Raw genomic sequence first — 61,032 nt, 5'->3', positions numbered from 1 at the left:
ATTTATGTATATATATATATATATATATATATATATATATGTATTTATATATCGTAAATTTTCAATCCACGCGAACGGTGATCACTCCTTAATTTTTATTGTTTTTAGTTAGAAATATTGAATTTTTAATTTCGGAATTGTGAACGCCTGGATGATTTACAATTAATTAGGTGAACTTTTGAAAAGCAGTGCCTGATTTTGAACAGTTAGGTTTATTTTGTGTGAATTTAAGCACTTTTTATTTTAGCAAATAAAATTTTAATATCGCAAAATGAACAAAAACAAAAATTTGTGTTTTGTTAAAATCAGCTGATAGAGACAGCATATGCTTTCTTAATGAAAGTAATAAATTGTAAATGTGGTGTTGCCACAATGTAAGTTTTAATTATCTTTATAAAACGTAAATAAATTTAAATAATTTTATATAAAAATTTAAATAATTAAAAAATAATCATATAAACATTCTGTAATTATATTATAAAACAAGTGTATGAGTAAGTGTGCTACACGGCGGTACTCTCAAATAAGGGAAAATGGACTAAACGGCTGTGTAATGCTTACTGCAGATGACATTAAAGTAAATAATCAACCAACAACCAAACCTTTACACAAAACAATGACCGAAGCAAATATAGCAAAAATAGCCAGTGAAATTGCCACTGCCAATAAAATTAAACTAAATAATAATTCATCACAATCGCTAGAAAATGATCAACCTACGAACTCGATGCAGTTAATGAGTTAGATGACAGCATTAAACATCTTACAGAAAATATCAAGTCATTAGAAAAAGGTTGTAAATCTCTAATAAGAGAAAATGAAAAGCTTAAAGCTGAAAAAAATAAAACAATTTTTGTTAAAAAGAAACCAGTACCAGTGCTACAATTATTAACGCAGTACATAAGAACGTTGCGAGTAGTACTAATTCACCCCAAAACGGTAAACGTGGGCGTTCTAGTCCTGCAAATGCACAGCACAAAAATAAAAAAAAAAAGCTTCACAGGTACTGACTTGCAATACCTAACCGTTTTGAGGTTATCGACATCTATGACGCTGATAATCGGGGTGAAACATCAGAACATGCCAAAGTAATTAAAGAAATTAAAATTCCTAAACCACCACCAATATTTGTAGCGGGTGTTGGTAACATTCAACCATTGCGGGCATTGCTAAATGATGTGGTTCCAAATGAGTATGTTCTTAAAATTTTGGGTAATAATGAAGTCAAAATACAGCCCAATACAGCGGATATTTACTCAAAAGTTACTAAAGCTCTTGCAGAAAAATAGACGGAGTTTCTCACATACAAGCTTAAGCAAGATAGAAGCTTCAACATCGTGTTAATTTTCTCTTGATGAAATTAAGCAAATTAAGGTTACAAAAAAACCACTTCCTTTGTTTTTCGTTGTCCTAAAGCCCTCAGACAAGACGAAATCAATTTACGATTGTACTGGTTTGCTGCACACTAAAATTTCAATCGAAGCGCCTAAAAAGAAGCGCGAATTGCCGCAATGCACTCGGTGCCAGCGCTATAGTCATACAAAACATTTTTGTAATCGTATGCCACGCTGTTTTAAATGTCCTGAAAACCACTTATCCTCAGATTGTCCTCGCATATCCGCCGGCAATGATGTATGGTGTGTTCTTTGTGAAGGTAATCATCTGGCTAACTATTAAAAGTGCACAGTCTATAAACAATTCCAGAAAAAAGCGTTTCCAGCCCTTCGTAGAAAAACAACAACTGTTACATAAATGCAACAAGAAATCAAATTGAATGAAACAAGTTAAATCTAGCAATAAAAATACTCAAGTGCACGTTAACTCAGCTCAGAAAAACGATTTGCCTGAGTTTAAATCAATGCTCAAAACGGTTATGGAACAAATGAGGTCTATGCTCAACCTCTTAACCGCGTGTGTCGCTAATATGTACACCCAAATAATGGGAAGTCTAAAGATAGGTTTTTGGAACGCTAACGGGCTGACCCAACATATTTGCGAAATTAAGACTTTTCTTATTGACAAAAACATTGATGTTATGCTTATTAGTGAAACTCACTTTACATCGAGAAGTTATCTGAGGCTTCCTTATTACACTATGTACAACGCAAACCATCCTTCTGGTAACGCCCGTGGTGGCACAGCAATAATCATAAAAAATAATATTGACCAATCATTTTTCACCAATCACAATGAAGAATATCTGCAATCAACAGCCACATCAGTACGATATGATATATATGATATATATGGTATATATGGTATATATGGTGATATATATATATAAAGATAAATATGGCGAAATAACTATTGCCTCTATTTACTGTCCACTTAAACAATAAATTAAAAGTCATCAATTTGCAAATTATTTCAAAGCACTCAGGCCCAATTTCGTAGTAGCAGGTGACTTTAACGCCAAGCATACTCATTGGGGCTTAAGATTTGTTTAGAATTAAGGTTTATACTATTTGTTTAGAATTAAGGTACATTGTATTATGGCCTTTATTTATTTTAGCATTTAAATTGTGTCGTAGCCTTTAAGCACACGCAAAGGGGCGGCGTGTGGCTTGGAGGTTAGTAAAAAAGAAAACGTGAACGTAAAAAGGTCAGTAAACTAACTGAATAAAAACATTGGTGCCGAAACACGGGAGATTGATCCATAAAAGGGATAGTGATCCAGAAAAGGGATAGTGATCCATAAAAAAAAAAAATTGCAAAATGTTAGACTCAGAAATTCACGAACTCAGCGACGGGGAGCAAGAAGGCGTGCAGAAAGGGTTTAAGAAACTGGCGGAATTGAAGGCGTTGAGAGGCAGCACCAAAGGTAACATCACTCGCATAAAATCAATGATTTTGAAAAAAGGGTCAAGTTTGTCAACAGAAGAACTTAACTGCAGGCTTAGTTTGACAGAAAATTACTTCAAACAGTTTCTGAGTGTGCAAGCAGATATCGACAAACTAAACCAAGGTGCAGATACTTCTTCAAGCGAAGCAATTACAGCAGAAGTTGAAGATGCATTTGTGGCCACGAAAACAAAAATAATGAGTTTACTAAAAAAAAGAAAGCTATCACTGGTAGATGTGAATGCCACGAATATAACATCGTTATTGCCGGGCCCAAGAAGTCATCGGGAAGTAAAATTACCGAAATTTGAAGGGAAGTATACCGAATTTCCGAAATTTATAGCCTTGTTTAATAAATTAATCAACCAAGATGAAATGCTTGATGACTGCGAACGATTTTTGATACTTAAAGAGCACTTGGGCTCTAAGCCTCTGACAGCTATTGACGATTTTGATGTCATAGAGGACAATTACCCCAAAGCACTTGATCGATTGAAGGAATGCTTCGATAAAAAGGCGTTGATGTTCGAGGAACATATTACAGCCTTCTTTGCTGTCCCAAAATTAACAAAACCATCTGCAGTTCATTAAAGAAATGTATTAAATGCAGCGAATGCACATTTGAGTGCAATTAGGTGATTACAAAGGTATAGCGAATGCCATGTTAATTCATTTGGTGATGGAAAGAGTGGACGAATATTCGCAGGTCAAATGGGAAGAATCAGTGGATTACAGGAAGCTGTCAACTTGGAATGAATGTTCAGCGGTTTTGACGAGGCGATGTGAAAACCTTGATGCAAGGGAACATAAAGGTAATCAAGTGAATTCAAAGGCTGTAAACTATCAAAAAGAGTATAGAAATAACCGTAACTACTCAACCTCTCTTGCAGTTACAAAACCTTTGTGAAGTCTGTAATGGCAGTGGCCACGATATTGCAGATTGTAGCAAGTTTAGAAAGCTTTCTTTAAAAGAACGCTTTAACGTAGCACGGCGAATAAAGGTATGTTTTGCATGTTTGAAAAGGGGACACCTTCAAAAAGAATGCAATGCTGTTAAATGCTCGAAATGTAATTTATCTCATCATCAACTTTTACATAAAGATTATATCTTGGAGCCAAATGAACAAAGATGCAAAAATTGGCCATCCACGTCAACACAGGAGACAGCTCAGTCATCAGTTATGAACGTAATGACTGAAAACGAGGTTTTTTTGGCAACAGCAGTAGTAATGGTAGCGGACAAGTTTGACAAATATCACCAAATGCGAGCCATATTAGATTCCGGCTCTCAAGTAAATTTGATGTGTGAGAATCTTGCTCAAAAACTGTTACTAAAAAAAACGTCTTGTAAATTAGATGCTAGCTGTGTTGGAGACGTTGTAACTAGCTTTAAAACAAAGACTGTGGCTACCATTAAATCAAGAATAAATGAGTTCGAAGTCAGTCTGCAATTTTATGTTTTACCGAAAATAACAAGCTCCACACCTAATCGTTATGTCGATGTTGCGGACTGGAATTTACCAAAAAATATTCAAATGGCTGATCCAATGTCCAATAAGCCAGCGCGTATAGATATTTTAATTGGTGCGGAAATTTTCCCCGATTTGTTGTCGATTGGACGAATTTATTTTAATGAAAGGTTGCCAACCCTACAGAAATCCATAGTTGCTTTGCCTGCAACTATCCACCCTACCGAAGAAGAAGAGGAATGCGAGAAAATTTTCCGTGAATCAATTTGTAGAGATACATCTGGCCGATTTATTACGAAAATTCCATTTAAAACAACAGTGAGTGATTTGGGTGGTTCCTATAATGCTGCCAAACGACTGTTGCTGTCACTAGAGCGTAGGTTGAGTAGAGATCGCTCTACACGAGACGTTTACAACGCATTTATGGATGAGTACCTCTCTTTAGGACACATGACGATCGTTGAAGAAGCTGATATGGATAAGATAAAATATTTTGCACCGCATCAGTATGTGCTACTACCAGACTCCACGAGTACGAAACTTCAAGATGACCTGTTATCTATAATACTGCGATTTAGATGTTACAAATATGCAATTACGGCAGATGTAACAAAAATGTATCGCCAAGCATGGGTGACTGATGATGATGCGAATTATCAAACGATTTTGTGGAGGTCTTACTCAGACGAAAACATAAAGGCCTATCGCTTGCGAAGCATTACTTATGGTACAACATCTGTCCCCTATTTAGCTACAAGATGCTTAAAACAGTTAAGTGAAGATTATATCTATAAATATCCGATTGGATCGAGAAAGGTGTTATCTGATTTTTATATGGATGATTTGATCAGTGGATCAAACGATGAAGATGAAATTTTTGAAATATATAATCAAGTATCAGCAGTAATGAACTCAGCAAAATTTAAGTTAAGGAAGTGGTTTTCAAATAGTGAAAAATTTCTTAATTTCGCACCTGATGAAGAAAAGACTCTTCGGATGATTGATGAGGAAATAATAAAAATCATCATTGGTATCATCTGGGCTCCAGTGGGAGATACGTTTCGATACGTTTGGCCAGATTTTGATAGCTCGAAAGCGGTGACAAAAAGAATAGTGTTGTCGGAACTATCTAAGTTGTTTGATCCCCTTGGGCTTATTAACCCATTAATCGTAAAGGTGAAGATTTTCATGCAAGATTTGTGGATATTGAAGGCTAATTGGGATGAATCCCTACCAATGACTTTACATAGTCAATGGATAGAATTCCGCGAAAATCAAGAAAATAAGTGCGCCTCGATTTGTTTTGGCAGAAAAAAGAGTTGCTAGAGTTGAAATGCATGGATTTGCTGATGCATCAAAAAGAGCTTTCGGGTGTTGGATTTATATTCGCTCAATATGTGTGGATAACGACGTTACAATGCAGTTGTGGAGTGCTAAATCCAGAGTAGCGCCATTAAAAACTTTATCTTTACCAAAATTGGAACTTTTGGCTGCGGAATTGCTGTCGAAACTAGTGTCGAAAACCAAATCCAATTTTTCAATTTCTATTGACGCGACCTATTTATGGGTGGATTCCGAAATTGTGCTAGATTGGCTGAGCGAGCACCCATCAAATTGGAACACATTTGTTGCCAAACCGGGTATCATTGATTCAAGAGCAGACAAAAACGTATATTTGGCGGCATGTTCCTTCAAAGTCTAACCCAGCGGATATAATATCAAGAGGTGCGTATATAGATGAACTATCTAATTCTATTTGGTTTGCAAGTCCTTCTTTCTTGAAGAGAGATTGTTGTGAGTGGCCACCAAATAAGTCTAGAAAGAATACTAATGCTGACCAAGAAAGGAGTCGTAATAGTACGATAATGACTGTTAATTATTTGAAAAAAAAATACCTTATGAGGCATGCTCTGAGGATAACTCGAAATCTTCTTTTGTGACGTGGGTTGAAACCTTCAGCGATTTTGAAAAATTACAAAGAATTTTTGCCAATCTTCTTGGCTTTCGAAGAAGCGTTAAGTCTAAGACTGAAAGATTAGATGAAGTACTAGTGCGTATATTCTACTGTGTGCAACAACATTATTTCAAAGAAGAAATTGAGCTGCTATTGAAGAATAGAGAATTGCCAGCAAACAGTAAATATAAAAATCTGAGCATTTTTGTAAAAGATACTTATGGTGTTCCGCTACTACGTGTTGGTGGGAGATTACCGAAGGCTGCATTACCATATGATGCTAAACATCAAATTTTGTTACCGAATAACTCATAAATCGTTTGCAGTTTTGTGCGATTTCTTAATTTCAAATATTTGCATGCTGGTACGCAAGCGCTTATGGCTATAGTTAGGCAGCGATTTTGGATATTTCATGCTAGAGGAGTAATACGCAAAATTACTGATAGCTGTCTACAATGCTTTAGGTGCCATCCAAAATTGAGTAATCAGATTATGGGCGATTTACCCTCTTCTAGAGTCACCGTAGCGAGGCCATTCACTGTGACTGGAGTGGACTTTTGCGGCCCTATTACAAAAACGTATCTACTTCGTGGGTACAGAACAACAAAAAGCTATACTGTTGTTTTTATTTGTTTTGCCACAAAAGCTGTGCATATGGAGGTGGTCTCTGATTTGACTGCAAAGGCTTTCCTGGCTTCATTAAAAAGATTTGTAGCTCGACGCGGCTTATGCTTAAAATTATTTGGGTACTCGTAAAGAGCTCGAAGAAATGAAATGCAAGTTTTTTGATCAACAAGTACAGGGCAAGATTTCAAAATATTGTACTGCCAATAGTATTGAATTTCATCATATACCACCCAGATCCCCCACTTTGGTGGACTATGGGAAGCGGCTGTAAAATCAGCAAAATATCATTTGGCTAGAATATTGGGTCAATCGCATCTTACATTTGAAGAGCTGGCAACAGTGGTTGCGGAAGTAGAGGCAGTTTTAAATTCAAGACCTTTGACAACCTTGTATAACGACCCAAATGATGAAAGCGTTCTTACACCGGCACATTTCTTAACAGGTGGTCCGTTGGTTGGAACTGTGGAACCTACTGTGGATAGCGAAGAATGGTCTCATAAAGATAGATGGCTACGAATTTCGGCCATACAACAACATTTTTGGAGAAGGTGGTCGGCGGAGTATCTTCATGAACTTCAACAGAAAGTCAAATGGACTAAGAAGCAGAAGAACCTTAATGAAGGTGATATGGTGTTAATTGCAGAAGAAAATTTGCCTTCTAAGCAATGGCTTATTGGGAGAGTGCTGAAAGTGACAAGAGATGCTAAAGGTTGGGTTCGAGTTACTGATGTAAAAACAAAGAATGGAAAGGTTCACCGAGCAATCCATAAATTGGCACCTATTCCATCTGAATGTTGATGTCTGCTGGAGCCATCAAAGGCGGCGATATGTTTAGAATTAAGGTTTATACTATTTGTTTAGAATTAAGGTACATTGTATTATGGCCTTTATTTATTTTATCATTTTAATTGTGTCGTAGCCTTTAAGCACACGCAAAAAGGCGGCGTGTGGCTTGGAGGTTAGTAAAAAAGAAAACGTGAACGTAAAAAGGTCAGTAAACTAACTGAATAAAAACAAGATTAATAACACCTAGAGTACATGAGCTGGGAATAACGATACAAGAAAGCAACCTATTTCACCTATCTACTGGCGAACTCACTTACTGGCCAACAGATCTAAATAAAACACCAGATGTCACTGACTTTTGTATTTGTATGGGCGTACCCAGAAATAACCTAACCTTGCGCTCGTCGTTAGATCTTTCGTCTGACCACTCTTTTCTTCTGTTAGAAATTCATTCGAATATTGTCCTAAAAATCCCAGAGCTAAGACTTCACAACAAAAATACTGATTGGGCTATTTCCCGTAGTTACATTAGCGAGCACCTCTCGAACATATTCGTCTTAAAACTAATCATGTCATTGAAACCGCAGTAAAACAATTTAACAAAATTGTACAAAAGGCAGCTCGGACTGCAACTCCGTCTACACTGAATTGTAAGACTGTACATCTAGACAACTGCTTGAAAAACGCAAATTACGTAGTCTGACAGATAACGAGAGATCCTAACGATAAGAGTCGTCTGAATATAGCCATCAAAAAAATCAAAGTAAATCTAGAGGCAAGAAAATATGCGAGCATTGTAACTTACTTAGCAAGCTTGTCTCCCTCTAAGGCCACTAAGTACTCCTTGTGGAAAGCTACACGCATACTTAATGGATCTACGATGCATATACCAACAATAAAGATGAGTAATGGGCAAAGGACTAAAACTGATGCTGCTAAAGCGAAAACTTTTACAGTACACCTTGGTAAAGTCTTTTATCCACGCTGCTCTAAAAATAATCTGAAAGACTCTAAAGTTGAAGCTTTTCTCCACACGCCGCATCAATTAGACTTTCCTATTCCTAGGTCCTTAACTCGTGAATTAAAGTGGGTCAAAAAACAACATTAAAACCAGAAAAGCCCCAGGATATGAACTGGAAAGGTGCTACATGAGCTACAAGATGTGGGTTCTAAATTCATAAACCAATTGTTCAATGTAATTTTCACCTGTGAGCACTATCCAGCTCAATGGAAAGTCGCCCAAATCATATTAATTCCAAAGCCCGGTAACTTGCAACATCTTACAGACGCATTAGCTTACTTCCTGTGTTGTCAAAAGTATTTGAAAGAGTATTCCTAAAACGTCCAAAGTCAATTATCGAAAATAGATGTCTGATTCCCAACCACCAATTCGGGATTCGCGAGCACCACTTTACTATTAAACAAGTAAATAAAGTCTACAACTTCGCAAGACTTGCATTGGAAAATAAAGAATACTGCACAGCAGCTTTTATCGACATAACACAAGCATTCGATAAAGTATGGCACACCGGACTTCTCTACAAATTAACGTTATAACTCCCGCATAGCTACATCTCCATCTTAAAATCATACATACTAGATCGGCATTTTATGGTTAAAATGAATAGCTGTCACACTGAACTGTTTCTGATAGAGGCTGGAGTTTCCCAAGGAAGTGTGTTGGGTCCTACTCTATATACTCTGTTCACAGCAGATCTTTTACTCAGCGCTGAAACATACAATGCAACATTTGCGGATGATACTGTAGTGATGGCGAAACACGCAGATCCTGTAGTAGTCTCAAAACTGTTGCAAAGTAACCTGAACGACGTCAACGCATGGCTAGACATTTGGCACATTGAAGCCAACGATGATTCATGGTACCTGCCCTTCCGTTAGACTGAATGGCCGTGAATTACCGCAAGCTGAAAACGCCAAATATCTAGGTGTACATTTTGACCGTCGTCTAAATTGGCGTCACCACATCTTTACAAAACGAAAGCAGTTAGGACTTAAGCTACGTTCACTTTACTGGCTACTTAATCCCAAATTCAAGTTGTCTCTACACAATAAAAATCTTTTATACAAGGTCGTCTTAAAGCCAATCTGGACATACGGTATACCCATCTGGGGTATAGCAGCGAAGTCAAATCTAGATATGTTTCAGAGGTTTCAATCAAAAATATTACGTATCTGCGCCGACGCCTCATGTTTTATTCCGAATGACGTCCTACATCATGATCTTGGCATCTCTACAGTGTACGAGTCAATACAACAGATAAGCAGCAACTATCACTCACGACTGGTAGTTCACCCTAACTCCCTCGCCGCAGGCCTAACGAGGGATACTTTTAACATTCGTAGACTAATACGCTTCGCAACTTCTGATTTGCGGAGTAGATTCTAGAAATTGTAATTTTTCACTGGGTAGTCCCGTATATGTCAGTCAAATATTGTTATTGTATAAGTAGTGCTATATATATGTAGGAAAAATTTATTAATATAATGATAAATAAATTTTATTAATATTTTTTTACAATAATATTTTATTACAAAAATATATTTATTTCAATGTATTTTAAAATCGACGCTCTACCCTTTTTACGCCCGTCCACAGCACTCACTCTCTCCAACTAACTACAATCAAAAACTAGCAGCGTTGCCAGTTTTTTCGTTTATTTATTTTTTCTGCCCGCCGCCAATTGCCACATTCGGCCATTCTGATGAAGCATTCGCCTCGAATGCGAGGTGCCATTTTTTTATATCCTCGGCTACTGCATACGTTCTTCGTGGCCCATGATTAAGCCTTTCAACGATTTTATACGGCCCGAGGAATTTCGGTTTCAAATTAAGCCCCGTTCCAAACTGAGTACGCCTAGTAGCCACGACATCACCTTCTGAATGTTGCGTTTCGGTCGTTTGTTTGGTGTCATAAGTTTTGCGATTTTCGACCTGAATTTTCCTTATATTTCTCGAGCCTCTTCCCGTACCGTGTCTCGTTCGTTTTGTAATTCTATAGCCTCATGTTCCATCATAATAGTGCGCATGGTTTCATTTTCTTTGACATGCATATCTACCCCAGTTAGTATCTTGAATGGTGTAAAATTCATACTTCGAGGGGGTGAATTATTTATCGTTTGCTGAACCTTGTCAACATGTCGGTACCAGTTCATTGGATTCTCCATGCAGTATTTAGTCAGCATTGGTACCACAATTCTATGTATCCTCTCAATTTGCTCATTTCCCCGCGGTACACCTGTTGCAATTAATAAATGTTGAATTAGTTCTTCTCTACAATACTCCTCAAACTTCTTAGACACGAAAGCTGCCCCGCGATCAGTGATAATTCTCCTTGGGTGACCAAACGTTGCTGCTTGTTTACGCAGTTTATCAACGACCTCATCAGCGCCTGTGCTTTTTGTCGGGTACAGCCATATAAATTTAGAAAATGCATCAACGATCACCAGGATGTAGTTGTACTGCTTTTGGGTGTTCTCCATCGGTCCGACATGATCCATATGAAAAGTGTTTAGCGGTCTATCAGACTTATCAATTGGATTCAAGAATCCTTCCTTTTTACCCAGTTTTGCTTCCGCTAAGATGCACTCTACACAACTTTTTACCACAGTCATCACTTTTGTGCCTAGATTTTTGATATTGAAACTCATCTTAATGACATCTTGCGTTTTCTTCGCAGCGAAATGTCCCTGACGATGTGCGATTTTTATTATTTCTTGCTCCATAGCAGCTGGGATCGCCATGAGCTCCTTGTTCGGATCTTTATACATTATGTCACATTTAATATAGTAGTCATCGTAATTACTCTTCTCTAAAATTTTTCTAACTGCACGGATCCATTCGTCCAACAGTTGCGCCTCTTTGATTCTATGCTGCAACGCATCTTCCATCAATAAGCAGGCCGCACGATTTAGCGCATCCACGTGTCTCATTTTACTACCCGTACGGTGTTCGATCACATAATCGAATTGTTGTAAATACATGGCCCACCCTGCTACTCGTTGAGGAACGTCGTCTTTTCTCATGGTCATCGCGAAGGCATTACTGTCGGTCACTATCCTTATTCGTACCCAAAACGAATACTCTCCATTTTTTCAATGCCTCGATAATTGCTAGAAGTTCCAATTCATAGTAGTGATAATTTTGTTCTGCCGGCTTGGTTTTCCTACTCATGTACTGGACTGGATGTAATTGAGCATCATCGGCATCCTTTTGTAACAGCATGAATCTCGGTGTATGCTTTCGGATCATAAATTTTTAAAACTGGTGGGTTAGTTAATGCCACTTTTAATTGTTGAAATGCTGCTACTGCTTCGTCATTAATTTTAAACTTCGCGTTTTTACCCATCATATCAGTCATTGGTTTTGCAATCAACGTATACTGCGGAACGAATCGTCTAAAATGCGACATCAACCCCAGATCGCTGAAGTTCCGTCTTACCTCGTGGCATTGGAAAATCATCTATCGCCTTCACCTTCTTTGCTGAAATCCTGATTGTGGAGTTCTCGATTACGTAGCCCAGAAAATCTACAGTTCTTTTCATGAATTGGCATTTTGACCATTTGATTTGAAGACCATATGTTCTTGCCAAATCTAACACTCTTCTAAGTTTTTGAATTCCTTCCAATTCGTCCTTCGTTGGTATCATTATATCGTCCATATAAATCACCACTGTTCCATCTTGAATTAATTCACGAAATGCTGCTGTGATATACCTACAAAATACCGCTGGCGAGCTTGAAATACCAAACGGAACAAATCTGAATTCATACTGGCCATTATGAGTTACGAATGATGTGTACTTTCTCGAACTAAGCTCCACAGGCACATGGAAAAATCCATCTCTCAAATCCAATGTAGTAAACACCTTAGCTTTTTTCAAACGTTGAAGTACTTCATCAATCAAAGTCATTGGAAAATTATCACGCACTATTTTGATTTAGCCTCCTATAGTCGCAACATAATCCTTAAGTTCCGTCCTTTTTCGATACTAATACTACTAGCGACGCATACTCAGATGTGCTGGGTTGGATAATGCCTGCCTTCAGCCAATCTGCTACCTGCTTTTTCAACTATATTTTGTTCTGCTATGGGCAATCTTCTAGGTCTGCTATATACTGGCACTTCATCTGTCAGAATAATTTTCATTTCCACCGGTGATGCAATTGAATTTCCTGGTTTATAGTTCTTGATGAGTTTGGTAATCTCTGCTTTATGGTTTCCTCCTAAATGAGCAATGTCAATTTCAATTTCTTCAGCACCGTCATCAATTAGTGTTGATATACAGATTTGTTGAAATTCGGTTAATATCGAAGCGCTGCTTGTACTGTTTTCATTTCCATTATTCTTTTGATATATTTCTGTAGCGTTCGTATTCGTGTTATTTACCTCATTCGCGTATTGAATCATTTTCTGCGTTTTTTTAACAAATTTGACTAACTCAGCGTTTACTATCATATCAACGTTTTTCAAAATGTCATTTCCCAGTACAGCGGGATACAGTATGTCTCTCTCCTTAGCAACGTGAAATGTTACTCGCAGAATGACTTCGTCAATTCTAACATCTTTTTCGAAACTGCCTACCGTTGTTATCTGGCTTCCTCCAATACCAATAAAACTTTTCGATGCTTTGCTCAACTCAATGTCTCCCATTTTCATCAACGCGTCATATCTGATAATACTGATATCGCTTCCGGTATCGACTATAGCAGCAAATTGAAAATCATTTATCACTAGGTTTTTGAAAAGACGATTACTGTATGAGCCCAAAGTAGTTTGTTCCGCTTCTGATGCTAACGATACGCCGTTCTTCCATACGCCAGCTTCTACCTTCACCCATTTGGTTGCATTTAAAACATTTTATACGTCTATTTGGACAGTGTTTTGCAAAATGTAAATCTTCACCACACGAATAGCGTTTTTTTATACTGTTTGAATTCGACCGTTCCTTGCTTGATGGCACTGGCGCGGTTTTGTTCTCATTGGTACATTGGTACTTCGTGTTCGGTGCTTTAATTTTTTCATAAAATTTAATTTGTTCTTTCAAGTCTCTGATGCTTTTGGCGTGATATAGTACAGCTTTATTCATTCTTGAATCAGGTGGCCTTCCCAATTTTCATCAAGCTGTAAAGGTATTCAAGCAATTTTTCATCATGTCGCTTTCGTCGGTTACTCAGCGCACGATGAACATCAATTGCAGACATTTGTACAGCAAATTCATTCTTCAGTGTCTCTTTTAGCATTTTCCAATTGTTTACATTACGTTGACTGCGGATAAATAATTTTGCAGTTCCTTTTAACAACTGGTTTGCATAAATGAATTTCTGCACATCCTTCCATTCTATAGCTGCGGTGTCTTCCTCAAAATCGTCTACCTATTGCTCGAACGTAGGTTGATCTGATCCCGAGAATGAACTCAAGAAATCTTCAACGTCGCGCAGAGTAAATGTATACCGAGCTGCAACAGACGCACGCTGAGTTACGGTTTGTATGCTTGCTACTTCGTCAGCATCGACATCGTCATTTTTTACATTTACCTCATAATGTGCTATAAGACGGCTTTGTAAATCTGATTTCTTTCGAGCAGTAGATAGTTCCAACTCGGACAATTTAGTTTTCAATTGCTTCACACTAAAATTTCTGACGTCATGCTCATCCATTTTTTTTTTTTTTACTGCTGCTTTATTGTAGTTTTGTTGTACCAAAAAAAACCCAACACTTAATTTCACAATGTTGTGCGCTTTGATTTTCACGTGCTTTTTCGATCACCGCGATCCCGGTTGAGCCCCCAAATGTGGGAAAAATTTATTAATACAATGATAAATAAATTTTATTAATATTTTTTTACAATAATATTTTATCACAAAAATATATTTATTTCAATTTATTTTAAAATCGACGCTCTACCCTTTTTACGCCCGTCCACAGCACTCACTCTCTCCAACTAACTACAATCAAAAACTAGCAGCGTTGCCAGTTTTTTCGTTTATTCATTTTACTGCCCGCCGCCAATTGCCACATATATGTATATATGTATTTATATTTATATATATGTATTTATATATATATATATGTATTTATATATATATATACGTAAATTAAAGAGATTGATAGTCCGGTTAAGTTTAAAAAAAAATATTTATTATGACTTACAAATAAAGCTTTTTACTCAAAGCTTGCTCAGATCATACCTTAAAATCTATCTTATTCTCTATTATTTTCTCTCTCTTCTCTTATGTTTTACATTTAGCCCTACAAACTGAGAGCGTGCAATAACATCCCTCTTTCTTAAAGAGAAACGTCCCATTTCTTTAAATGAAATAAAGTAACTGCTCTTATACAGTTGTTTTTGAAGTTGCTCATAAATTTCGTTTCTTTGATGATTCATTTCCGCAATGATTTCATCAGGTTGTTATCTAGGCTTTGAGGAATTTTGTTTACGTCTAGACTGTTTTATACGTCTGCTCAGTTTATGACTGCCGTACACGATAATAAAAATTGTTGCCAAGAGTACAGTTGATGAGGTAATAGGATCTTCCTTGAAGCGTTGTGTTGATATTGTAATTAAGTTTATGTTTTCAAGTTGAAGTTCTTCATTATGACTTTCTATATACTTAATTATCTCAAAATTGTTTGAATGGTTCATCTTCAGATAGTTATTAATTACGGTTTTTTGATTTACATTTGTACTATTATCTATTGTTACATTGGTCTCAAAGGTAACTAGGTACACTCCTTCCAACGTGTGTTCGTCAACTTCGTGATTGCCTGAGACTAGTATGGCACCATCTTTTATTATTTCTGAATTTGTTACTGTTATTAGTTGTTTTCTGCTAGTTCGTTTAATTTGTTATTAATAGTTACCAGATCGTCATGAGCTGGGGACCCTGCTATCCATTTACAAAGTGTGCCTAGTTCGTTAATTCCTCTCTTTTTCTATGGTTACTCTTTTGTAATTGTGATAATATCGTGTCTATCAGATGTAGCTCTAATTGTATGTCTAAACTGTCAATATGTGTCACTGATTTATTATTCTGCGTTTCTAATCTAACAATGATGTCTTCGTTAACTTCATTTCTGGTTACTTCTACTATTTCCTTACTGTATGTTAAATTTGTTATATGGTATGAAAAATAGCACCAAACTTTTCGTGAATTTCTGCGTCGCCGCTGTCTACTAGTACGTAGTCTCCCCTCGTATAGTCAATTATCTCCGTTTTCGCGATTCCGAATGAGGTGATAAGTGCACTGATTAATCGGTCCATTGTCTGTAAAGTGCAAATAGAATTAAGTTCGTATATTATCTTTATGTACTATTCTGTTTCTATAATGGATTTTAACTTTCTTCCCTAGGTCTTCTTTTATTTTCTGTTTTTTATATTTCACATCTAACTTGTTTCTTTTACCTCCTACCTTTTCATAAATTGTTTCTTTAGGTTTGTACGTTTTCAAATCTTTTAATTTGTCGTTCCTTTTTTACAATAGTTTCTTGTGCTTTTGCTAATTTTTCTGGTATATCGGGGTGGTCTATTTTATTATATAATATGTCTTGCGGTCTGTAGTTAGTAACCGTATGAATTGTTTTGTTATATTGTTGAACGGCTCTAAATATAACCTCTAAATCGTTTACAATAATAAATTTCTGTCTTAAGCATCTTGCTATTTCGATTACCGTTGAATGAATTCTTTCTATCTGTCCGTTCGTTGAACTATACTGTGTAATGAATTTAAGTTTTTGCGCGAAAAAAATGTCGATATGGACTAACTCTCCCTCCTTCTTGGGAATTGGTGCCCCGCCAATTGGCACCTTTTGAGGCTTTCTGTCATATTTATTCCTATTACAAATCCCACAATGTTTTACGAATTCTGTAAAATGTTGGGTCATTTTGGGCCAATAATATGTGGTAAATATTTGTTTTAAATTTTCCCTATAACTTCTGTGTGCACGTGTATGTATTTGTTCTACTATTGTTTTTTGATCATCTGTATTAAGTACATCTATTAGAAAATTTTTAGTGTACGTGAATTTTATGTCAGTGAATGTATCGATTAAATGGTTCTTAATTTCATAAAGATCTTCAGGTGTGCAATGGATTGAAATCACAACTTTAGATTTAAGGTATTCCTTCAGGATTGTTAAAAGACTTCAGGATTGTCAGATTGGATCATATTCTATAATATTTCGTGTTTTGTCGAAACTTGTAGTTTGTTCATGTATCGTATATCTAGCTTTTGATAGTAAGATCTGCTGCTTAAATTGATTAAGTGGTTTGGTCGTTTCTTTTATGGTAGTGTTATCACTACTTTCTGCGAAGTGTTGTGTAGAAGTGATTGAAGAATTTTCTGGAAGATGATTTAAGTATTGCCGTGAAAGGGCATCTTCCACTACATTTGTGGTTCCTCGTTTGTAGATAGTTTTTGGTGCGAATTCTTCAACGAAGGCGATCCATCTTTTTATCTTGGTGTTAGGATTTCGCGTAGATACGGCGAATATTAATGGTTGATGATCAATATGATTTTCTAAATCTGAGACCCCGTATAAGTAGTTTCGTAATGATTTTAGTGCCTACACTATTGCATATAATTTCGTTTGTAGCATAATTCTGCTCCGTTTGATTCAATGTTTTAGATATAAAGATGATGGGCTTGCCATTCGACGCGTCAGTACTTAACACGAATTTTGAATCGTAATTAGATTGTATTAGTTCCATTTGATTTACTAATAATTTCTTTAGTTTTTCGAAGGCTTTAATTGCTTCTTCGTCTAGTTATATTTTTATTTTCTTCGGGCTAAATGTAGATACTCTGTCATTCTCTCCAGCTAAATATTTCGTAAGTGGCCTTGTAACAAAAGCATAATCTTTTATGAACTTTCTATAAAAGCCTGTCATACCTAAGAAACTTCTAAGCTGTCTAAGTATGTATAAGTATGTGGTAATGGATATTCATTAATAGTAGCTACTTTATTTGGATCTGTTTTTATTGTATTATGGGCAACAACATAGCCTAAAAACTCAACTTCTTTTTGTAAAAACTTTGATTTTTCCAATGAAATTTTCGTATTTGCTTCTTTTAAACGTTGTATTATTTTCAATAAATTTTTTTTATGTTGTTCAATGCTCTGTGAATAAACTATCGTCAATATCGTCAATATATAAATGACAGATTTTTCCGATATATTCTCTTAATATATCGTCCATAGCTCTCTGGAATATGCTTGGAGAATTCTTCAGACCAAATGGCATTCGTATATATTCGTATTTTCCATTGTTAACGGAAAATGCAGTTTTTTCGATATCTTCGTTTTTCATCAATATCTGATGAAATCCAGATTCTAAATCAATTGTTGAAAAATACTTCGACTTTCCCAAATTAGATAAAATAACATTAGTGTCTGGGATAGGATATCTATCCGAGATCGTTTTTTCGTTGATTTTTTTAAAATCAATTACCATGCGCAGTTTAGGGGTATCATCTGTATTTGTACCCTTTTTTGGTACAACCCATATTGGGTGAATTATATGGCCTCTATTCCATTCTAAATTCGATATTTGATGAATTATATGAATTATAATTATATGGCCTCTATTCCATTCTAAATTCGATATTTCATAAAATCTTGTCTTGATTCCGAATATTTCTGCTTCATAGTAATATTTTATTATGATGTATCCGTTTATTGTTTTTACTCGTTTATGAATTGCTAATTCTTGTTTATTCGTCAATATGCCTGGTCGGCAATAACAGTTAGTTGCTCCTGTATCTATTAGTATACGGACTCGTTGGCCTCCAGGTTTAGTTCTAAAGATGTAGGGGAGACCGGGCCTTGGCCTAAAAAAGCACTCTCCTGAATGTTATTTATACGTTGATTTTTTACTACAGGTTATGCACTTTGCTGTACACTCTCTAATGGGCATTTCTGTGGCTGACTTATTTGATTAGGTTGTAGATTGGGAACGAAGTTAGGGAATCCCTGGCGATGATTAAAAGTTGGCTTCCATGAGTTTTGGTTAAATGGGGTACGTATAGGGTTTGGGCTATAGAAATTGCTTTGATATCTCGGTTGTTGATACCGTGGTCTTGGTTGTTGATACTGTGGTCTTGGTCCCTGATTATTTTTCATCGACGAATCTACTTCCATTGGTTCTGGTTTCGGGAACTAACTTTTATTGTTATTAGTCGGGATTTGAGGGCGTTGTGGATAACGCAGAACTGAAAAGAAAACGCCACTTCAGATATTATAATAATAATCTTAATTAAAAAAGTAAAGAGTAGCTCTCCACAGGAAAAACTACCTTCATTGTAAATTATCATGACTTAAATAGTGTTTATGAAAAAATTGTAAAATGTCACCATGTTATGTCACAGAATACATATTGAATTTGAATACATATTGGATTTGGTATTTCTATTTATTATAAAGCGCATCCGATAATGCTTAACGTTAATAACGTTTTTAACATGTTTGTTACTGTGTGTGTAATGCAAACGACTTTAAGTATATTATTTTATTATTATTATTATTTTTTTATTGCTATTCAGATACGCATAATTTATAAATATTATATATGTACTTTATAAACCGACACTCATTTGTGTGTCTTTTCCCTCACCTTCTTTTGCCTCTCTTTTTAGCTGATATCCTGCCTAAAGGGGTTGCACTTTTTTCTTCCGCCGTCCCGCAAATCTTCGCAAGATTTACTAATCTGACAAGTGGCTAGCTTGGTGACAGGAGGAGTTAGAAAACCATTCTTGGTCTGTACGCGGACTAATCTTAAAAGTGGCTTGGCGCTAATTACCCAGAACTTTTGATGCACGGCGTTGATAATTACAACTGGATTTTGGTGTTTGTAGGCAACATGGTAGTGGTTCACTATCAGTTCGAACAGAATATGACGCTTCAGTAATATAATAGGGTGTCGAGCTTCAAAAGGCAGATATATGACTCAACCCAGGCGACCCCGGGCACAAATAATTTCTTCGTTGTCTACATACGGCATTAATTTATGGCTTGCGTTTATTTCATGTCTGTACACCACCAGTGTTGATAATCGAGTAGCCAAGACCGGAGCCTGCAGTTCCAACCTTGGCTTAGAGAGGAATTTCTGTGTCGCTGTATGATTTTTACCACAGACAAAACTACATCGACAGCATATTGATGTTCAATTCGCAGATATGTGGCTGCAGTGAATGCAACTCGACTGGCATCCGTAAATATATTGATTTGGTCTTCTTTGGCAATGTTGAGATGCGGCAAGTAACACCTTGGTACAAAGAAATTGACTATACTGATGAATTCGTCCCACCACAGAAACTATTTATGAGTTTCAATTCGTTCCAATTTAATTTAGCCTTCATTTTGGCTAGCTGGTATTGTTATTTTGGCCTCTTGATTTTTGGTTGAGGCAATGGCTGTGGCAAAAGGCAAATTATTTTCGCGATTACACTCAACGAATCACTAAATTCTCTTATTGTGAGGTATTCCTTCAGAGTTACAACATGACGCGCCCACTCGAATTGTTTACTAGCCGGCAACTTATATATCTGATCTAATAACAATGTTAGGTTGTTTAAGTGTTGCTCACACTTGACTGATAACGAAAAGTCCAAGACATTTCGCATAGGAGACGAAAAGGCAATTAAATTATCAATATTTTTCTCTGTCACTATCTTAAATTGTTGAATTTTGTATAACTGGGATCGTACTAGCAAGTCTGGGCCAAAACGAAATTCAAATTCTTTCATAACTGCAGTCACATTAGATGGGTATATTAGCAGTGACTGAACGACTTCCTTGGTTTCATCCATTAGTCAGTTCTATATGCGCATTAAATTATGCTCGTTGGTGTATTTGAATGTTTTGGTGGTGTCTTCAAAACGAGCACGAAAAAGAATACAGTGTAACCATTGAAATATGGCAAATCATAAAGTCGAACGCCTTCACAATTTCTTCATCTTGAAGTTTCTTATATATTTCATCATTCTTTTCGAATGATGTTGTCGATTCATCATTGACAAGTTGCACTCGCAAATTGTTTATATCTTTCTGATTCGAAATCGTTTTAGCTCGAAGTGCATTTACTGTTTTTTGTAGAGCTTGTGTGGCTTTTAATACATATTGCATTGATGTCGCTTCTTGACATCTTGACGACACTGTTGTCTCAAATGGCGACTTATTGCTTCTGCGACCCATCTTTTTTACTTACATACCGCACTCTTTTCTTTGTCTACGGTGTATTCACCAAAAACTGTTATTTGAACGGATACAAAAATGTCAAAATATGTAATTGTTTATGTAATGCAAAAGACTTCAAGTATTTTAATTATTATTTTTATTACTATTCATATACGCACAATTTGTTATTGTTATATATATTTTATAAACCGACGTGCGTTTCACATTTGTGTGTCTTTTCCCTTATCTTCTTTTGTTTCTCCTTTCAGTTGTCATTCTGCCTAGTAGGATTGTATTCTCTTTAGTGTTGCTGTTTTCTGTAATAATGATAGTTGATAAAATATTTAAAAAAAAAGAAGAGGAGAAAAAAGAGGTAGTGGATAATGTTTTATAACTACTGCAAAGAGAAGCATTTAATTTGGCACACTATTTGCCACATCAGGCAACCACGAAACAGTGTCATCTAAATATGTTTGGCCATCGGTGCGGAAAGAATACAACACTTGCGTGTTGTGTCAAGCCCACCAGTAAACCAAAATCAATTTGGAGCCTTGATAACTTCTAAAGTGGTATTTTAGCTTTTGAAGTATACATATTACAATAGCTTGTTTTTTCTGAGTTTATTAAGACATTACTAATCGTGGTTCGTGTTCTCAATGAACAGGCTATGGTCATACGCAAAACATAAGCCTATACCATACCAAGACCATGATGTGTGGTACTCTATCACACCCTTCCCGAGGTGAAGGGTGAGGTGTTTTTTTTTAAATACTTATAAATTTATTTATTGTATCTTTTCTTACAATGAGACTAACAATAAGTTTTAAAATCTTATCACTAATTACATAATATTATAATTTTTATTTTAAAATAAAATAAAATAAAAAAGGTAAACCTAATACTTATCAAGAACCTTACTTAGATCAATGGGTTAAATTTCATTGGAGTGAATATTAGGTAGTTTATTAAGAAAGCAGTTAAACTTTATCGGATTACTTAAAAGAAAGGTGCGGTTTTTACTTCAAGCTATTGAATATTAATTAATGGCTGGACGGTCAACCCTTTTTAGGAGGGAAGTAATGGATAGATGTGCGAGATTTCTTGGTAGGAGATTAACATGGTCTGTCAGCCTTTTATTGTATTTGTTTCTTATATTGTCAAATTCAGTTTAAATCTCGGTGAATACTTTCATTATTATGTACCATGGGGCACCAGTAATTGTTCTCAGTATTTTTGACTGAGCTCAGTTATGTGGATTTTTTTTTTTTATTTTATTATAAATTGTTTTATTATTTAAGGTATTAAAGAACAATAAATCAAACAAAACAAGACATAAAGCAACTAGTTATTAGATAACTAACAAGCAATTTAAATTTAAACAGATTAGGCGATTCCACGATTCCACATAACTGTAGTACATTTCAATAATTTGAGCCCAAAGATCGCACGGCTTTTGGCGCTTTAGACGGCGTATTGGCTCAGTTGTTGCTAGTAAATGCGCCTCAGCATTTATGTGACAACTAAGTCTATCTTGGTGTGATTTGGCTTTGGTATGAATTTCTTCCTGTACTGTTGACACTCCGAGGTCACGATGTAAGTCAGAATTTTTCACGTACCATGGCGCGTTTGTTACACTCCGTAGCATAAAATTTTGGAATCTTTGAATGATGGAAATTTGTGTTCTGCTTGCGCAACCCCTTAGCTGTATTCTATATGTCCAGATTGGCTGGAGCATTTGTGTGTATAATACAAATTTATTAAAAAGCGATAGTTTTGATTTTTTGCCGATTAACCATTTCAACGATTTGAATTTAAGATCTAATTCACTTATTTTCTTTTTTATGTGCTCGCTCCATCTTAGTTTAGCGTCCAAAGTCATACCCAAGTATTTCGCAGTATTCGCGTGAGGGATTTGTGCTTCATCGATGTAGACAGGTATATGACTGATGTTTCGATTTGTGAAATGTACATGCACTGATTTTTCTTTAATCAGATTGATTTTCCATTTCCTTGCCCAAGCAATTATACTGTCAATACGATTTTGCAAATTATTAGCTCCTATGAATCATCAGCAAAAGTTGCTGTGAACGTCGTTGCACTCTTTGGCAAGTCGTGTGTATAAATGAGATATAAGAGAGGACCCAAGACACTACCTTGCGGAACTCCAGCGTTTATTTTATGCAATTTGCTATAGGCATCACCGTGCTTCACCGAGCAGATTACGTCATAATACTCCGTTGGGAGAATATTTTTTAATTTGGTAAGCAATCCGGAGTGCCAGACTTTATCGAAAGCCTGCGAAACATCTAAAAACACAGCTGAGCAGATTTTTTTTCCTCAAGAGCTTTTTCTATTACATTGGTAATCCTATGGACTTGATCTATAGTGAAGTGATTGCACCTAAAACCAAACTGATGTAAAGGTATTTTGTTTTGACTTTCAATCAGAGGAAGGATTCTTTTATGAATGTAACATGAGTAGATTTTGTTTCATTTGCTTTCATGCGTTAATGCTGCAACCATTTTGATAGAGGTTTGAAAAAGGCTACAGAGGGATCGCTACCACTCGCCAGGATAGATGTATCATCTGCAAATGTTCCGGTTACAATTCCTACCGTCTTCAGTAACTCGTATGTGAAAAGCAGATAAAGGGTTGGACCGAGTACACTGCCTTGTGGTACTCCAGCTCTAATATCATGTAGAGAAAACATTTCATTCTCATTGTTGACATAAAAGAATCTTTTCAATAGATACGATTTTATGAACGTATAATAGTTAAGTGGCAGAAGCTTTTTACATTTGAAAAGAAGTCCTTGGTGCCATACTCGATCAAACGCTTGAGATATGTCCCAAAACGCTGTTGAGCAGTATTCTTTTTGCTCGAAAGTGGTCTGCATTTTTTCAACAATTCTATTAAATTGCTCAATGGTTGAGTGTTTTCTTCTGAATCCAAACTGGTGATTCGGAATGATTCGTTTCGACTCAATTATCGGCATAAGATGTTTTAAAAATAGTATGTCAAGAACTTTTGAAAGAATGAGAAGGAGGCTTACTGGACGATAGAATTTTACATCTTCAACTGGTTTTCCCGGTTTTAGTATCATCTTTATTTCGGCAACTTTCCATTTAGCTAGAATGCAACTTTTTAATAAGGATGCATTTAAAAGATGGGAAATAAAAATTAAGACAACATCTGGAAGTTTTTTAAGGATTTCAGCAGTTATGTCACAACCAGGTGCCTTTTGATTTTTAAGAGACTTAATAGTAGAAATTATTTCTCGATTTTTAAATTTTCTAATTGGTAACTCCATTTAGTAAGTTTCTTTCAAAAAGTTGGAAATATTGACATCTATTTCTGGATCGCCAGTCATATCATGTGGAGTAAAAACGTTTTTTAGATGGCTTGCGAAAAGTTGAGCTTTTTCAGACTTTTTTTTTGCCCAAGTATTATCTGTTTTTTTAAGTGGGGGTCGATAATCTTTTGTATTACTTAATTTTTTATTTGCTTTTCATAGAGAATAGTGAGATAAATGAGTCGTATCGAGGCTATGTAAGAACTGCTGCATATTTTGTTTCCTCTGTCGTTTCAGCAGAGTCTTAAGTAATTTTTTTAAGTTTCCTCTTGTCTTCAGGAAATCTGATACGATGCCATATTTTTTTAGCATTCCGTTTATCCTTTAGTGTTTTTGTGATCTCCCCAGTATACATTACTAGATTCTTCCTATAGACTTTTGGAGGAGCAGTCGCTTTCCATGCTGCTTCCTGAATAGATCTGGTTAGGTATTCAGTCGCTTCAATTATTTCTTCTTCGCTTTTTAGTGGCATTTTGACGTTTAGAGACGATGACAATATTGTTTCAAATATAGTCGAATTTCTTTTCTTTTTGTATAATTGACATTTTTAGACCTTGTTTCTAAGGTCTTTATCTATTATGACAATCACTGTTGAATGGTCTGATGATAACTCTAAGCTGGTCTTACACTCCACATGTTCATAAAGAAAGCCCTTGGTAGCGCAGAAATCAATAAGATCCGGCATTTTTGCTGTATCTGATGGCCAGAATGTGGGCTCTCCTGTGGAAAAAACTTTAACTTTCAAGAGTCTCACTGCTTTGTATAATTCACGTCCCTTTGTTGTGGTTAGTCGTGATCCCCACAATATATTTTTCGCATTGTAATCACAACCAGTTATAAATCGATTCCTTAATGTTGAAAAAATTTTGTGTAGATATCTTCCTTTACATTATGTTTTGGTGGGCTATGTATGTAAAGGTCTTTTATGATTGCTTACTTTTATTGTGGTAACAATCATAATATAAAAAAAACAAACCAAAACTATTTAACAATATAACAACAATATATAAAAGAATATGTATATAACATACAAGTTTTTATCTGTCAGAATAAAAACTATGAACATTGCCATCTCCGTTTTTATTCTTCAATATATATTCTCAATAATATGGCAGATATAAGAATTGGTCGGACTGAGTCCTCGATAATAATATTTGTGGCTTGGATTTCATCAGTGCTGTAGTGAGTACATTCATAATGTTTAAGTGTTTTTACTAGAATATTTAAGTGTTACTACTTACTAGAATATTTGTCATGGTAGTTATTTGATTCATTACTTCTCGCATTAGTTTTATCATTTCTTTAATTTCACTCACCAATGCATCGCTGTGTAGATTATTTTTATTGGACGAAACTTGATTAATTTGGCTGGCAGCAACTTGAGCGTAAGTTTGCTGAGAGGTTTTATTTGGAATAGCTTGACCTGGAGGTGCGCGTGCAGCTTGAGCGAAAGTTTGCTGTTTTTCGTGTTGTTCTTGATGCTGATTAGTTGAGAGTGCAATTTCAGGATTAGGTTTTAGAAATTTTTGTCTAAATGGTGGAAAAGTAGACGCTTTTTTTATGCACTAAACATCTCTTGTAGTTTGCTGGGTGATGACCATCACAAAGAACACATTTGACATCATTTGTTTTGGATTTTCTTTCGCAGTCAGCCGATGCGTGACTACCAGCTCACTTAATGCTTTTGGGTTGTCTTCTGCATCCTGATTTAGTGTAGTTTGAAAGAATTTATAGTTATTATATTATTATTATAATTATCAATATCTTCTTTTTGGCAACCTTATGCGTTTTATAAATAGAAAAATACTAATATTTTTTTTTATTTTATTAAATACATGGCACGCCGACGGGGAATTGAACCCGTCTTTCCCGCGTGGCAAGCGGGCATGCAATCCACTATACTGTGGAGGAGGGATGATACAAATATTATTTTATAATTATTTTATTTTTTTTATTAATTTTATAGTTATTTCATTTATTTGACAGCGGCATATGCTAAATAAAAATTAAATAAAAATTAGTTGATTAAATTTTATTTTTTTTTGTGTTTGCCAAATTCTTCGTATTTCGTGTCGTCATTGTTCGTAACAAAACCGTCACTTTTTCTATTTTATTTTTATTCTATTTTCTATTTTTCTATTATTTTACTGTTAAAAGGTATGAAAAATTATATTTTATTTACAATCCTGTTAAAAAAGTCCTCTTACCAATACGCAACCGGAAACGGGAGTCGTGGCGGAATTTCTGTTCGAGCATGAAGGGTACCTCTGAAGTAAGTCGGTTACAAAAGATGGACACCAAAGATCCGGTCTCAAGACTTGGTTTAACCCGAAAGAAGGATGGTACAATGACGGAGACAGTAGGTGAGTCATTGAGTACTCTCATGGAGATCCATTTTCCAGGAAGTTTCAAATCACTGGCGCTCTCCCAAAAGGGGAATGAACAGAGAGGAAAGATTTGATGCAGAAGGGATAGTGACCATAAATGCAGTTAGGAATGCCATTTTGACAGTCGCTCCATTTAAGTCACCGAGGTTAGATGGCATATTTCCAGCACTCCTGCGATGGGGAATTGATCTGCTCACAGTTAGGCTCACGGAGATATTCAGGACGTCACTGGCAACAAGGTACGTCCCTAAAGCTTGGAGAGAGTCAAGGGTGACTTTTCTACCAAAGCCAGGAAAGAAGGATTACACAAAAGCAAAGTCATTTAGGCCAGTTAGCCTTACCTCTTTCATGCTTAAAGCTATGGAAAAGGTAATAGTGGACTACCTAGAATGCACCACACTAATGAAATATCTTTTAAGCAGATGTCAACTTCCTATAGGGCGGGGAGATCCACAGAGACTGCCCTGCACGAAGTCGTGAGGACAGCTGAGAGAGAGCTGACTTCAGAAGGCATTTCGAAGTAAGCTTTGATAAATTAAAATCTGCTCTAGCTGACCGAGAAGTCGGTTCACTTATTATTGGATGCATAGATTTCATGCTAAGGCAAAGAGCTGTAAATCTACAAAATGGAAGACATAGACTGAGAGGCAGAGCAGTCAGAGGCTGCCCACAGGGAGGGGTGCTTTCACCATTTCTGTGGAACGTGACCATAGACTCTCTACTACAACAGCGTGACTTCAAAGGCATACAAACAATTGGGTATGCGGACGATATAGCACTGATGGTGAATGGCAAGTTTCCAGACACCATTAGAAACGTGATGAGAGGTGCTCTCAAATGCGTCGAAAAATGGTGTAGAGAACAAGGCCTGGCCATCAATGTCACGAAATCAGACACTATCCTCTTCACGAGGAAGAGAAGTCTGTCAATGGAGCCCTTACAACTTTTCGATAATAACATTCGCATTTCAAAGTCAGTGAAGTATCTAGGTGTTGTCCTAGATAATAAACTGACTTGTAAGAGAGTCTGCGGAAAACGATGGGGGATATCCCCAAAATCGATGCACTGGATCTATACGATGATGGTCAGACCTATTATAACATATCCGTCAGTTGTCTGGTGGTGTAAAGTCACCCAAAAGACAATAAAAACGAAACTAGATAGAGTCCAGCGACTAGCCTGTGTTGGAATAACAGGCGCTATGCGAACTACACCAACACCAGTATTAGAGGCGGTGCTAGGTTTGCTTCCGTTGGATTTACATATAAAGAAAACGGCGGCACTGGGAGCAATTCGCATGAACCGGAGCTCCACATGGAAAAACTTCGGAAAATTAGTGGGCCATCGTAAGATTCTTGATCTCGTCCAGACTGCGGCCAAGGAAACGCAGATGCCATTGGAGACTATGAGGAGAGTTAATGGGACAGAAGTGTCCTATAGAACACTGATAGTAAATGGCCTTCTACATAATGAATGTGAAAGGAATGACACCTATTGGATCTGGATCACCTATTGGATTGTCAGGTGTATCAGAAAAAGATTCTGATAGCGCTAGACAACCAAGCAGTTATCAAAAGCATGCAAAAGACATACATAACTAACAGCTTAGTACAAGAATGTGTAACGAAGCTCATGGAATGTGCTCATGGAAATGAGGTGACGATCATGTGGGTTAAAGGACACATCGGTATTGAGCAAAACAAGAAGGCAGATGAACTTGCAAAGCAAGGATCAAGCCATAATTTCTGTGGCCCGGAGCCCAGAATACCATTGGGGTACAGCATGACGGCAGCCTGTGTCTATAAGTGGATAACCTCACTTCATCTTAATAGATGGAGAGAATTGAGCACTTGTAGACAGACCAAACTCATGTTACCAAAACCGTGGGCCAGAGAAGCGATAAAGGTGCTTAGCTATTCGAGGAGCACCCTAAGCTGGCTGACCTCACTAATTACTGGACATGGCAACTTCAAGTATCACCTCAAAAAGATAACTCTTGCTGAGGAAGACACTTGCAGACTATGTCTAGAAGAAAAGGAGACAGCGGTGCATTATTGTGCCAATGTCCAGCACTGGCAAGTAGGAGGAAGACTGTCTTGGGACACCATTGGGTTGGTGACGACTTGGGAGGAAACCTCAAGGTAAATGAATTGCTTGCATTAACAAAAGATGTAGTTATGCGAACGGAAGCCACTCCAGCTTTAACTCAATAACAACATCCGAGAATCGAAGGGCGAAAAAGGACCCAAGTCGTATCGTGGTCTACTTCGACTAATCCTTCACTTCAGTGGGGCCACTTGTTGGACAGTGCGCTGTCCCAACGTCCCACCATATTTATACCAATAATTGCAAAGAATTATTACTCATTTTCGAAATTTAAACTTTAAATTTTATTATATGTTTTGCATACATAAGCCAAATAGTACGTTTCCATTGCTTACTTAGTAAGCGTAACTTACTGAGTAAATTTCATTATCATATAAAGAGCTTTCACTTACTATAGAATACAGTAAATAAAATTCGACCAAAATCATACCAAAAAAGACGAATGCAACATTGGAAATGATCAAAATTTGACATATTTAACATATGAAACAAAATGTAAACATAAACAAATAATAAAAAAATCGAAAAATCAAAACAAACAAGAAGTAAGAATTTTTTTTAAACATTTATTTTTTTTATAAATAAAATATATATATATTATATAAAAATAAGTTTATATATCAAATATATATATCATATCATTACAAAATATCATATATTATTTAACAAAAAATATTTATTTCACATTAATATTGTAGTAGTATAAGTATTGTAGTTGTATGGTAGTATATAAGTATTGTAGTCATAAGGTGGAATTAAGCAAACACATGTAAACTAAGGTAGAATTAAGAGAAAGAGCAATAAAAGCGAACAGTTGTTTTACTACCGTCGTTACTACCGTAACACACAAACAGACGTGTGTTATTTTCTACTAAAATATTAGGAAAGCAATAATTGAGATCTCACAAGTTTGATTTATAAATTTATAAATTGAATATTTATATTTCAATTTATAAATTGAATATTGTGTTTAAGGTAAAAAAAAAATCACCTGGAATGCGTGTGGGACCGAAGAACTGTGAGAGGAAAATCTTCTTCAATGTGTGAAAAAGATGAAAGAGGTTACATGGGAACCGCGCTGAAATGCAAACGAAAGTGCACTTCACCCAACAGTTTAGGCAAGTGTTCATTAAGTGAAATTCCTGTTATATCATTACTTTTTTGTAATTAAAACTACGAACGTGTGCGAGTTAGGTTAAGTTGATGCTAAACCAAATGGGACTTTCTTTGTGATTTTTTGCACTGCACACATTTAGCCACTTATCCCAAAAAAGTGTTCGAGTTACATTTTGACAGCTTATATCAGCTGTGAATATGTTTTGATTTCAGTACCTTGTTTACGTATTTTGCAATAGCGGAGAACGTGCAAGTTGATGAAGCATTTTTATTTATGCAATTTCTCGAATTAATTTAATTAAATATTTGTCTTAACATATTGATAAAGAGATTCCTAGAAGAATATCCAAAGGTAATTATAAAATAATTTCAGTAAATAACATAACTTATCAGTTTGACTATTTAGCGCGAGCTTTTATGCCAAAGCGGATATTCCTCCGAAATATTTAGATCTGTTGTAAAAAAGAATAATTCGGTCATAAAAAAAATTGAAATTCCCGCACCAAATGAAGAAATTCGTTTAGATATTCTCAAAATTCATTCGCGTAAAATGAACTTAACCCGCGGCATTAATTTGCGTAAAATAGCTAAACTTGTACCGGGAGCTTCTGGTGCAGAAGTTAAAGGCGTTTGTATGGAAGCTGGTATGTACGCATTGCGTGAGCGTCATGTGCATGTTGCTCAAGAAGATTTTGAAATGGCTGCCGCTAAAGTAATGCAGAAGGATTCAGACAAGAACATGTCTATTAAAAAATTATAGAAGTAAATTTTAAAACTTTTATATATTTATACATCGAGTATCATAAAATGATTATTGATTTGTAATTGAATTATCATTTCTTGGATCTTCACAATTAAAAATTTAAAACTTAGAACATTTACGTTTTTTGTATTTGCTTATTTTTTATGAGAAACACATAATTAATTTTTTTTTGTCAATAAAAGCGGATTTCAAAAGGCTGTATATCTTTACAGCTGACTTCAGAAGAACATCAAACTGGAGTCTTCACGTCCCATGTATAGGCTGCAGTAGCGAGTGTGTTGCCCATCAGAGCATAACAATTTAAGAAATCGGTTTTTGGCATTGAATAATTTTTGACAATGAATTTGCATTGTATTTTTCATATAATATGTTATAATCCGAAAGCAGGGTAGTCTAACAGGTACTACAACACCTGCAGAAGGGCAGGAACATAGTTGTGGATTAGATTAATTGTTGGTTTCTAATATGTTGGTCCTATTACTGCGTCTTGTATCACAGTTGTAGATGATTTTAGTTTATATAAAAAATGTTTTGCCACTATTGTCACTAAGAACTTTAGAGAAAGTTTCACCGTTCGTAAGAAAAAGAGATCAAGTAGGATTCAATAAATCAAAGCACTTATCTCGGCTTCAACAACAAAATTTTAGCAGAAATTGCATAAATTATGGCAGTGATTCTCGACTCAAGACATGCTGTAGACCAAAAAAATATTCAATGTATTTTACAAACAAATTATTAAAAGCAACTGGTGCAAAGAGAAGTACCAATATTTTCCAAACAAATAATATCGTTAAGGGCAAAAATTCAATATTTTATAGGCTAGCGGTCTTAATCGTGTATCAGCGTATGAGTAATCGTGTATGAGTAACACTGGTTTAAGGTATACTCTTATTTTGAAGTTATTTAGACCACCATCATTCAGAGTTAACTGTCACAAAGTATAATTAAATTTACTTTTAAACAAAGTAAAAAATTCAAGAAATAATTCAAATTCAAATTTTATTTTATTTATTAATGAATTACTAAAACCGTATTGACAATCATTACAAGATCTGAATTAAAAGGTAAGTCAAAAATTGTATTTGTTATGAAGGCAACAGCATACGAATATCATTATTTTCAGTAACATCGCAACATGTTTGATCATTTGTATCAATAAGTTTACTATTTGCATTAAATGATAGTAAGGACGTACTCAATCAACGTGACCACCACTAGCATCATAATGTAACGCAGTCTGTTCGTCACCATCACGTAAATTTACATTAGCATCCGAATTGAGTAAAAAATATAAAATTTCCAGTGCATTGTGATCTGCTGCCCTGTGGATTAAATAAATGCCATTTTCGTCTAAATCAGATTGGCTTCTTTGACAAAATCAAAAACACCTGTTTCATGTCCAGCTTTTTGTACTACATCATTTCGCGATAGCTCAGTGAAATGAACTACCCAACTTAAGGCAGGTTTAAATTAAAGGCAGGTGCACTTTTTAACTTTGGCTGTCAAAGTGGATCAAATTGTTTTACCTTTTCAATATATAAATTGTTTACAAATAATATTGAACACAAATAAAATTATTCAAATGTCAAAATTACCAAAACAATATTGCCAATTCAATGAAAGGAAATTCAATTATTTTTTTGGAAACAGCCACTATAATAAAATTTTATCAAATAAATATTTATAATATTTAATAAAAGTAATAAAAATTTCAGAAAATGCAAATATTTACCTAATTTATCGCAAATGCTTATTATATAATGAAAAATATATGCAAGAGGTGATCACTTTTCAATTAAAAGTTTTCTAATAACGATAATTAATTTTTTAATACAAATAAAACAAAACGTTTTAATAAAATTATATTTTATTGTCATTTTCTATATTCATATATTCATTTAAATTCACGTATGAAAATATTATCTTATGAAAATACTAAAATGACAGCCTTTGCGATTTAGTCTCGACTTAGCCATCTCGAAAATGTGTTATCACTACATATTCGACACAACTTAGAATTTCCCTCATTTAGAACGCAAATTAGCCTAACTCGCACACAACATACTTAATCTTTTACGATTAATATTTGATGTTTTATTTAATAGTTAATATAGTATAATGAATAACATATGTTACTAAGTTTTATGTTAACTACTTTTCTCTTTTATTTTAAAACAGAAAGAATCAGCAATGTGTTGTGGTTTACAACGGAGGTCCGGTCATCGTGAAAGTTTGTCAATATCGGGTATAGAATTTTGGAGAACTTGCCTATTGACAATTTGTATCAATCTATGATAGCCATCTTCGCCGTTACTGCTAGCATCGTCAACATTGTCGTCGACATCTTTGAAGTCTAAAAAGAACTAGGTGTGTTCTAGGTGTGAAAAGAAAAATCAATGATAACTGACTAAATTTTTTTTATTTTTAAAAAATTATAAATTATTATAATTTTTAAACATAATAATATAAATTTTTTATAAATTTTATAATTATATAAAATATAATTACATAAAGAGTATATATTTTTTATTGTTTTTATTCTTAATTTATAAGTTATTAGTGTTATTATTAGCTATTAGTAACATAAAAATAAAACTTACTGAAAATTTGAAACTACACATCGACCTTTTTCGTCTCCATTTGGATTGTTGCTGTTTAGCGTTCCAGCTCGGTTTGAAGTCTTCTGTTGTCTTCTCAGAACCGACATACGGATTTCATTTTTATCTAAAATAGCAGTAAAATTTTATTCTTTATTTAATAATATTTACCCTGAAATTATTTTCGGTGTCAATTTGTATCTTAGTTTCGTGTATATTGTCCCTGGTTAGAGAAACAATATGAAAAGTATTGCTACCAATCAGACGTGCTAGGAGTGTAACAAGGGTATTTGAACTGTGTTCACGCAGATAAATTGGAGGGGGCTTAAACTTTTTGGTAGTAGGCAGAACAGCTTCCTCCATAGATTCTGCTAGTTCAACAAATCTAAAAAAGTACGGTTGTGGGTGCACTATCTATGTTAGTTTTATTTATTTTGGCACCTTTTAAATTGCCCGTTTGGGGACTAAGTTGCCGTTTAATATTGACATAGCGTTCCATGTATGTTTGGATTTTAGTTTTATGTTATGGACTAGCTATGTCGGGAACTGCAAGCGATGCTGCTGAAGATACGTTTTGTAAGCTTTTATCAGTTTGTGTAGTTTTCTGTGGCAACTTGTTTGATACGTCTATTACTAGACAAGCATTACGTTTTGTTTGGAATGCTTATCGTATGTCTTCTCTCTGGGGCAGTATTTGAATTACTCATTTACGTGGTTATGTATGCAAATGGCAGGTTTGCTAAAAGATTTACTTATTTTTCTGGTGTTAAAATAAGATGAAATACAATAAGCTTCAATAAGATAAAGCTAAATTTAATACAAATATAAATAAAAATGAAATTAAATTGATATAAAGAGGTTTTTTCGAACAGTAGTGAACTACAACAACAAAAATTTTATTTTTAATATTATTTTAATCAAATCCAAGATCTCCCTAATCGACCTAGTAGGAAATGCAACCCACCGTGATGGACTTAGGTCTTTTACGAAAGGAATATAAGAGACTATGCAATAGGGCAAATTAAACAATTGTGAGAGTGACTGGTTAAAATACAAGATCTCTCTCCAAAAATATAAGAAAAATGTACAAAGGTCCAAGAGAACTAGTTGGCAGTAATGCTGTCAGGAAGTAAACAGCAATTCCGAAACCTCTAGACTACGTAAAATCCAATCCAAAAATCCATCTGTCCCTGAATTACTCAAAAAATGTGATGGGACATGATGTAACAATAGTATTGTATCATTAGAATCACTATTACTCTCTTTCCGGGATCCTCTATATCGGTAATTGCATCCACGGACTGCCTTAATCTCTCATCGGTAAGTTCTATTATTAAATGTGCTATTTTTAGTTTTAAGCCCTATAAATCACCAGGACGGGATGGTATACATTCAATTGAGCTCCCAAATTCCTGATAGGTAATACACAACCGGTTTCCTGTCATTTTTAGACATTGTTTCATTTTCAGTAATGTTCCGACTAAATTGAGGGAGATTAGAGTAGTTTTTATACTCAAAGCAGAAAAAACCTCAAATCATAACCCCAATGAACTCCGTCCAATAAACCTCTCATCTTTCATGTTAAAGACTCTTGAAAGAACTATACATGTAGATTAAAGCGTCCTGTAAACACCAATCAGTGGTCTCTCTCACTGCATGCCTACACTAAGGGAAAATCTATAAAATTGAAAAATCCAAACTGAAAGAATTTTTTTTTAACAATATACTCCCAAGTGCAATAGTAAGCATCTGGGTGTTGATGATGCGTTCATTAGCTTTATAAATCAGGAAGGATCCAAAACAAGAAATGGCATGGACAGTGGAATTTTCTCAGAGGAATGAAATAAATCTTCCTACTTTAGGATTCCAGATCTTTGTAGTATCTTTCAGATGGAAGTGATCGCCATTAGGGAAGCTATAGCTTCTTTGAATGTAGATGATATATTTGGAAAGAATATATAAATATTATCAAACAATCAAGCTGCTTCAAGCGCTTGAGTTCAGTCCAATTTACATCTAGGACGGTTTTTGACTGCTATACATCTATAAACGAAATATTGACGCAGCTCAATATTTCTCTAATCTGAGTTCCCGGCCATTGGGATATTTTCAGCAATTGCAGAGCATACGAGCTAGCCAGAAAGGGTGCTTCAGGACCATACTCGGAACACCAAAACAATCCGGACATATCGTTAACATCATGTGAATTGTTGCTGAATTATTTCTGTACTGAAATTTTTAACAAAAGATGGGAAGACTCAACGATATGCAGGCATCTGTATGCAATGCCTGCATATCGATAAAAGGAAATCCTTCCGATTAAAGGAAATCCAAAATTCTTTACTTACAGGTCACTATAAACTAGAGAATCACGCTAAAAGATTAGGTCTCCCTTTCAATCAAATCTGTCGCAGCTGTGGAAAAGACGATCAGAGTGCCTCTCATCGACTATGTTTTTGCCCAGCTCATGCACGGGGACGACTTAATACTTTAGAAGCCACTTTCTTCAGGACCTGGACCAGTTACAAAACTTGACACTAAATACCATTTTATGCTTCGCCAAAGGTTCTAGGTGGTTTTAAACCCTGAGATATTCCTATATATACGATAACAAAATGGGCCAATAGGCCCATCCACTAGGAATAACCTAACCTAATCGTGGTTCAGTAGCTTTAATTTACTTCACTGCTGTCCTTCTCTCCTAGTGGAGCATAGGGCCTCAAGGTTTCCTCTTAATCTTACTCTGTTGCTTGTTTCTCTCGAAATTTAGTTCCAGGAGTTCTGTGCGTCTTTAAGCTCCTGATCCACGATTCTTCGCTGTATCTTAGCTGGGGCATCTCACCTTTTTTTTAGTGACAGTAGGTGGAAACATCGAAAGCCACTATGTGAGACTTCAACCCACCAAACTACCTCTTAGGAATGAATGGAGAAAATTTCCACAGCATTGTGAAATGAATCCAATAATCAGGGGAGAGAAAGAAAAATAGACTTAGTACCAAGCGAGCTGGATTTTTCTAAGTGAGAAAGCAAGGACATACACTAAGGAAACTGGGTTATAGAGAAGGGGATGGGGTTATGGCAGATGAGTGGGGTGAGGATAGCGGTAAACTTTGTGACTGAGGTTACGGAAGTCGCGGTTATAGGGGGATGGAGTGGAGGTTACGATTCCCCTCATCAAAGTACTGGGACAGGTATTGGAGGGCTTTAAAGCATAAGGATAGAACAAGATCTTTAGGGAGGGTAATGGGAATAGAAACGTTAGGAGAAAGATCATGTAGGTACCTACGGACGAGTGTCAAAAGGTACTCTTCAATGCGAGTGATCTTAACATTGTCGTAAGGGACAAAGATGGAGAAGTGCTTGCCCTCAGGCTTGCGCTTATAATTGGTGCAATCCCAAAGAAGTTTCCGCTCAAACAGGCTTATTCTTTCCATTTGGATGGAAGAGATTTCAGACCAAATGGGGAAGGCGTAGGTGAGGAGGGGGCGAATTTGCTTTTTATAGCAGAGTAGCTTAAATTTGCAGTTAACCTGGTTGTGTCTTCGAAATGCATTTTAGAAGTTAATATGCTAGAACCGGGAGTTGCGGATGGTATAGTCAACGTGGGGGATAAAATTATGTTGCAAGGAAAAAACAATGCCAAGATACTTCAGCTTGGGAACTAGCTGAATGGGAGTGTTGTTGAGTCTGAGCTCGATGTCGGAGATATCAAAACGGCTGGTGCTATCACGCTGCTAGCCTAGAAACGCAATAGCAGAAATCTTTGTGAGGTTGAGCTTAATTTTCTACCTGATTAGTCAAAAAGGGATTCAAGGTGGGCATTAAGCTCATCGGAAATGCGGCGGGGGTTAGACGACCGAGCTTCATCACCAATTTGAATGGATGGAGGATCTTAGATAGTGTAACCGCTACAAATTACTTTTTTTCATATCATCTGTGCAAGCCGGCATTGGATGCGCAGGAATTAAATATATCAAGTCACTTTTTTTAGGAATCTTTACTAAGGTACCCTCGATGTAGTTTCATTCTCCCAAACAGATTGAATTATTGAAAGCCAAATATTGAAAGCCAAATAAATAAATTGTTTTTTGACTAGAGCAATCGTGCTTTTCTTGTTGTCCGCGTTTTTTATAGTAAAATTTGGAAACTTACTGAGAAATTATTGTTTAAGTTGTTATAAACTTGATAAATTGATAATAGTCACCGGGATTGATGAATTTTTGGAACGGGCGTGTTAAATTTTATTAAAATCGAATTTAAATTAATTGTGCTACTAGCCAAATAAATTATTTACTTTGCAAAATAATTTGCGCGTATTTAAATTTGATTTGATTTCTTTTTATACACATACTTAAACAGCTGATAGAGACAGCAATTAAAGCTTTTAAGCTTGAAATAAAAATAAAAACAAGTATTGTGAAACGCACATTATTTTTTTCTCATAAAGCAATTATTAAGTGTAATTGTGTAATTGAATAAATCGAAAGAAATATAGTTTGCTGACAGAGTCAGTTAATATCAAACACATTATTTTAAATATTGTTTTAAATATATAATATATATGACTTAAAAATGAAAGAATGCCATAAGTGTCATATAGGAATCCGTGGTGAGACGGGTCTAATATGTTCAGGTGTGTGTGGTCATGTTTATCATACTGCTCCAAAATGTTCAGGTGTAGAACAATATAATATAAATATTTTATATAATAAAATTATACATTTTATATGTGAAGACTGTGTGCAATACATACAAAATGTAGACTTTGCTTTAAGAAAAATGCAAGAAAGTGTAATTTTAAAAGAATACAAAAGCGAATTTAAGGAATCTCTAAAAATTAATGAAATTGATATTAAATCTTTACTAAAGGCACTTGAAACTAAATATTCAGATAGAGTCACCTCTCTTATGGCAGTGCAAGAAAAATATGAAAAAAAATTGGCTTCGTTTGAGCAAAAAGTAATAGACTTGTCTATTAATTTGACTAAAAATAACAACGAATTAGGTGCTGAATTAGTAAAAACTATCAAAAATAATGAAATTCAAAGTGAAACGTACGCCGCAAAATTAAAGATGAAAAACAATCCTAATATTCCAATAACGCTTAAACTTAAAAACAAGCAATTAAGTGAAACAACTAAACATGATTTAAAAACTAAAATAAATCCATCAGAGCTAAATGTTAAGGTTTGTGGTTTTCATTCTAAACATGATGGGAGGGTAACAATAAAGTGTGTAACCTCAAAAGAGAGAGAAATTCTTGCAAAAGAATTAAAAAGAAATTAAGTAAGAACTATGAAATTGAGACACCTGCTATGCGAAACCCTAAAATCCTCATTACCGGCATGAGCGAGCATTTGGAAAATAATAAATTTCTCCAAGCAATAAAAAAAGAAAACAATATGGGGATTAAGTGAAGATATTGTTTTTAAGAATATAATGAGTATTAAGTCCAATGCTGTTGGGTTAGATGAAATCTCTCATAAATTCATAAAGCTCAGTGGTATGGAAACAAGCTAAAGTTATACCAATTGAGAAAAAAGCCAATGCTTGATCAGTTTCTGACTACCGTCCTATCAGTATTCTTCCTTATCTTTCCAAAGTGTGTGAGACTATAATGTCTGAACAGATTCGTAATTATCTAAACATTTTCCATCTGCTATCTCCCTATTAATCTGGTTTCAGAAAAGGTCAAAGTTCTGCGTCTGCTATGCTGAAAGTCCTTGAAGATATTAGATTAAGTTATGATAGGGATTTGGTTACTTACTTATGTCTTCTAGATTTTTCAAAAGCATTTGACCGAGTTGATCATGCTTTGCTCTGTAGAAAGCTCATAAATAAGTTTCACTTCTCCAGTTTGGCTTCTAAATTTATTTTTAGTTATTTAACTGAGAGATCTCAGTCAGTAGTTATTGATAATAAATTTTCAAATTTTAAACTTCTGTTTTCTGGGGTTCCTCAAGGATCGATTCTTGGGCCATTGCTATTTTCGATCTATATTAATGACGTTTTCTCAGTATGTCAATTTTCGAGGCTACATGGATATGCTGATGATATACAAATGTATTATTCGTGTCGGAGTGTTAATTTAAATAACCTTGTCACAAAGATTAATATAGATTTTATATGCATACATCGTTAGGCAGTTGAAAACAATATGCTGCCAAATGCAAATAAAACCATCATTTTGCCGATTACTAGGTTCGAATTATACTAAGACGCATTATCTCCTGTGGCGATTGGAAACTCAATTATTAAATATAGCACATCGGTTAAATGTCTAGGATTTTCTTTGAATTCAAAGTTACTTGCCTCTGATCATGTCAATGTTGTTAGGAAATCATTTATTTGCATCAGATATTTGAATTTATCTACTAAGTATACCCCAGTCGTTGTGCGTGGCTTATTGGTCAAACAACTGATAATGCCTATAATTACTTATGCCGCGTTGGTGTACTCCAAACTTGACTGTGAGTCCTTTGCTAAATTGAGAACTGTAGTAAACTGTAGTACTCGATACGTATACGACCTTAAACGGTTTGACCATCTAACAGTTTATAGGAATGCCATTCTGGGCTGTGACATTCAGCAGTATTTAAATATTCGAATCTGCTTATTTCTGTTTAAATTGAAAACTAATAAATATTCGGAGTACCTTTATAATTTCTTGCAGCCTACTCGTTCCAACAGATCTCTTCTTTTCATAATTCCAAGATTTAATTTTGTTGCTACCACCACGTTTTTCTGTATTCATTCAGTCCGATTATGAAACGTTCTGCCAAGCTCAACCAGAAATGCATGTAATTTTAGAGTTTTTAAAATGTTATTGTTAACTAAACTTATTTAAATATATAATTTTTATTTTAAATTCAATGTTAATTTCAATTTAATTTCTATATTTCTTTATCATTATATAATAATATTAATTTGAATTTGTAGCACACTAATATTTCAACACAATTTTATCATATTTTCTAATTTTTGTAATATCTAAATAAATTATACTTAAATGAATATATTGTTAGCTTTTAAGTTAGTTTTTAAGATAGTGCAATAAAAAGGATGTACTTAATAAAATAAAATAAAAAAAATTAATATCTACCACCAATTCTGGGCTTCATTTTAAGTATTAATCGTATGCTTTGTCAATGCCAGCAGCTTTGCTGGTTTTCAGGGCTTTAACTGCTACTATCATTTCTTTTTTCGTTGGAGTCACACTCGTTGGAGTATTGTAATTGCGTATAGATCCACATATCTTCGGCTTCAGCCGCTTCCGCTGCTTTGTTACTTTCTGATACTGAATTATTTAAAATACTTCGTTTTTTTTTCTTTATTTGCCAACAAATTTCCTAGTTTGTCTTTTATTGGTTTATTTCAAGTTATTTTTGCCAGTTAGCTGTTTGGAAATTTCGTGCAACTTCTTGGTGTCTCATTAGGGTGGCTCACGTTATAAGGGGGAAAATTAAAAATGATGTTTTGAATGAGCGCACCCCCTAGGAATATGCCATTGACCAAAAAAATGATATTCCCAAAGTTTTGGATCAATAGGATTAAAAATGACGTTGCGCCACTCGAGCAAAGTTGGGTTTTCAGTACAAAAAACAGAAATTTTTCAATTCAAGGTCATTTTTTATCTTTGTTACTTGTTTCAATAGTTATTAATATATACTCATTTGATAGATAATTGAAATATCTTTTTAATAAGATACTGATGAGCAAAATCGGTTAAAAATTATGCGCAAAACACAATAATTAGTTGAGCGACTGTGCTCTATTTTCTATTTTATAGCTTTTAGCTGGCATGCACAATGCAATCGCAAATGTTTACAAGAAACGGAAGAAACATAAATAAAAAATAAAAATAATACATTTCTACTTAATAATTTATATAGACAATAGAATTGAAAAAGTAGTCAAAACAAGAATTTTTTCGTAAGCAAACAAAAAATGGTCGTACAGGAAGTATGACTGAAGTTAATATCTTTTTAGCAAACGAAGCAAGAGCGGCTAAAAATTCCATTGATTTTAATTGGAATAAATTCGATGAAGAAATTTGTCTCAAAATGAAAGCTGAATCTTTAATCAACAAAATTGGGATAACGCAGACAGAACGATTGAATTTATCACTCCTAGTTTAGATTCTCGATGGAGCATATGTGTGAAAATTTTAACCCACACTAGGTTAGGTTATGTTCGGAAGGCACGTGCTGACAGTTGTCAGCACTTCTACTCGGCGACATATATTGCCCATTGGGATGCTCTCAAAAAATTTTACCAGGCGATGCGAGTTGCTAACCTTTGTTATCCTTGTTAAACCATTTGGTTTTCCAGATGAAGTTGAGGAGATCCGATAAGCTTGCTTTCGTTATCTCTTGCAAGCCAGTAAAATAAGGATCCCCAAGACATTAAAGTAGCCTTGTTTGTAGTCCTGGACAGAGACATAGGAAGTGGTTGATAGATTTTATCTCCTCTTCATCTTGGCAACTTCTGCATAATCCACTTGTTGGAGCAACTTAGGTCATAAGATTCTAGCGACCTTACAGTCTTCGCGGTTAGTTTATAAATTGATAGTCACCGTATTTAGAGGTCGGCCTCTCCTGTATGCAGTTCAGCACCTCTTCCGGCCATGTCATCTGCTAATTCATTCCCTTCAATATTGCTATGTCGAAATGTACTATGTCCAGCAAAGAGAGACCTTATGATATTTGATGATTTAGATTCAATTGCTTTCAGTGCGGCCTATCTACAAAAATAATGATATTCGAAGGACGAATTATACTTTGTTGTCTAATGTTGACCTCTTTTTCAATAGCATATATCTCGCCGTGAAACACGCTGTAAGTAGCAGGGATTCGGTAGCACTGTTTTATCTGCATATATTTCGAGAAGATATCTGCTCCCGTACCGCCTTACATCTTTGAGCCATCTGCGTAGATAGTAACTGTAGAGTTACCGGTCACAGATCGAAGCTCCTAGCTATCTCTGGTTAGATAAAGAGTGGGAACCCACTAATGAAGTTATTTTCCTCAAAGAACCTTATTGATTTCGTGACCGAAAAGATAAAAAATTTTTTGATCGTTTTTGCCTATCTAATAGTTTTATCAGTTTCGATCCTTCGCCATGGATGGAGACGCAAGATTATAGAGATGCACTTGGATTCTGTGCCAGACTTCATATGATAAATGATTGTATAGAAAGAGGAATTAGACTTATGATGGATTATAATTCGATTTTGACAAAATATGAAGAGGAAAAACAATAACATATGTTCTGCAAGTAGTCGAGCATTATCATAAAAATTATCCTTCACGTTGTCAGATTTATGTTATAAAACATAATAAACACAATATATTAATTACTGAAAAAAAGGGTTTTCTTGATATTATAATTTTTTATAAATAATTAACTAAATCGTAGCATATACCTATTACGTACTTGTGCATGCCAGCTAAAAGGTATGAAATAGAAAACAGAGCGCAGTCGCTCAACTATTTATTGTGTTTTGCGCATAATTTTTAACCGATTTTGCTCATCAGTATCTTATTAAAAAGATATTTCAATTATCTATCAAATGAGTATATATTAATAACTATTGAAACAAGTAACAAAGATAAAAAATGACCTTGAATTGAAAAATTTCTGTTTTTTGTACTGAAAACCCAACTTTGCTCGAGTGGCGCAACGTCATTTTTAATCCTATTGATCCAAAACTTTGGGAATATCATTTTTTTGGTCAATGGCATATTCCTAGGGGGTGCGCTCATCAAAAATCGCATTTTAGTTTTTCTGAGCCACCCTAGTGTCTCATACCCCAACTGCTTTTTCGGCGAGCTCTGCAAGCTCGCTGAACCATTTGCGCTTATCTTTCATCGCTGACTTTTTACATATACTTTTTTATATACCTCGATTTCAGTTTGTATTCAGCCTTTAAAGTCGCCTTAGTGCTGTCGTCAGATTGCCTTCGTTTCTTCCGGAGTAAATAAAAATTGTTTCTTTGTCATTTACACCACCATTTCCTAACCACCTGCATTCTTGTGGAGCAAGAATATCGATCTGGTAATGGAGCATTACATGTCGCCGTAGTTCTAATTTACCGCATTTATAAAGTGTTCCAATTAAGTCATTTCTGTTGATATGGTTGTTTTGCAAGTTTGTTGTCAGATGAATATTTAGATTCGAATCTGAATTTTCCGTTTGAGTCATCTGAATACTTAAACATAAATTTAGCGTCTACATATCCGATACGTCTGCTGTCGTGGCAAGGGGATTAGCCGTGAATTAGTTACCCCGTAGGGATTAAAAATGGATAGAGCATTTCTCCATTACATGTCTTTATGTAGACGTGTTTCCTGATAATGTTGTTACCCAATTTTTATTTCATAACCCTAACCCGTAGCTAGCAATGACCCAGAGATAAAATAATATTCAATGTTTTTAGATATAGAAGATATATCTAAAAACATGGCTGCAGTATATTGCTTGGACTAAGGCGATCTTACTATCGCTCTCACATCCTCATAGAGTGCTATTTCAGTTAAATTTTCTTTATATTGTATATGCTCAGTGTCATGAGTTACGTCCCCCTCACATACACAGTACAGTATAATGGGCAACAATGTATAAATGTCCAACAATGTATAAGTATCCATATTGACAACAATGTATAAATATCTATAGTGGACAATAATTAATAAGTATCAATAATGTAAACATAAACATCTTGTGCCGCTGAATATAAAGTGTCATTTGATTCACCGCGCCACAGTGAAAAACAAACATAAACACAAAAGTAATAATTGCATTCCATAACTTATCGCACTCTAAGCATAAATATTAGAATTGTATCATTTCACTTTCACAATTGTATGAAATATAAACACAAGATCTGATGCTCTAAAGCTCTTTTGAGAAGATTTAGAAGTCAGTCTTGGTCAAACTCACATTTATATCACACGTAATATCTTTCCAATAAACATAAATTTTAAAAATCTTTACTCGAGTGTTTTATTTATCGCAAACAAGTTTTTTTTTATATTTTTTAATTGATAAAAACAAAATTCATGTAATTTCTCTTTTTGTGAAACCTCGAAAATACGCTTTGAACAGATCTTTAAAAGTTTTAAGGATTAAAGACGTTAAGATGATTGGTTTAAAGTATAAATATCTTATAAATATCTTATAAATATCTTATCTAAATATCTTACTCTTATCGATTTTAGAACCGATAGACGCTGTAACCTATCTTTAGGACAACGGTGTACAATAAAAAGCTTTGCAACCTGTAAAAATTGAAATTAGGTATAAAAAATATCATATCGGGACGTAAACTTTTAAATGCTTATTATTATTATTAAAAGAAGGGATTGTGCTCTGCAACCTAAAAGATTTATTGTGCCCCTTACTCGGGTTAGAGTGTTTCTCCAAGTCCGATTTCTTTAATGAAAGACAGTATAGAGCCTACCTTTCCTAGTCTTGAATCTTTATGATCCGTGAAATACCATCCTAGGTGTTTCTTCAGCTTGTGCAGCAGTGCCGGGTAATCCCCAAGCACATGGTATGCAGTTTCTCTCTCTTCTCTACAGTTTCTACAGTCAGAGTTGAATTGAATTCCTAACTTCGATAGGTGAGTATTCAATCTACAGTGACCGGTCAATAAAAATTTAAATGCTTAAAAAGTACAAATTGTTCAGAATAAAAGTTTCGAAACTTCCTTTTACAACATACTCAATCAGTAAAAAACATTTTTACTTTAATAGGCATGAACTTGTTGGCAACTAAGAAGTTAAAAAATTCAGAGATCTTTTTCTATTTTCTGTATTAAAATATTTCTTTTTCACAATTTTCAAGTTTGTGAACCTTTTTAATTTTGTTTGAATTTTTATTTACAAACAATTTCTGACAGATGATTGAAATCAGAAAGGATCTTATAAGATCTTCTCTGATAAAAATATGTATTAAAATTTCCAATAATAGTTGAGTGTAGATAGCACGACGGAATATATCTATTTTTCATTTGAATAATAGTTTTGAACTTAACATCATATTATATATATTTTTTTAATGATGGAGTGTTCCACAAAAGTTAAGATGATCAAATATTCGAGCTGGGAACATGGGCTTTTAATTCCTAATCGATTTGCAATGTTATAACTGCTCTTTCTAGTTTATTAGGAGGCATTTACATAACTATTATTGTTAATATTTGTTTCGTACAAATATACTCCATTTCTATTAAAATTAGTTCTTAAATTTTTATTAAATCAAACTATGTAACTGTTGTAGGACGTTAAAAAACATCCAAAAATTGAATAGAAATTGGAGGTTGCAGCGCCACATACTTTTTGCTAAGTTTGATTCCTAATGAAAGTTAGTTTTAATAATAGTCGGATGACTTGGCATCACTGCGCTGTCAAATTTATCAAAATCGCAACCAAATTGAAACAGAATATTTGCACAACAAAACGCCCAAGATAAAATTGAAAATTGGAAATAAATATTAAAGCATTAGTACACAAAATATTTAACAATTATTTTCGAAAATGAATTTTTTAGGATTCGGACAATCAGCCGAAATCGACATTGTTTTTGATGGTGCCGAAAATAGGAAAGAAGCTGATGTCAAGGGGGAGGACGGGAAAGTTGAAAAAATGCTATTATACTACGACGGAGAAACTGTGTCCGGAAAGGTTTGTTTTCATATCGTCTTTAATTTGATTATGTATCAAATCAGCGAATTGCGTTTAGAAGGCATACAAAATGTTTTGATGTTGAACTCACATCAAATTAGTCAGTGCGCCTAATAAAATTTGCAGACAGACCCATACGTTGTTTGGTCCGTCGTTCAAGTGAAAAGCTGTAATAAAATATTGCTTCTTCTGATAATAAGCTTCTGAGCTAAATATATTTAAATTATTCCTACTAGAATTGTAACAAATATTTCACATATTTCTAAACCTATAAGTATGTAATGTATATGCATATGTAATTTTTTTTTTTATATAAATTTTAAGGTAAATGTCACTCTAAAGAAGCCCGGAAGTAAACTAGAGCATCAAGGAATCAAAATTGAATTTATTGGTCAAATAGAACTTTATTACGATCGTGGGAATCACCATGAGTTTAAATGTTTAGCTAAAGCTCTAGCGCGTCCAGGCGATTTATTACAAAACACTAGCTATCCGTTTGATTTTCCGAACGTTGAGAAGCAGTTTGAAGTATATTCTGGTTCAAATGTACGACTCCGTTATTTTTTACGTGCCACAATTGTACGTCGAATTAGTGATATAACCAGAGAGGTCGATATAGCTGTGCATACATTATGCAGCTACCCTGAAATGAATAATCAAATCAAAATGGAGGTGGGCATTGAGGATTGTCTTCATATTGAATTTGAATATAACAAAAGCAAGTATCATTTAAAAGATACAATTATTGGCAAAATATATTTCTTATTAGTCCGAATTAAAATAAAACATATGGAAATAGCAATCATAAAACGAGAATCAACTGGTACCGGACCGAATATGTTCACTGAAAATGAAACAATTGCAAAGTATGAAATAATGGATGGTGCTCCAGTTAAAGGTGAAAGTATACCAATAAGAGTGTTTCTCGGTGGTTATAACCTTACTCCAACAATGCGCGATATTAACAAAAAGTTTTCTGTTAAATATTTTCTCAATTTAGTTTTAATGGATACTGAAGATAGACGTTATTTCAAACAACAAGAAATAACACTGTGGCGAAAAGCAGATATTGCGCGTCATCACATGCAGGGTCAACAGCAGGTGTCGGGTGTACTACATCAACAACACGCCCCGTCACATTTAGTAGGCGATCATTCTGCTCAAATAGGTGAAAATAGTGAATTTGAAAATGAATCTAATAATGTTGAACCGACTCAAGAAAGCAAAATGGGATTGTTTACACGCGAAAGCCCTAATCAAGACTTTAATCAAAAAGATTCATTACCTACTTCTCCCTCAACGTCTACTATCGCTTATATTGAGCGTGGAATGGGTGATGGTGCCGCAACAAGCAGCACATCACCTGTGATGCTTTCAAATACGCCGCCACCAATCCCAGTAGTTTCTCAAGAGGAGTGTGGCACTTTTCTTTCAGAGGAGCAATCACAAAAAATTACTACTAATGTAGATTTCTTAGACAATGATGATTGTTTAACAAATGTGTCTTTGGACCAACCAGCAGAGATCGAACCTACACTAACGAAAACGCCGACACCAACTGACTAGTTGTAAACGTAGCTGCCTATATAAAATTGCTTAAAGCCATCCGATAAATATTTTCAAAATTAATATTTCGTTTTCTTTTTGTTTTGAGTATTTTTTTACAATTGTCAAACGCCCATATTTTATTTTACTTAAATTAGAACGCGTAACAACTTTTTTAATATTGAAACTAATTTATATATGTATTATAATTTATTACGTTTCCCAGGTTATAATTTAAATAACGATATTTCGATTTTGAAGTGACAAAAACATTATTGAATATATTGCACTGTTTTATCCAGATTATTAATAAAAGAAAATCTAATTAAACATATTAAAGTATGAAGAAATTAATCAGTATCAACAAATCTTACAAGTAATATTTCCTATAAAAATGAAATAATAAACGTCCACGCTTCGAAACAGCTAATTATACAAGGAACGAAACGAATCCTGTCGAGGTTTCGAAACGTAATACAATACTTGTTATAACAGTAATATTAAACATCTGTGCCAAGTTATCAATAGATTTTATTCCGAAGCATTCCCTACATCCGCGACATGGCTGGCTGACATGTAATTGACAACAGATATAACGAATCACTCAATTGATCGTATACTACAGATGGATCGATACTTATTATTATTGCATTAATTTAATACAAAGTTGTTTTATATTCTATACTCTATCATTATATTGAATAATAAGTACTCTACATTACATTTCACACAATCTGATGCTACATCTAATCCCAACATTCTTTTACTCTTAAATGGTTTAATCGGTCTTCAATTGTTACATGCGGTTTCATCTTTTTCAAAGTGGTCGCGGTAGTCCATGCTTCCATAAGCCGTTCAGTCTTTTTTAAATCTTTTGCATGCCCTGACGATTCTTCCTATTAAATATTTTGTTTAGTGCGAACTTTTTGAAATTTTTTTTAAGTACCTGAGTTAAATACGGGTATCTCAGAATCAGCATAATTTTTTCTTGACGTTCATAATCTCGCTTTAACGTTTCCATTGCTCGCTTACTGACTGGCTTGACAAGACGTCGTTTCCCACGAAAGATATGACCAGGCACCGTTTTTTTGAAAAAGTTAATAATGGTTAATTGCATTATGATAATATAACTACTGTAATTATTATGTAAAATCCAAAATATTAGACAATAATTTCGATGTTCGACTGGGTAGAGCCAGAGTTTCCGCAATCACACAGTAAATAAATATTTATGCTACATGAGAAAATGTAGACATGCAGGTAATATTCGAAACCAAAGATTATTTGTCATGAACAGTAACTATTGAACTAAAAATTGAATTCTTTAAAAATAATTTACTTGCGAGTCCATTCACATAGCACAATTAGAGTTATGCTTACAGTTCTCTTCAATCGGTTAACTCCATTAAAAATATCCGTTAAAACAGTAAATCATAATTTTAACTTAATTTTTTCCTCGTATATGTTTTTGTAGGTGAGTAGGTGTCTCGCCGTTTACACCATCAAGAGTTTGCAAATATTTTTGCAAGCTCTTATTTGTAGACAAAATTCAAAAAAAGTTTGTATTTGCATTTAAACATAAAAATTTTGCCAGTATGTAGCAGAGTATATGAAAAAGCCGATCGTTGAAAGGTATGTTTTGTTCACGAATCGTCAAACAATTATAGTATTGTGCACATAATATTAATCCATTCATAAGTTGATTGCCAAATATTTATGTGAAATCGAATTTTAATTTTAATGAGTCAAACGACCAAAATTGAGTTGTGGGTAGTTCGGTTATTAAAAACAGAACTGCAACAGCTTTATCTCTGGTGCAAATTTTACGTGATAATTCACATCATTTAAATTCATTCTTTGTTATTCCATTTATACCAAACCCAGTACATTTGTTTTTAACGAATAAGCAATAAAATATAAACTGGAAACTTGAATAAGGCAATCCAGTGTACGTTGGCATCGTAAGTTAATAATCGAATGTTCAGTTTTAATTACAGCGTTTTCAATTGCATACACTTACAGTCCAGAAATAATAAATATTATAAATTAAAAGCATATATAATTTTTTTCGGTATCCAAAACAAAACATTTTTAGTATTCAAGATTAAAATTTTGATTTGAAAGATTTCGTTAACTTATATCATTTATATCAATTTATTTAATTTAATTGTGAATTTATTAAATTTCATTTATTTTGAATCTACATATTAGAAAATGTATTCAACATGTTGTCCATTTGATTGAGTGAAGATTAGTAGGCATTCTAATTTCAAAAATGCTTTCAAATGCAACCTTGATAAAATAAAAAAAGGCAGAAAACACACTTTGGTTTATAACACAATATGATGATGAAATGTACGGTCAAAATTTAAAGTAAGATTTGCACATAAAAACATAAATAAAAATGAATTTAGTGCGCTTAATACTCGTGAGAGGTCAAAGATTTGTGAATTACGAAAACACAAACAAATTCCGGCAGGCGTTTGCTAACAATGTTGGCAATGAAATTCTATTACCGCGAAGCTATACAACAATAACTACGGACCTGCCGAGCACATTGGTTCCGAAACAAAAAAAAACAGAAAATGATTCCATAACTGACACGGAGAAAAGTGCTGAAGATCAACATAATTTTCCTTCAATAATTGCGCCGGTATCAAAAAAGCGAACTTTTCGTAAAAAAGGCAAAAGTCAAATTCAAACATTTGATATATCCGCCGAAGGATTTTATAATGTTTCATCATTTTCTACAGCCGAAGAATATAACTTAGAATCTTTAGTGAATGGTCTAGCAACGCAGGATCTTTATGCTGCCAAAAAATTCTTTTCGACTGATCCGCTCGGAGTCGAGCAAGATGTTCTTTACGCCACAGCCAAATACCAAGTTGGAGCAGAAAATCGAGACATATTTTTTTTCCGTGAAGGATCAGTAGTTCTGTGGAACTTTAACGAAATTGAAACAAACAATATTTTGTCCTTCTTGCGGCAATATGAAAAGGATGCATATTTACGTCCTTTGGTTCGTGGCGAAGCTGAAGTTATGCCCTATACATATGTTCCTACCCCTTCATCAAACGAAAAGCGTGAACTAGCAAATAAAGAAGAACTTGGAAATGCAATTTTTCAAGACGGAAAATTTTTCTTAACTGGCACAAAAGATAACTTTTTGCAAAAATACACATTTTCTAATGCAATGGCTACCTCCACTAAATTAGGCATGTGGGAAACAAAACTTGGTCGTATAATTGATTCAATGGAGTTCTTAACAGAAGATTTAAAAAAAGGTAGACGTATAAGAATTTCAAGAGATGCTGTGTTGCGAAAAACTGGAGAACTGTTTGCTTTAAGACATTTTATAAATTTATCATCTGATTTACTTGATACACCAGACTTCTACTGGGATCGAGAAGAGCTAGAAAACTTATACCTCCAAGTTTGCTCGTACTTTAGTATATCCCGTAGAACTAAAGTAATGAACGAGAAATTGAACCACTGTGTAGAACTGGCTGAATTGATTTCACACAATCTGAACGACGCACATCATATACGTTTGGAATGGATGATAATAATTTTAATTATGGTGGAAGTAGGATTTGAAATTGTACATTACATGGATCGTATTTATAGTAAAGAAGCTCTAAGTATTGAACCAACAAATACCTCTCCAGCGTACTTAGTTTCTTAAAGTAATATATTAGAAGTATATTTGTTACATTTTGATTGTCCAAAACATTTTTTAATCAAGTGGGTTTCTGTAAGCAATAAAAAATGAACAGTGGCAGCCTGCTATATAATGTATTTTGAATTAATTTATTTTATATATAGGATAAGCTGATTGAAAAACGAAGAATGATTAGTCATGTCTTTAACGCGGCTTCAATGATCTCAACACAAATATCCGTTAAAAATCATTTTACAATTGGTATAAATACATGTATGTATGTATCGTAGACAACCCTTTTCAAAGTTTTCTGTCTAAATTGACCAAAATTTTGTACAAATCAGAGGAGGTTTTATAATAAAAAGGAATCGCACAGACAGCGTCTCAAAGTAAATCATTTACGATTTATTATATTATTATAAAAATATAAACTACATATATAAAATTAATTAAAAAATAACAAAAAATTTTATTTAATACATGAAAGTCTATTCGTATATAAAAAATTTAGTTTGCAAAAATGCGTTTAAATACTAAATTTATTTATATATGTAAACATATATATATATATATATATATATATTAGTAGAGAACAGAAATGACATTTGTTGAAGAGAAGTTCTGAAATGAATTACAGGAAAGCACCGCTCCGTATTTAGGCAATTTTATTTCACTAACGCAAAAGCACGTAAAACTTTATTACTTTATCAAGTTACAAAGTACGTCCGTATACTCCTAACAGGACTGTCTATTAGTTTAACAAACAATAGTTTAATAACAACAACAACAAAAGCAGAAGAAAAAGTTATAAATTAATAAAATGTACATGTAAATATAGATTTGTGCAAAAAATAAAAGAAACCACTCCTGAAGATGTGGAATGAACCCAACGAGAAGGTTGGTGAAGATTAAACTATAAATACTTTTATTATTAAGGGTTTTTTGACCAGTACGTTAGGTTTTTATTTAAATTATAATTTTTATTTAGACTACTCTGATCTTGTAACTGGGATGCAAATAAAATATTAATTTACTTCCTTTTTTCATCCGATGTATCATTGCTACCGAAAAATATTGTTTGGGAGCTTGGTTATTGTTTTTTTGAATATTGTTATTATCTACACAAATTAATAAACAATTTTATTAAACAACAGGACAAAAGTCACAATAACAATATTCAAAATAACAATAACCAAGCTCCTAAGCAATATTTTTCAGTACGCTATGTACCAAAATTAGTTAGTAATAGAATCTTAATCGCAATACTAAAACAAGACAATATATTTTGTGCTTATAAACCCAATCCAACAACTTATAAAATTTTCTTCAACAACAAAAATAAAATCTATAAGCCGCAACAAAATAATGTGGTGTATCAAATAAATTAAGATGGAAGTTGGAAAGAGATCTATATTGGTACAACGAAAAAATCACTAAACACCAGAATAGCTGAGCATATATTAGACATCAGCAAGAGCAAAACCAATACAGCTCTATCTCAGCATTGCACTGAGAGACAACATAAACCAGATTTCAATAATATATTAATGTTGGACAAAAAGATGTCATGGAAAAAACGCTGCACGCTCGAAAGCTTACGAAATCGAGAAAATTAACTTGACAATGAGCATAAAAGAAGATACGGAGAATATAAGCTCAAATTATATTGCTGCTCTATAATAAACAAATCAAAAATGGCGGTAACTTGAAGAAGTGTTCATAATGTTCATAAGAACAATCTTTACTTTTTATTTTTTAATTTACACATGAAAATGTTAAATAAACAGTGATAATTTGTTAACTATTGCTATCGTTTTGTTATTATTGTTGTTGTCATTTATTTGTGTACCATTTGAATTTTATACATTATCAAAAATTATGAAATTGTTTTCGCATTGTAAAAAACTATAATTATTAAATAATAAAAAAATCGTTTCGTTACCCCTGAAGATGTTGGAAAAAAACCAACGAGACGTCGGGTAAAAAAATGTCACAAGATCAGTGTAGCCTAAATAAAAATTAAAATTTAAATAATTTTATTTTTGAACCACCAAAAGACCAAAATTTCTTGTTGGGCCTATTTACACTATCATGAACATGAACATGAACATAAACTTGAAAACTGGTTGCTTATTGATGAGAGTGTGATGTGAGTTCATGAATTTCACGCAATGAAATTTGCTGCATTTCTTCAGCTTGATACGCATACCTACATATGCAATGTTATGTTTATGTTCACCTTTTAATACTGAATACTCTTAATTTCTGTACTCTACACTACTACACACAAGCATTTTATACATTTACACAAAACGAAACAAATTTCACGCTCATGAGAGTTCACGATAATATGTACATGAACTGACAGTTCATGTTGTCGTTAAGTTCATCTCACGTTAATGATAGTGTAAATAGGCCCATTAATTTGTTTTATTATGTATACAGTCAAGTTTCCATAACTCAAAGTACTATTCTGCAAAGAAAAGGTTTGAATTAAAGAATTTTTTTGTAATTGATCGTAATTTGTTCTCTAAACCCTGTTGCACTCTATTTAGTTTGGGTTTTAGAACATTCGAGTTATAGACTGCAAATATTTTTTGAAATTATTCTGTTTTTCACAGCTGCAGTCGTAAATATTTCGGAATTTGACCGTCTTTTTGTGCATTAAATTGAGGAATCCAAGTTCTTGTTTTCAATTTTCAATGACAGTATTAAATTGCAAAATCTTTTCCAGCTCAAATAAAGGCAATAATCTCAAAAGAGCAATATTTATTCATTTCAATTTTGTGAATTGTTTTCAAAACCTTATTACAAATCATTACTATTAAATGTGTCTTTTCATACTGCAGAGCGATATTTATTTTCAATGTTGTCAAAAAAGGATCTATTTTTACCATTACATTTTCGAATTTTGGTTTTAATTTTACATAAACACCAAGCTTCGAAAGAAGGAAGAACTCGAAAAAACAATCTGGATTTGGACAATTTTCAGCAGAGGGGCAGGACGACATTCGTTTAATTTTCTTGAATAACATTAATGAAGACTGTCAATTGATGTAAAAGTAAACTACAGTAAGACCCCGTAGTATAACGCGTAGTATAAGTTCCATCAAAATAAAGCGTAATACGAAACAGCGCTAAACGAGGCTATCTTAACATGTAAATAATGGGGTTAGGGAAGATTGTGAGAAAATTGCTTATGCATTAAATTTAATAATTATATTTTTTTTAATAATAATAAAACCAAATATTTATATCCTACAAAAACAAAAACAATGTAAACGAATATATATAAAAACAAATAAAATTCTAAGTCAGTCAGATCTGTGTAGTCTATTCTGTGTGTCCAATTTTCTGTCTTTCTGTCAATAAGGCATCTGATGTAGTTTGCGTTTTCCTTTTGCGTTCTATAAGAAGTTGTTTATAAGTGGATAAAGCATCTATAACCCCCCGCCTTGATTTTGAACTCTTGTCAAAATTTTGAATCATTTTGAACAAATTGGTTTATAATATCAGTTGTAGTGATCAAACTCCTTTTTACAAGCGCCTTTTTTTTGCTCTTCTTCGAAATCACTACTATCAATATTTTCCACATTTACCTCATTTAAACGGGCTTGTTTCGCTAATTTCACTATTTCCTACACTAATGCATCCATATCAACAGAGCGTCCAATGTCTTCGCTCTTACTTTAATCTGGCCAAATGTTCTTCCATACTGGTTTAAAAGATCTTTCTGTTATCTCATTCATTCCATTCCAGCATTCATGATATTGTAGTTTTTCTCTTATTGATTGCTTCTCTTCTTCATCTGTTTTTTTAAACATCTGCTTAAATGTTCGGGTTGAAATGAAAGAGTTAAACGAAACAGAGTTAAGCGGGGTCTTACTGTATATAAAATAACTTCCAATGCTACTCTTAACGATTATTTTGAGTTTGAAAATAAAATTTGTACATCAAACTTTCTTACATATGACGATATTATTGAGCATTATAGCTCTGAACTTGTGGATCTGATTTTATGCGTAACGGAAAGTGATGATGAGAGTTCGGTGGATGAAATTGTTCATCAGCCTTCCAAGCATGAAGTAGAAGATTCATTCAAAATTAAAATATTTATTTTTGCAAACGAATGATACTACAACTGATGATCACTGTAAGCCTTTAAATGAATTGAACTCTCTTTTTCCTGAAAATAAGAAAAAAAAATTTAAATCCGAAATCCTAATTTCTGAATACTTCACTTCTGTGCTATATTTGATTTCAAATAAATAAATAAATAAATATCTTAAAATTTTAGTTTCTTTAAAAATAAAAAAAAATTAAAAAAATTCTCTAACCCGAAGTCTTCATAAGTCGAACCTTTTGTTTGCAAAATGGTATTTCGAGTTATGGAAATTTGACTGTATTCTGTGTTCTCTATATTGCTCTATATTGCTCTTCATTAGCTGTGTTTCAGCAAACATGATCCGCTCAATGATCTGAATCATCTTTGCTGAAACGATACGGATCACGTTTGAAATGATTGGCAACGCATGAAATATGACAGTTGGGTTTGTGTACAAAATTTTTTGATTTGTGTGAATAATTTTGGCGCTAAAAAAATAAGTGAGAAAATTTTGAATACAAAAAATTTAAAAAATAGAAAATAAATAAAATCTGTTGAAATGTCTGAAGTATTTACTTAAAAACTTAAATTTAATTCTATAGTTAATAAATGAAAATTGCATATGTTATTAGAATCATCGAGCGAAACTGACTCTTCCATTCCCTTTTTACTAGTTCAAGTGTATGGTATTAAGCTCAAGGGATGAAGTGTATCAGCATAGATATAGTGGAAGTTTTGTGGAAACGATCAATAATTTTTACGTTAAAGATTATTTGATTGATATTTGCGCATAAAAAATACAATTGCTATATATTAATTATGTTTCATATTTTAATAGATTTGTTAATAAATTCCAATCAGCAAATGCAAAATAACCGTGATGATCACATTTGGATCATCACATTTGGAGCAATGAAGTAATTTTATATATTTTTCTGGTATATGGCAAATATGAATACTTTTTGCAAATTTGGTATTTGTTTTGGCATACCAAGAGCTTCTGTGTGGAGAATAATTAAAAAAACTAGTGTTTAGCTTATATCAATTGGACACTAATTTAAAATACGCACTTGGTAATAATGCAAAAATGGAAGCTTCGAAAAAATTCCCGTTCGTAATTGGTTGTATAGACAGTACACATCTAAAAATAAATTCACCAAACCATAGCAAATAGGCTTATTTCAAAAGAAAGCATGACTATGGCTTAATCTTGCAGGCAGTTTGCGATGAAAATGATTTTTTTATAAACGTATATGTTGGAGAGCCTGGTTTCTTATGTATTGTTCTGTTTTAATTAAATAAATGTATTCAACTTAATTTTTATATATTCATTTCAAATTAATTGATATTAATAAATTATCAAACAACACTTTTTCAATAATAATAAAACGTAAATTATTAAAGTAATAATTTTAATTACATTGATAATTAGAACGTTACTTTAAACAAAGAAATAAATAATAATGACATATTAATTAAATAAGTACATAAAATAAATAATAAATAAATAAAATCAATAGTAAATAAATATAAATGTAGATTTGTTTAAAATTTTACTGCACCGTGCATCGCATTGCCAACCTTATTTGCATTAAAATACGTTCCACTTTTATCTTTTACATACATTCCACATTGAACCAGAAAGTGAACCAGATCAATTGCTGGTTCACCCCATTGTTTTTGTTTTGCATGTAAAATTGAGCGGATCATGTTTGCTGAAACACAGCTATTGTCGTTAATTATATTTGATGGAGCCAAAACAATATTTCTCTGCAAGAATGGTTTTTAAACAAAATAATTTAGAGCAAAAAACTTATAAAATTTGTGGTTGCTGAGAGAAATTTAACAGTAGATTGTGTTGACAATTTAGAGAAAGTAAATGGCAACAAAAGTAATGTAGATACTCAGTGTGGCAATTTCTCTTGAATTACGTAAGGAAATGTTTAGACTGAAGAAAGCACAGATTCAATAAATTCTGTATAAAATTTTTTGGATTATTCAAATAATATTTAAAACTTTGTGTAATGAGGTGAAAGTATCACCCAGTACAAAAACAAAAAGCCCAATGCAACACAATGGCGCATGATCATTTTCCCTACCTGATCCACTCGATCTCTACTCACCACAATATTTGCTAAAATAAGAGCACTTTCTGAGAAATTTCGTTGTCTGTTTTGGTTTTCTGACATTAAAAATCCTAAAACCTTTAAACCCTAAAATAACATAACGGCACTGCGCCATCGTTTTACATTTTTGTGTCTTCAGAATATGTACCTAGCTATTGCGCCTTAAAATATCTCACGACGCCTACGCACGTTTGCTTATCTAAACACATTCTGGCTTAATGCCTATACTTCTTATGGCAACATTGTTGCAAAATGTTTTCTTTAGGAACTGCAAGTATCTTACAGAAAACATATCAAGTATCATTTTAAATACTTGATCGAAGAGATGTCCAAATACTATTGGATATTAATTTCGTCAACTGCCTACTGACGCCAAAGCTAAAGACACTTACGAGGCGCTTTAGAAAATAGAAGCTCCAATCCTATAGGATGGAGAAAAAGAAGCTTCCAGAAAATTCTTAAGAATTTTAGAAGCTGGAATCAAATTGGTCTAATCCGATTTTACAATTTCTGAAATGACTTCAGTCATTCTTCATAAAAATCAAGAATCAGTCTTTAGCAATCATTTGGAGAAATAAATTAAGTCATTTATTGCACGGATGAAATTGTAATGTTATATATTAAATAAAATATTTATATATTAAATAAAAAAAAAGCGAAATTGAATTTTAATTAGAAAAGCTTTAGAAAATGTAATTATTCATCGTTTTAAAACAGAATATTAATATAATGTAACCTAAAACTCGAAATGTATGTACACGTACTAACTTCTCTATTAGATGCTAGCTTTTGCTATAAATATATTTTTTGAGCAACATATATTTAAATACGAATATGTGCAACATGATAAAAAAAAACTTTTATTTTAGCAAATATTATTATTTTTCAACTATTTATCTTCAAAACACTTTCATGACTAATTTTATATATTTACTTACATCAATAATAATTATTGACTGCTGACTTTAGTTTACCTATATAGCAAATTTAAAATTTATATATAAATTGAAGTAAAACTAATATAAAATATTCTACCCACACTTAGTCATTAAAATGAAATGAATATATACAATGGATTTTCTAATAACCATAATTTATACTATAATTTGTACTAATAACTACATGCTAACATGCAACAACAAATGTAGTAAACATTTCGGTTATAAGTCACACCGATTTTAATATTTGACAATTCTGGTATGGTGAATAAGTTAGAGAGATTTTTTGGCGATATTTTATATATACACAGAGCGGCACAATTATTCAAAATTTTCTCTCAGTTTCTTTTCTACATCTTATGTGCTTTAGACTATTCTTCTTAACGTATATGTGCAGGGCTTGGTTAAATTCTATTCAAAAGTATACGAGATTTACGCGTTAAATAGTTTAAGTCTATTGGTTTAATAAATACGGATTAAAAAAATTTTAAGACATTTATTGGTTTATGACATCTGATTATGGGTAAACAAAAGTGTAGAAGTGAATGAATTTATAATTCATAAGTTTATAAGTGTACTTTAAATTTTGACTTAAAAATATCTCGAGATCAACATCTATATTAAAATAACGATGATCTAGATATGGGTTCTAATCTTTATTTTGTTCTACTCCTTTCCCGTCCCGAAGTATTTGAAACAAGTTTGTCAACAAGAGTATATTTATGTTAAAAAGCCACTTAAAATTGAATCCAGTAATATTACTAGAATTTTATATATTTGAAGAATTTTTGAAAAATTTTGATTAAAATATATGGTAATGAAAAATGTGATAGTATGACGCATTACATGACCTAAACTGTTCGAAATTTTCAGACCCGCAGTAACTGTGCTGTGCTGCTAAAAATTTGTGCTGGTTTAGTTTTTAAAATATAAACAACTTTACCATTTCTATAGGTGTGAAGAATCATAAAAATAATATATTTTGTTGCTAAACAATCGATTACCCATCGCTAAATTGTTGACTTTTAGCTTGACTTAGTCGTAAACGAAATGGCAAGCGTTGGAAGTTACCAACTTTACCAACTTTATCAGTGGTAGTTTCCAACTACCACTGATAAAGAAGTAAGTAAAAGGATCACCACTTATCTCTATCAATTCCGTGCAAGTGACTTTTTAGTGACATTTCGTCACAGCAAATTGAAACATACTTCTGACCATATGTGAAGTTCCGATTACAGAATTCAAGGGACTTGTGGCTACTATTTATAGAGCATGGATTTGGATCATATTGAAACCAACTCCAATAGAGTTAGTCTCGTTGGTCAATCAAAAGAAGTTGTTAAATGTCTATAGACTAAAGAAGACAGGAAAAACGTTCTAGTACAAAATATTTTAAACATTATTATACCTATACTTGTTTAACAGAAATTTCAGTGTTTTAAGGGAGCCCACTACAAAAAAACTCTAAATTATCCTCCTCTATACTTTTATTGTGCTGGTAAATATTGGTCCTGTATAAAGCAACTCCTAATTTATGACCTTAAGTTTTTATGTTTTATTCAGAAATTACTTTATCTCTAATACCTACTGCTCCAAATCTTTTTAGTTTGTTATTTAATTCTTCTTAATTCTTATTTATATTTAATAATACACAGATTGCGAATGCAGAACAAAAAAATGACTGCCAAGATTTCATAGCAGCCACCTCTATTAGCCAGCTAAAAGCTCATGTAAGCATTAGACTAATTAAGGCATACAACAGCTGCGTATAACATTGTAACGAACCTTTTACACCGAGGTTTTACTCACCGGCTCTTACAATAAATTTATTTGATAGGAACAGTGGAAAGTCGATGAATTGCTGATAAAATTGCAGATTTCTATCCACCTATAAATGAGATTTGGCACGAATTGTGAAATTTGTATCCACGATGGAGAGTTAATGAATTGTTGATAGAGATGTAGATTTCTATATCCACCTATATGTATAAATTTTATACAAAATGTCAGTTTCGTATTCCCGACGGAGAGTTAATGAATTGGTGATAGAAATGTAAATTTCTATCCACCTATAAAGTTTACCAAAAGTAGAGATGTAAATTTTTACTTGTGTCACAGTTAGCACTTAGTGAATCGGTGTTGATACCAGCTCAATGCTTTGCGGATTGCCTCGATTGCATTTCTGCTTCGTCTTTTATAGTTGGGAAGTGTAAAGTGGACTATTATTTCTTTCTTGTAGCTTCAACGAAATTTTGTTTAAAAAATTTGTCTATGCAATTTTATTATTGTTTTGTTATTTTTTATTATTGTAAGTTATTTGGTGGTAGATTCTACTAATTATTTTTATTACTTTTGTTATTATCGTTTGACCGAGACCGAGTGGATAAATTCTATTTCACACTTCCATGGTTTTTCCACAGAGTTAACGAACTCAGACTACTCCTCCTCGACTGTTCTTCACTTGGTACTTCTGTTGATCTACAACCCGAAAAAGAATAATTTGCCGATCTTGTTTTCAGTTAATCCGTGCTTCTTGGATTTTCTTGTCTAGTGGTTCTGGCCATAGGTTCGCAGCTTCGGTGAGTAGAGTGTCAGTTCCACTGGAGTCAGGTGATGTGATCTTTAACCTTGTCAAGTCACTTCCCATGTCGCATTCATAGATATCGTCGGGGCTAGCTCTTCTATCTACTAGATGTTTTTGTGTTCTTGTAGTCGGTGGTCGTTTGGGACATGTGCGTTTTCGAACACACGCTAACTCGTCAATATGGCTAGAAGTAGTAG

General features: G+C 33.8%; 6 protein-coding genes and 1 long non-coding RNA gene across 7 annotated transcripts; 6 read left to right on the top strand and 1 right to left on the bottom strand.

Annotated features, from left to right (window-relative positions):
• The first annotated feature begins 4,031 nt into the window (after positions 1 to 4,031).
• Positions 4,032 to 5,636, top strand: LOC119665601. The gene has a single exon (XM_038074827.1). It carries the CDS (start codon positions 4,032 to 4,034, stop codon positions 5,634 to 5,636), a length of 1,605 nt encoding a protein of 534 aa, XP_037930755.1.
• Positions 5,637 to 5,727: 91 nt separating this feature from the next.
• On the top strand, positions 5,728 to 7,689 carry LOC119665600. The gene is made up of 2 exons (XM_038074826.1): positions 5,728 to 5,979; positions 7,126 to 7,689. The coding sequence occupies exons 1-2, from the start codon at positions 5,728 to 5,730 to the stop codon at positions 7,687 to 7,689; spliced, it is 816 nt and encodes a 271-aa protein (XP_037930754.1).
• Positions 7,690 to 28,077: 20,388 nt separating this feature from the next.
• Positions 28,078 to 30,590, top strand: LOC119665599 (26S proteasome regulatory subunit 8-like). Its single transcript, XM_038074824.1, has 2 exons — positions 28,078 to 28,188; positions 30,237 to 30,590. The coding sequence occupies exons 1-2, from the start codon at positions 28,078 to 28,080 to the stop codon at positions 30,588 to 30,590; spliced, it is 465 nt and encodes a 154-aa protein (XP_037930752.1).
• Positions 30,591 to 31,615: 1,025 nt separating this feature from the next.
• LOC119673344 lies at positions 31,616 to 32,120 on the top strand. The gene is made up of 2 exons (XR_005252046.1): positions 31,616 to 31,657; positions 31,717 to 32,120. It is a non-coding gene; the product is annotated as an uncharacterized LOC119673344 (long non-coding RNA).
• Positions 32,121 to 45,558: 13,438 nt separating this feature from the next.
• On the top strand, positions 45,559 to 47,850 carry LOC119688167 (vacuolar protein sorting-associated protein 26B-like). The gene is made up of 2 exons (XM_038102843.1): positions 45,559 to 45,876; positions 46,201 to 47,850. Exons 1-2 carry the CDS (start codon positions 45,730 to 45,732, stop codon positions 47,440 to 47,442), a joined length of 1,389 nt encoding a protein of 462 aa, XP_037958771.1. The 5' UTR covers positions 45,559 to 45,729; the 3' UTR covers positions 47,443 to 47,850.
• Positions 47,851 to 48,036: 186 nt separating this feature from the next.
• Positions 48,037 to 49,452, bottom strand: LOC119688171 (ribosomal protein 63, mitochondrial). Its single transcript, XM_038102858.1, has 2 exons — positions 48,368 to 49,452; positions 48,037 to 48,317 (listed from the first exon to the last, which is right to left on the bottom strand). Exons 1-2 carry the CDS (start codon positions 48,536 to 48,538, stop codon positions 48,168 to 48,170), a joined length of 321 nt encoding a protein of 106 aa, XP_037958786.1. The 5' UTR covers positions 48,539 to 49,452; the 3' UTR covers positions 48,037 to 48,167.
• A 145-nt stretch (positions 49,453 to 49,597) lies between these two features.
• Positions 49,598 to 51,179, top strand: LOC119688152 (required for meiotic nuclear division protein 1 homolog). Its single transcript, XM_038102817.1, has one exon. The coding sequence runs from the start codon at positions 49,826 to 49,828 to the stop codon at positions 51,104 to 51,106; it is 1,281 nt and encodes a 426-aa protein (XP_037958745.1). The 5' UTR covers positions 49,598 to 49,825; the 3' UTR covers positions 51,107 to 51,179.
• The last annotated feature ends 9,853 nt before the right edge of the window (positions 51,180 to 61,032 follow it).

Source organism: Teleopsis dalmanni, chromosome 1 (assembly GCF_002237135.1).
Source record: "Teleopsis dalmanni isolate 2A chromosome 1, ASM223713v2, whole genome shotgun sequence".
Classification (NCBI taxonomy): domain Eukaryota; kingdom Metazoa; phylum Arthropoda; class Insecta; order Diptera; family Diopsidae; genus Teleopsis; species Teleopsis dalmanni.
This window is presented reverse-complemented; position numbering and strand designations above follow the sequence as displayed.

What these genes read in the sequence shown, in the direction of transcription:
- LOC119665601 (XM_038074827.1), top strand. Translation starts at nt 4,032, where the DNA reads ATGACTGAAAACGAGGTTTTTTTGGCAACAGCAGTAGTAATGGTAGCG.
- LOC119665600 (XM_038074826.1), top strand. Translation starts at nt 5,728, where the DNA reads ATGCAGTTGTGGAGTGCTAAATCCAGAGTAGCGCCATTAAAAACTTTA. An exon ending in ATTCAAGAGCAGACAAAAAC is followed by an intron (nt 5,980 to 7,125) that starts GTATATTTGGCG and finishes TATACCACCCAG; the next exon opens with ATCCCCCACTTTGGTGGACT.
- LOC119665599 (XM_038074824.1), top strand. Translation starts at nt 28,078, where the DNA reads ATGAATGTGAAAGGAATGACACCTATTGGATCTGGATCACCTATTGGA. An exon ending in CAAGCAGTTATCAAAAGCAT is followed by an intron (nt 28,189 to 30,236) that starts GCAAAAGACATA and finishes TTGACTATTTAG; the next exon opens with CGCGAGCTTTTATGCCAAAG.
- LOC119688167 (XM_038102843.1), top strand. Translation starts at nt 45,730, where the DNA reads ATGAATTTTTTAGGATTCGGACAATCAGCCGAAATCGACATTGTTTTT. An exon ending in GAGAAACTGTGTCCGGAAAG is followed by an intron (nt 45,877 to 46,200) that starts GTTTGTTTTCAT and finishes ATAAATTTTAAG; the next exon opens with GTAAATGTCACTCTAAAGAA.
- LOC119688171 (XM_038102858.1), bottom strand. Translation starts at nt 48,538, where the DNA reads ATGCAATTAACCATTATTAACTTTTTCAAAAAAACGGTGCCTGGTCAT. An exon ending in GATACCCGTATTTAACTCAG is followed by an intron (nt 48,318 to 48,367) that starts GTACTTAAAAAA and finishes AATATTTAATAG; the next exon opens with GAAGAATCGTCAGGGCATGC.
- LOC119688152 (XM_038102817.1), top strand. Translation starts at nt 49,826, where the DNA reads ATGAATTTAGTGCGCTTAATACTCGTGAGAGGTCAAAGATTTGTGAAT.